The 71,744-nt window shown below is 50.1% G+C and overlaps 1 protein-coding gene across 3 annotated transcripts; it reads left to right on the top strand.

Moving 5' to 3' along the window:
- Positions 1–27,844: 27,844 nt before the first annotated feature.
- LOC127566645 (NACHT, LRR and PYD domains-containing protein 3-like) lies at positions 27,845–55,746 on the top strand. 3 transcript variants are annotated; one of them, XM_052009162.1, is made up of 16 exons: positions 27,845–27,937; positions 28,732–28,805; positions 32,309–32,401; positions 35,682–35,845; positions 36,295–36,466; positions 36,571–36,636; positions 37,923–39,660; positions 41,673–41,759; positions 42,548–42,718; positions 42,873–43,043; positions 45,297–45,467; positions 45,647–45,817; positions 45,958–46,128; positions 50,266–50,436; positions 53,668–53,835; positions 55,097–55,746. In XM_052009162.1, exons 3-16 carry the CDS (start codon positions 32,341–32,343, stop codon positions 55,200–55,202), a joined length of 3,588 nt encoding a protein of 1,195 aa, XP_051865122.1. In that variant the 5' UTR covers positions 27,845–27,937; positions 28,732–28,805; positions 32,309–32,340; the 3' UTR covers positions 55,203–55,746. The 3 variants fall into 3 exon arrangements, with proteins under 3 accessions (XP_051865122.1, XP_051865120.1, XP_051865121.1); XM_052009160.1 differs by having other exon boundaries at positions 28,732–28,860; XM_052009161.1 differs by lacking the exon at positions 28,732–28,805.
- Positions 55,747–71,744: the final 15,998 nt, after the last annotated feature.

Raw genomic sequence — 71,744 nt, 5'->3', positions numbered from 1 at the left:
CTGCCTACACATGGTCCATACCCCTCCACTCCCTGCACATCCATGTGCCTGTCCAAGAGCCTCTCAAACGCCTTTGTTGCATCTGCATCCACTCCCCACCCCTGGCAGCGCATTCCAGCGCATTCCAGGCAGACACCACTCTGTGTCAAAATACTTGCCCCACACATCTCCTTTCAACTGACCCCATCTCACCTTAATTTCCTGCCCTCTAATATTAGACATTTCGACCTTGGGAGAAAGATACGGGCTGTCTTCTCTATGTCTTTCATAATCTCGTTAGCTTCTATCACGTCTCCCCACAGCCTTGTCCGCTCCAGAGAAAACAACCCAGGTTTGTACAACCTCTCCTTATGGCACACACCCTCTAATCCAGGCAGCATCCTGGTAAATCTCTTCTGCACCCTCTCTATAACCTCCTCAGCTTCCTTCCTTTAATGGGGCAACCACGATTAAATGTAGTACTCCAGGTGGGGCTTGTCGAGAGTTTTATAAAGCTGCAACATCACTCCCTGACTCTTGAACTCGACTCATGAAGGAACGTATGCCATAGGCATTCTTACCACCACGTGCACAGGAAGAAAGCTGAGGAGGTTATTGGCAGCTTGCAGAAGAGATTTAACAGGATGCTGCCTGGATTAGAGAACATGTGCTGTAGGGAGAGGTTGGACAAAATGCTCCTTCAGGGAGCGATTTATTTGGGCCCCAACATTCCTTTCCGCACCAGAACTCTTCGGGATCCTGCCATTCACTGTGCCCAGTCCCTTTGCATTTGATCTCTCAACGTGCAACACCACACACTTGCCCGTTCAGCCCGTCCTCTCTGCCCCTTGGCAGACTTCCCATGATCGTTCTGTTGGAGATGAGCCAGATTCTCTGTGGGACGATTTGTACCGAGGGAGCAGAATATCTGTAGAGCCTGGTATCTAATGTTCCCCTGCTCCATGTTTCGAGTGGGACACCTTATGTCATGGTTCCGAGTGCTGGCTCTCGATTTGGCTCCATTGATGGCGCCTTGTTGTGCAGCACATGGATTCCATGCACCACTAATCGCATAACGACACACACCTGCGCCCCATCAGGAGACTAGCCTAAGAACCTTGGTTTCACTAGCACTAGTTGCCAGAGTATTGGTCAATCTTTGGGTATACTTCTTCTCCCAGGTGCTTAAAGTTGTCCACTCTAGAGCAGTCCCGGTTTCGCTGTTTCGCCTAGGATATCCTGTTTCCGTGTCGGGACTCTGCCTCAGAACCCGCAGGCAAGATTCCTCCTGGTCGCCGCCTGTGTTCGGTTCCGAGGAAGCATCCCGACTCCAGTCGAGTACCAGTGTTCTGCATTTGGGTTCTCCGCGATCTCGCTCTTTGTTCGACCCTGTGACACCTTGTGTGTAAAGGGAATCCGCTGCGGGAACATTATGACCAGGGCACCCACCGCCCGGGCCCCAGGTTAAACCCTTATTCTGAGGGTACTCCAGGTAAATTAGAATTTGGTGATGTATAATTCTGGCACTTGATTTGCTGAGTAGCAGACCTCAGTCGGTTAGAAGTGGTCAGAACGTTTCACCAACCCCGACCCTCAACACCAGTGCTCCCCAGGGCAGTGTGCTCAGTCCCCTGTTCTACTCCCTGTGCTCCCACTACTGTGTGCAGCCAGGCACAGCGCCAACTCTTGTCTCCCAGTTCGCCGATGGCGCTGCTGTCATCGGAGGGACCAACAAAAGCAATGGGCCGGAGTAAAGGAAGGAGATCGCGTACGTTCTGTCACAGAGCAATAACCCGTCGGTTGGCGTCGGCAAGAGGAAAGAGTTCTGTTGTTGATCTCAGGAAGCGGGGGTGAGTGTGGGGAGTAAACGTACAGACCTCAGAGCAGCTTCAACCCCACTGCCCTCAGACTCCTGGACCAATCACCTCTTCGCATCCCGTTCATGTTGGTCCTGCTTCATTCCCAGACTCTTTACCTCTCTTGGTTGTTCTGTGACTGTCACGTCGGTACCTTCTTGCACTATTTCAGCTCGCACTGAAATACCTGCACTATTCTGCTGTTCGCTCTGTGAGCTACCTGCCTATACATGGAAATAAATTGATCTAATCTGGTGTTTCGAGTCTGCTCCGGCATGTAATAAAATCATGACTGACCCGGCAAGCAATCGCATTTCCATATTACTAACCCAGCTCTGGTTTCTTCTCAAACCTGCCTATAACCATTACAAAGACTCAGCTCCCGCCAACCTTGGCTTCTTCACGGTCCTCACTCGAGAGGAAGAAAAAGATCAGTTATGATAAAGGTCAGCAATGCGTTAGCCTCCCAGTTCTACAGTCAGAGAGTCACGGAGCCTTACATCACGGAAACAGGCCATTTGGTGCAACTATTCCTTGCCGACCAAGATGTCCATTCAAACAAGTCCCATGTGACGGCCTTCCCATCCCATCAATTTCTCGTTGCTTGTTTCATATACTCACCACCCTCTGGGTGAAAAAGTTACCCTTCATGTTCCTACTAAATCTCTCCCTTCTCACCTTAATCCTATGCCCTCGAGTTCTTTATTTCCCAACCATGCACTCTTTCTAGCGTAATGACGTCTTCCCTGCAACAGGGCGCCCAAAACTGAACACAACACTGGAAGTGCGGCCGCACCAACACCTTGTACAATTGCAACACAACCTCCCAGTTTCCGTACTCAATGCCCTGACTGATGAAGGCCGGCGTGCCAAACGCTCTCTTCACCACCCTGTCTGTCTGCGACCCCATTTACAGGACTTATTCAGTTTTAGTTCGGCACAACATGATGGGCCGAAGGGCCTGACCCTGTGCTGTACTGTTTTATATTCTGTGTTCTCCGTTCCATGTTCTGTGTTCTGTGACTCGTCCCCAACACTGTCCTTTCCGGTTTGATTTGTCCGTTCATGATTAAGAAATCTTCAATGATAATTAAGTTTCCTTTCTTAAAACGCCCGACGTTACTTCAGTTACCCTCTGGCCTGCAGTGCAACTAAGTTTCGAGGGCCTGAATCAGGGAATTCGTCACCTTGCCGTTTCATGCGCCCACCAACATCTGACGGTGATTTGAAACTACTCACCACTTACCTTTCAGTTTATCGGCAACGCTGGACAAACCTGGCTTGACTTTTATGTAGTCATACGGAACGAAACCTGTTCAGGTTAATTACAATGAATAAAATCAAAACTGTGTCAAGTTTTGGTGGGGGAGAAACAGATTTGAATTTGATTTCATCTTACCGTCCTCCTGGATTTCTTTCAGTATTTTGTCCAACTTCGGGACCGCATTCCTCATTTTCACAAATGTCTCCCACATCACCCTCCGGGCAGGGGACCCTTTCTCCGTCACCAGACTGAGGAGGAGTTTGGAACTGTCAGCCAGCTCTCCCTTATCGGCGAGCCCGGTGATATTCTGTGAGGGAGATGGAGCAGCGGACTGAGTGTCAGGCAGAGAAGGAGGAGATGACCTGCTCTGTGATGAGAGACACCCGCGGTCTGGTCCCGGATACGATGAACAGTCGCACTGATCCTGTCTGAACGTGGGCCATGCATTCTGTGAGCGGAGCACCGGGAGGGACATTCACCCGCCAGCCCGACCGGCCAGTCAATGAGATCCAGGCTGACCGGTGACCACAATCCAATCCCCCAACACTGCTCCAAAAACAACAGCATAGAAACAGGACCTTCGGCCCACCATATCGGTGCAGATCCTTCATGACCAATCTACACCAACCTCTTCATTCTGCAGCTTTCTCTGTCTTGGAGATTCAGCTGCTGGTTTGAATAATGCCGAGCTGGTCTGAGAGCTCCCGCTCCCAACATTCACCCGGCCGGAGTGTCCCATATCCAAAACACCTATGGGTGGGGCAAAATCTCCCAGGAGAGCGAGTCATCGACGAGGAGCTGCAGAAGGTGGGAGGGAGAGTGGGAGGTGTAGAAGGTGGCGCAGGGGGTGGGAGAGGAGGTGGGAGAGGTGGGAGGGGAGGTGGGAGGGGAGTTGGGAGGGGAGGTGGGTGGCGAGGTGGGAGAGAAGGTGGGAGGATAGGTGGGAGGGTAGGTGGGAGTTGAGGTTGAGGGAGGTGGGAGGGTAGGTGGGAGGAGAGGTGGCGGTGGTGGCAGGGGAGGTGGGTCGGGAGGTGGGAAACGAAGTGGGAGGGGAGGTGGGGGAGGTGGGGAGGAGATAGAAGGAGTTTGGAGGGTAAGTGGGAGGGGAGGTGGGAGAGAATGTGTGAGGGGAGGAGGGAGGGGAGGATGGAGGGGAGGAGGGAAGGGAACTGTGAGAGGAGGTGGGAGACGAGGTGGGAGCGGAGGAGGGAGGGGAGAAGAGAGGGGAGGTGGGGAGGAGGTAGGGAGGAGGTGGGGAGGAGTTGGACAGAAGGTGGGCGGAGGTGGGTGGTGAGTTTGGTGGGGAGGTTGGAGTGTAGGTGTGTGGGTAGGTGGGAGTGGAGGTGGGGGAATGTGGGAGGTGAGGTGGGATAGGAGGTGGGATGGGAGGAGGGAGGGGAGGAGGGAGGGGACGAGGGAGGGAAGGTGGGAGGGGAGATGGGAGAGGTGGTGGGCGGGGAGGTGGGAGAGGTGGTGGGAGGGGAGGAGGGAAGGGAGTGGAGTGGGGAGGTGGGATGGTAGGTGGGAGGGGAGGTGGGAGAGGAGAGGAGGTGGGGAGTTTGGAGGGGAGGTGGGAGGGGATGTGGGTGGGGAGGTGGGTGGAGAGGTTGGAGGGGAGGAGGCAGGGGAGGTCGGGAGGAGGTAGGGAGAAGGAGGTGGGCTTTGGGAGGGGAGGCCTGTGGGGTGGTGGGAGGGGAGGTGGGAGAGGAGTTGGGAGGGGAGGAGGCAGGGGAGGTCGGGAGGAGGTAGGGAGAAGGAGGTGGGCTTTGGGAGGGGAGGCCTGTGGGGTGGTGGGAGGGGAGGTGGGAAAGGAGTTGGGAGGGGAGGTGGGAAGGGAGGAGGGAGTGGAGGTTGGGGGGAGGTGGGTGGGGAGGTGGGAGAGGAGTTGGGAGGGGAGGTTTGAGGATAGGTGGGAGGGGATGTGGGTGTGTAGGTGGGTGGGGTTGTGAAAGGGGAGGTGGGAGGTGAGGTTGGAGGGTAGGTGGGAGCGGAGGTGGGAGATGAGGTGAGAGGGTAGGTGGGAGTGGAGTTTGGAGGGGAAGTGGAAGGTGGGAGGGGACGTGGGTGGGCAGTTGTGTGGGGAGGTGGGAGGGGAGGAGGGTGGGGTGGTGCTTGGGGAGGTGGAGAAAAGGTGTCAGAAGAGGTGAGTGGAGCTGGTGAAGGGGGCGGGAGAAGGTGGTGTGTATGTAGAACGAGCTGCCAGAAGAAGTGATCGAGAAGGGAACACCAGTCATACATAATATATTTGGCAGGTCCACCAACAGGATAGAGGGATATGTTCAAGCGCAGGCAAATGGAACTGGCTCAGGTGAGTACCATGGTCAGTACGGACGAGTTGAGCCGAAGGGCCACTTCCCGTCCTGTTGTACTCTGAGAACATTGATGTGATTGGTCGCTTCTGTGCATTGGTGTCCAATGTGACGGCGGGTGATGGGAAGCACTGGCTCCCCGTCTGACTCACTGGGCGACCTCACCCGAAGAACTGCCGCCTCGGATCCCACTCCCACTCAGAAACCTCGGTTCTGATTTCACCCTGATGTTTCATGCAGCGCACCTCACCCCGGATGTATGACCGACACCCCCGGGCCGATGTATTTACCCCCTTTGATCACCTATTATTTGCTTCTAACTCATAAAGTCATATCGCAATAGAGCATGGATACAGGCCTTTCGGCCCAACCAATCCATGCCGACAACCTTGCCCACGCGGGTAGTCCCAATCTCCTGCGTTCGACCCATATCCCTCGAGGCATCCCTACCCTCCATGTACCTGCCCAAGTGCTTCTTTAATGATACGATTGTACCTGCCTCAACTACTTCCTCTGGTAGCTCGTTCAATGAAGTCACCACTCTCTGCGTGAAAAGTTACCCCACTGGGTCTCTTTTAAATCTTCCCCCCTCACCCTCAATCTCTGCCCCCTAGTTTTGGACTCCCTGACTCTGGGGAGTAGACTGTTAGCATCCACAGAATCTATTCCTTTTCATAATTTTAAATGCTTCTATAAGGTCGCCCTTTATTCATCCACGCTCCAAGGAATAAAGACCTAGCCTGGCCAACGTCTGCCGATAACTCAGGCCCTCCAGTCCTGGGAACATCCTCGTAAACTATTGGTGTGCCTCAGTGATCTGTTCTGGGGCCATTGTTGTTTGTTGTCTATATCAATGATCTAGATGATAATGTGGTAAATTGGTTCAGCAAGTTTGCTGATGACACTAAGATTGGAGGCGTAGTGGGCAGCGAGGAAGGCTTTCAAAGCTTGCAGAGGGATCTGAACCAACTAGAAAAGTGGGCCAGGAAATGGCAGATGGAATTTAATGCAGACAAGTGTGAGGTGTTGCATTTTGGAAGGACAAATCAAGGTAGGACATACACAGTAAATGGTCGGGCACTGAGGAGTGCGGAGGAACAAAGTGATCTGGGAGTTCAGATACATAATTCCCTGAAAGTAGAGTCACAGGTAGACAGGGTTGTAAAAAAGGCTTTTGGCATCCTGGCATTCATAAATCAAAGTATTGAGTATAGGAGTTGGGATGTTATGGTGAGGTTGTATAAGACATTGGTGAGGCCAAATCTGGAGTATTGTGTGCAGTTCTGATCACCTAACTATAGGAAGGATATCAGTAAGATTGAAAGAGTGCAGAGGAGATTTACTAGAATGTTTCCGGGTCTCCAGGAGTTGAGTTACAGGTAAAGATTGAACAGGTTAGGACTTTATTCCTTGGAGCGCAGAAGAATGAGGGAAGATTTGGTAGAGGTTTAGAAAATTATGAGGGATACAGACAGAGTAAGTGCGAGTAGGCTCTTTCCATCTAGATTAGGAGCGATACGTACGAGAGGACATGGCTTCAGGGTGAAAGGGGAAAGGTTTAGGGGGAACATTAGGGGGGACTTCTTCACTCAAAGAGTGGTGGGAGTGTGGATCGAGCTGCCATCTGATGTAGTATGGGCGGGCTCACTCTTAGGTTTTAAGAATAAATTGGATAGATACATGGACGGGAGGGGTCTGGAGGGTTATGGACTGGGTGCAGGTAAATGGGAATAGAGAAATAAAGTTTCGGCACAGCCTAGAGGACCGAATGGCCTGTTTTCTGTGCTGCAGTGTTCTATGGTTCTAAACTTTCTCTGCGCTCAGTGTAACCACGTCTTTTCTATAACATGTTGACCAATCTGTGCGCAGTACTCCAAGTGCGGCCTCACCAACGAAGTGTGCACTGCAACAAAATGTCCCAACTCCAATAGGTTGGAGATCCGTGTTTTTTTTTGTTTAACGTCGGGTGATGCTCAGCTCCAACGTCCCCCGACGTCAACGTGAGATGTGAGTCACCTGTATTCGGTCGGCCCAAATCCTCCCGCCCCCACCCCACCAACTCACTCCGTGCTCCTGTCCACTGAACAACCCATGGCAAGTTAACGCCGAGCTAACTCCGTGCACCCCTCCTTCCACCGCCTGCTCCAGTCGGTCCCGGTAGACTTTCGTCAGCTGGAACAGCTTGAAGTCCTCCCAACTCGCCAGGAGCTGGGTGATTGCAGCGCTCGGACCTGTGAGGGGAAACGGAACAAGGTAAAGGCAGTTCTGACATGCCAGCTCACGGTACCGAGCGACACAGCCCGTTGTTGGGCAGATCACCGCACGCAGAACAAGATCCCACAAAGTCCGCCTGTGTCATATTCCACTGATAGATACCACGGGACGCCACCTGTGCCCTCTGCAGTAAACCCATCCCAGCCTCTCCTTCCCTCGTGTCCCTCAGCACTCACTAATTCCTCCCTGGAATTAACCAACTCAGCACTGTGTCTTTGAGCAGCAAGACACTGTTGGATTAGGTGCCGGCCGATCCCACTAATGCCGTGTGAAATATTTTCCGGACATGAAACAAATTGAGAAATGACCTACGGCACCACTAACAGGTCGCTGTCCAGATGAGACGGCATCAGTAAATGTTGGGCAGACTTGGATTGTTTTCTCTGGAGCGGTGGAGGCTGAGCGGAGACCTGATGGAGGGTTATCACATTATGAGAGGAAGATATACAGTGGAGAGTCCACTGGATGGAAGAGCAGCTGGCAGAGGAGGTGGTAGGGGAGTTGGGGAGGAGGTGGGTTAGGACATGGGAGAGGAGGTGGGAGAGGAGGTGGGGAGGTAGTGGGGAGGAGGGAGGGGAGGGGGAGGTGGATGGGAGAGGTAGTAGGGAGGTGGGTTAGGAGGTGGGAGAGGAGGTGGGAGGGGAGGTAGGAGGGGAGGTGGGACAGAAGGTGGGAGGGGAGGTAGGAGAGGAGGGGGAGAGGAGATGACGAGGAGGTGGGGAAGGGGAGAGGAGGTGGGAGGGGAGATGGGTGGGGAGGTGGTGAGGAGGAAGGAGGGGAGGGGGAGGTGAGAGGAGGTGGATGGTAGTAGGGAGGAGCTGGGTTAGGAGGTGGGAGAGGAGGTGGGAGGGGAGGTAGGAGAGGAGGTGGGGAAGATGGGAGAGGAGGGGGAGAGGAGTTGGGGGAAGGTGGGGAAGGATCACTTCTCGACCACGACCACTTCTTCCTACAGCTGGTTCAACATCCACACCACCTTCTCCCGCTCTCTCCACCGGGTAGAAATATCAAGTACTAGAGCTCACAGCTTCAAAGTGAGGGGTTGTGGGGTGGGGTGTACAGGAGATTAACGAGGCGAGTTCTTCTTTCGCAGACTGGTGGGTGCGTGGAAGGGCATGTTCCCGTTCTGTACTGTCCTTTGTACTATTGGGTCTCCGAAACTTTGCGTCATCTCCCCTCTCAGCACAGATGGCGGTTTGCAAGTGCCGGCACGACTTTGCTCTCTCCCCTCCCCCGTTTATGTCTGAAGGACATTAACTGCCCGCCCTCTCTCGGTGGGCTCGGAACCTGCTGTCTGGCGAAGAAGCGGCTGGCTCCCGTGCTCACGGAGACCCATCTTATCACTCTCTCGTTGCTGTGGATGACTTCCCCAGGAAGCCACTCCTCCCCCCACCCCACCACACACCTCAACCCCCCCCCAACGCAGCGTGGTCTCTTCCCTGTCAGGGGCAGTGTCACTCACAGGAAGCGTCCATTCTCACCCACTGTCCTCATACACACCAGAAACAATCAGGTAGGTCCCGCTCCTCAGCTCACCCCCACCCACCCCGCGCACGTTACCCCATCCCATCGCTCCTTTCACCAACCCCCTTCCCTGGTTCATATCCAGATTATTAACTGCAGGCTCTTGCACCAGATCATCACCCGTCGCGGGGATATTTATATGCTTAAAGGTTTCTACAACACACCCGCGTCTTCCGGTGCGCTCGCATTTGTTAGGTCTCCTCCATTATTTCCACCGTCGGTCATGGTGCTGACAGTTTTCTGTAAATCCTGGAGCTCTGCAACAAAGGAATTGTCACAAATAAAGATAAGAGGCATAGATTGAGTGGACAGTCAGAGACTTTTTCCCAGGACGACAATGGCTAACACGAAGGGGCATAATTTTAAGGTGATTGGAGGAAGGTACAAGGGGGATGTCAGGGGTAAGTTTTTTTACACAGAGACTAGTGGGTGCGTGGAACGCACTGCCGGCAGAGGTGGTGGGGGCAGATACATTGGGGGCATTTAAGAGACTTTTAGACACATGAATGACAGAGAAATGGGGAGCTATGTGGGAGGGAAGGGGTAGATAGATCATAGAGCAGGGTAAAACGTCGGCACAACATTGTGGGCCGGATGGCTTGTACTGTGCTGTAGTGTTCTATGTTCTACGTTTAACATGACGATGCGACCATAGGTTTAGATCAATTTATTTTCAAATACACAAGGGGGCAGTAAAATGCCTTGTTCGTGCGAAGCTCACGGAGGAAGCAGTGTGGATGATCATGATAAATACAGCGATGGGCAGAGTGTCACAAGATTTGCAGTGCAATCTGAACGAGTGAAAAATATTAAGGCTAAAATGACAGCAACGGAAAACCGAGAGAGGGAGAGTTGAGAGACAGAGAACATGGTGGCACCAGCGGGAAAGAGATGATTGGACTGCAGTGGGGAAGCTGTTATCCTGTCTGGACGTTCCGGGCTTTCGGGCTCCCGCGTCTTCTCCCAGAAGGTAGAAGAGAGGAAGGCGAATGGCCAGGGTGCCAGCTATCCTTGGCAATGCTGTTCGCCTTCCCGTAGCAAACCACTGTAAAGATGGAATTGATCGAGGGAAGTGACGAACCTGTAACGGACTGGCAAGTGTTTACCACTCTCTGTTGGTACCCTCCTTCCAGAACGGAGCAGTTGCCATACCAGGCTGAGATGCAACCCCTCAGCGATCTGCAGAAGTCCGGGAGAATCCTTCTGGACAAGCCAAATCCTCACGGACACCGACAAAAGTCCACTCACCGATTCTCTTACTTGATCATCGCATCGGTGTGGAGGGACCAGGGGCGCTTGTTGGTGATATGGAAGCTCAGGAACCTGGGGCTGTGGACCATATCTGCATCGGCTCGGTTGTTGAGGACAGGGTTGTGTTCACCACCACAGCTTGCTGAGGTCAGCAACCAACTCGCGCGACTCTGAGGGCGCGCACGCAGGAGATTGGGATCTAGAAAGGGCGGATGTAACGGAGAAATGACTCAACGAACGGATGGAGACGCATAATTTTCCAGGCTGTTGTGCATGCAGACAGGAAGGGTCGTGAAATATACCATATTCTGGCTGCTTACCTTGTGCCAAGGCTCCCTTTGTTGGTTCCAGACAGCAAGTAACTCAGTGTTCTGGATCCTCACAACCAGTCCACACCCCGGGTAAAGGGCGATTCGATATCGCGTTAGAAACCAAGAGTCCAACCTCGGCAGCACAAACTCAGCACAATCGCGGCACACCTTGTTCTCCAATGTAATTTCTTTCTTCCCGAATGATGCTTATCTCCTTCACAACAACTTGTTCCCAGCAGTTCGGTGCACTCTGTGCGTGGCGGCAGCGGCTCTGTTACTTTCACCTCGTCCAAATTCACCTCAGCAAACCTCGACTGGGGCTGCAACCCGCAACCGGGCTGTTTCCTATCCTCAGTCTGATGTGATTGTTCAGTGAGTGGCCCTATTCTTATCAGACTACAACCCAGCGATAGAGAGGACAAAGGTCTCCGGAAGTTTATTGAGTTCGTACCTGGAGGACCGTGTGTAGTTATGCAGTAACAGAGTCAAACAGCACGGAAACAGGCACTTCGCCCAACTCCGCCATGCCGACCAAGATTCCCATTTAAGTTAGTCCCATTTGCCCACGTTTGGCACGTATCTACCTAAACCTTTCCTAGCCATGTGCCAATCCAAGTAACTTATAACGTTGTCGATGTACCTTCTTCAAACACCCTCCCTGGCAGTTCGTTCTATGTACTGACTCCCTTCTGCGTGAAGAAGTTACCCCTCAGATCCCTATTAAATCTCTCCCCTCTCACCTAAAACCTGTGCCTTCTAGTTCCTGATCCGCCAACCCTGAGAAAAATACTTACACATTCACCCTATCTATGGCCCTCGTAATTTTATACAGCTCTATAATATCGCCCCTCAATCTTTTATGTTCCAAGGAACAAAGTCCTAGCCTGCCCAAACGCTCCCTGTCCCTCGAGTCCTGGCAAAATCCTCATAAATCTATTCTGCACTCTTTCCATTTTAAAGATCTCTTTCCAATAACAGCGTGACCAGAAACTGTACACAATTCTTTCCAATAACAGCGCGCCGAAACTGTGGACAATTCTTTCCAGCAACAGAGTGAACAAAACTGTACACGATTCTTTCTGCCAGCAGAGTGACATGATGACCTAGTTGACAGGTTGATTGTTCAGGTTTTATTTATTTTACCAGAATTTCACCTTTCACTGGTGAGAGAGCTTGAGGAACTCCAAGACTCAAATTCACAGGGTCTGCTGCTTCTCAGACCCAAGCTGTTGTAGGCCCATTTCATCACCTTCCTCGTATTCTGTGCCGTTGTCATTGTGACTTCTGAATTGTCAGAGATTATCCAGATAAAACTGTCCCAATTCAATTGCTTTCGAACAGAATCTGGTGCTGTACAAGGTTTACAAATTCAAATCTTATTCAAGTTGAATTCTGTTGGACTTTTATTTTGCAGTTCCATCATTCTATAACTTCTGCCAGTAATCCCACCCTTTTCATATCCTGCAGCTCTTTGAAACTCATGAGGCATATTATGGTCTTTCAAACCCCACAGATCAGCCCATACGCCCCGGTCTCTCCTGATCTTAAACCACTTCATTCCAAAACTACAGAGACTGCGGTCAACTTTTTTTTCTCCATCTGGCTCATCTAGAACAACATAATGAAGGCAGGAGTTGGGTGACCTTCTTCAAGAAAGACAAAGCATGAGGCACCCTCCAGTACTCTGGCACTTCACCTGCAGCTAACGATGACGCAAAGATCTCAGTCGGGCTTCTGCAATGTCTTTTCCAGCTTCCACCAGGGAACTTGGATATACCTGCTCAGTCTCCAGAGATTTGTCTACCTTAATGTGTTTTCAGACGTCCAGCAACTCCCCTGATGTAATGCAGACTGTCCCCAAGGCATCCTCGGTAACTAACCCAAGCACTGAAGTCTTCATGTCTTTCCCCAACAGAGGAGAATCGGGCACCCACCACACTCTCTGTAAAACAAAAGGCCCCGGCACAACTGCTTTAAATTTTCCCACACTCACCTTGAAAGCATGCCCTTCGGTATTGGACATTTCGACCATGGGAACGAGATACCGACTATCCACTGCATCTACATAGAACATCGAATATTACAGCACAGCATAGGTTCTTCTGCCCACAATGTTGTGCCGACATTTTATCCTGCTCTAACATCTATCTGACCCTCCCCTCCCACAAAGTCCTCCATGTCTCCATCATTCATGTGTCCATCCAAGAGTCTCTAAACGTCCCTAATATGTCTGCCCCACAACCTCTGCCGGCAGTGCGTTCCACGCACCCACCACTCTCAGTGCAAAAAAACCCCTGACATCCCCATTATACCTTCCTCCAATCACCTTAAAATTATGTCCCCTCGTGTTAGCCATTGTCGCCCTGGGAAAATGTCTCTGACTGTCCAATCCATCTGTGCCTCTTACCATCTTGTACACCTCTATCAAGTCAGTTCTCATCCTCCTTCTCTCCAAAGAGAAAATACCCAGCTCACAACCTATCCCTCTTCCCCTATGCACGCCTCTCATAATCTTAGGAACCTCCCTCAGGTCTCCGCTCAGCCTCTACTGCTGAGCAACCACTCGAAAGAAACCCGAGTTTGGACCTGCCCTCTAATCCAGGAAGAATCCTGGGGAACCTCCACTGCGCCCTCTCCAATGCCTCCGCATGCTTCCTATAATGAGGTGACGAGAATGGAAAGCAATACTGCAGGTCGTCCGAACCAGAGTTTTATAAACCTGCATCATAAAGAGGACGTTCGGCCCACCATCCCAATGCCAACCATATTGTTAGTCCCACCTCTCAGCCATTAGATTCTTTTTCAGGAAACACTGGACACAGTGAGCGCTGACATACCTCGAGATTACACCCGCGTTGTAAACCAGAAATCAGCCACATTTTTACTGTAGAACCCCAAAAGTTGGATTTTGCCCTTTAACAACACATAACATAGAACAGCACAGGAACAGACCCTTCACCCCACGATATCCGCGCCAAACACGATGCCGAATTAAACTGAATCTCTTTTGCCTGTACATACCCCTTATCCTTCCATTCTCTGCATTTTCAAGCGTCTGTATAACAGTCCCTTGAACGCCTCCATCGTATCTATTTCCAGCACCATTCCGGCAGCGCAGTCCAGGCACCCACCGCACTCTTTCTGCAGGAAAACCTTGCCCCACTCACCTCTTTTAAACTTTCCATCCTCTCACCTTAAAGGCATGTCCTCGAGCACTTGACATTACCGACCCGGGGAAAAGGCTCTGACTGTCTGTCCTGCCGATGCCTCTCATAATCTTATATACTTCCATCAGGTCTGACCTGAGTCTCTGCCGCTCCAGAGAAAACAACCCTCTTTTGCCCAACCAATCCTGATGGGTCATCCTCTCTACTCCAGGCAGCATCCCAGCAAACCTCTTCTGCACCCTTTCCAAAGCCTGGAAATCCTTCCTATAATGGGGCGACCAGAACTGTACACCGTGCTCCGAATGTAGCCTGACCAAAGTTTTATACAGCTACAATATGACTTACTGATACTCAATTTTATTTTAAATAAGTGCGGAAAATAAGAAGATTTTCCAAAACTAATTTGTTAAACGTGGCGAATCAGAGGAATAATCAGCAGCAGGATTATTATAACTGACATCTACCGTGCAATTTTTTTTATTCGCGGTAGTAGTAAAAAGCAAGACATAAAATTATCATTAGTTACAATAAAAAAAAAACTCATAAGAGGAGTAGCAGGGTATCGCCCATGGTCAAAGTGGTGTACAGAGCACATGCAGAATCTTGTTAAACCTGTTCTGAACCCTCTCCAAAGCCTCTACATCCTTGCTGCAACGGGGCGACCAGAAGTGCACACAATACTTTCTTTCTTTTTCAATCTTTTTATTAGTTTTGAAATTAATACAGATTAATATATCGATCTTTGTACATGTAATACAAAGAGATCAGGAGAAAGATCATGACATGGATAATCATAAAGAAGAATAGAATATAAAAAAACCCACGATTTCTTAGTAAATGAATATAATATAAAGAAAGGAAAGGAAAAAAATGTATTATATATATAAAAGAAAGAAAAAATCCCCAAATCAATAAGAAAAATTATAAATAATATACCAAACTAAACTAAACAAAAGTTTCAAAAAAAAAAGCGAGAAAAAAAAGACTGGACCGAAAATTCTCAGTAGAAGCAGAGCAATATTATGTCATCAACTCCATTCCTCTAAGTTGGAAAGTTATTGAAAGGGGATCGATGTCATATGAAAGTATTGAATAAATGGACTCCAAATGTCTTCAAATTTAAGTGAAGGATCAACAGTGCCACTCCTAATTTTTTCCAAGTTTAAGCATGATATAGTTTGAGAGAACCATTGAAAAGTAGTCGGGGGTATTGGATCCTTCCATTTAAACAAAATGGATCGTTTGGTCATTAATGTAACAAAGGCAATCATACGGTTAGCGGATGGCCTGACTCTATCCTTGGTAATCCAAAAATTGCAGTGATAGAGTGAGGTTGTAAATCAATATTCAATACAGTTGAAATAATGTTAAAAATATCTTTCCAATATTTTTCCAAAAGAGGACAGGACCAAAACATATGTGTCAAAGAAACCACGTTTGATTTTCATCTGTCACATATAGGATTTATATGTTGATAAAAACAAGCTAGCTTATCTTTTGACATGTGGGTCCTGTGAACTATCTTAAACTGTATCAAAGAATGTCTAGCACACATTGAAGATGCATTAACTAAATGAAGAATTTTCTTCCATGTCTCTGTAGTTATAGATGTCTGGAGTTCACTTCCCCATTCATTTTTAATTTTGTCCAGTGATTCTGGACGTACTTTCGTAATTAAATCATAGATTATTGCTATCAAGCCCTTCTGATAAGGATTAAGACCTAAAATCTTTCCGTAATTTCAGTTTTGTAAGGTGTCGGAAATGAGGGTATAGTAGCTTTTAAAAAAATCTGATCTGCAAATATCGAAAAAGTGTGATCTAGACAAATTGTATTTATTAGACAGTTGTTCAAAAGATGGAAACAGTTATACATGAATAAATAAGAAACATACTTTTCCCTTTCTTTTCCATATAGAAAAAAACTTAGTCAACTCTGGCTGGATGAAAGAAAAAAAATAGATTGAATGGGACTTGACAAGTTAAATCTATTCAATCCAAAAAAATTATGAAATTGAAACCATATTCGTATTGTATGTTGAACAATTGGGTCAAGCATATGTTTAGTTAATTTGCTAAGTGCTAAAGGGAGTGAAGCTCCTAAAATAGAAACTAATGAAAATCCAAGTACTGATTGGTGCTCAAAGTGTACCCATTTGGGACATTGAAGTACGTCTGAATCTTGTATCCAAAAAATTAAGTATCTGATATTAATTGCCCAATAATATAACATAATATGATTAGGCAGGGCCGTACCACCACACAATACTCCAAGTGCGGCCTGACCATAGTTTTATAAAAATAAAGTAAGATAAGACAAGACAAGATAATAAATGTGGGAGGAAACCGGGACTTCCGGAGGAAACCCACACAGACATGGGGAGAACGTACAAACTCCTTGCAGACAGTGGCCGGAATTGAACCCGGGTTGCTGGCGCTGTAAAGCGTTACGCTAACCGCTACACTACCGTGTCATGACTTCTTGACTCTTATACTCACTTTAAAAAAAAGGTGCCGAAAATAATGAAGATCTTCCAAAACTAAGTGGTTACCAATTTGTTTACTGTGTGGTGTCGAAGAACTGCAAGGCTGTAGAGAAAGCAGGTGAGCCGGCGAGGACGCAGTGGTCTGAACAATCTCATCCGGTGCTCTATGATGCCATGGAAATCCCGTCTGCCTCCTTAACCATCTTGTCCGCATGTCCAGCTGCAGAAGATGCTCCTTAGAAATACCCTCGACAATTCCATTTCTCCTCCATAAACTCTCAACACCCATCATTGATCATTTCGTCCCTTCGCCAGTTCATTAGCTCAAACTGAGCTCCATTCTGGACATTACTGAGCTACACAGAGATACCGCAGACGGTTTTGATATTTAAAGTCCATAACATGTTCCAGTATGTTCTAGATCTGCACATAGTGCTGAGGCCTCACGTCCTGCTTCTGCAGAGAACGAGTACCTACCCTCGCGTTGAGTTTCAAGTTTCAAGCATTGGTATCATAATCTCACAGACACAGGGCATAAACGCCCAGAAATTAGCTTTCTGCAACAGCAGCACAGTACTTTACAAACATGATAAATCATAGAATCATAGAAAGTACAGCACAATACAGGTCCTTCGGCCCACAAGGTTGTGCCTACCTTTAAACCTCACCTAAAAACTATCTAACCCCTCCCCCCACATATCCCTCTATTTTAAATTCCTCCATATGCTTATCTAGCAATCTCTTGAATTTGACCAATGTAACTGCCTCCACCACCGTCCCAGGCAGTGCATTCTCTGGAAACCACTCTCTGGGTAAAAAAACCTTCCTCTGATATCTCCCTTGAACTTCCCACCCATGACTTTAAAGCCATGCCCTCGTGTATTGAGCATTGGTGCCCTGGAAAAGAGGCGCTGGCTGTCTACTCTATCTATTCCTCTTAATATTTTGTACACCTCTATCAAGTCTCCTCTCATCCTCCTTCTCTGATAAGAGTAAAGCCCCAAATCCCTTCGTCTCTCCTCACAATGCATACTCTTTAAACCAGGCAGCATCCTGGCAAATCTCCTCTGCACCCTTTCCAACGCTTCCACATCCTTCCTATAATGAGACGACCAGAACTGGACACAGCACTCTAAGTGTGGTCCAACCAGGGTTTTGCAGAGCTGCATAATTACCTCGCGGTTCTTAAACTCGATCCCACGACTTATGAAAGCTAATATCCCATAAGCTTTCTTAACTACCTTATCCACCTGTGAGGGATCTGTGGATATGAACCCCCAGATACCTCTGCTCCTCCATACTACCTAGACCTCTGCCATTAACTTTGTACCCCACCTTGGAGTTTGTCCTTCCGAAGGGTACCACCTCACACTTCTCTGGATTGAACACCCATCTGCCATTTCTCAGCCAAGCTCTGCATCCTATCAATGTCCCTCTGCAATCTTCGAAAGCCTTCCACACTCTCCACAACACCACCAACCAACCTTTGTGTCATCTACAAGCTTGCCAATCCACCCTTCTACCCCCTCATCCGTCAGTAATAAAAATCACGAAAGTTTTATCAAAACATTTTATTGACATAAATTACAAATAACTTACACATGCCCAAATAAAATCAACAAAATTAACATAAAGAACTTGATGGAAATTCAGAGAGAGAAAAAAAGATGTGGCTGAGGTACTGTTGGTGTTTTTATGGTCGGTTCATCAACCTGATGGCAGTGGGGAAGAAGGTGTTATTGACTCTTGAGTTGTGGGTCTTCAGTCTCCTGTACCTGACGGTGATGGGAAAGAAGGTGCTGTTGACCCCTGAGGTGTGGGTCTTCAGGCTCCTGCATCTGACGGCGATGGGGAAGCTGTTGTTGAACCTTGAGGTGTGGGCCTTCAGGCTCATATACCTGATGGCGGTGGATAAGAAGGTGTTTTTGCACTAAAGGTGTGAATATTTAGGGCTGCTCTACCTGATTGGCGGTGGGGAAGAAGGTACTGTTGACCGTTGAGGTGTGGGTCTTTTTGATCCTGTACATGATGTCAGTGGGGAATAGGGTGTTGTTGAACCTTGAGGTGTGGGTGTTCAGGCTCCTGTACCTGATGATAAAAGGGCAAGTGTTGTTGAACTTTCATTGTCTTAGGCTCCTGTACCTCCTGACCCCGATGGCAGTATCGAATGAGGTCATGGCCCCGATGATGGGGGTCCCTGAGGATGGAGATCACGTTTGTGAGATATTGCTTGTGGATGGAGATGCAATGCTGGGAGTCTGAAGCAACACACCAAGACGTTGGAGGAACTCAGGATGTCAGGCAGTATCTGTGGAGGAAAACAGACAGTTGATATTTCGGTCGAGGCTCTTCATCTGAATTTATGGATGTCCTCGATGGTGGGGAGAGGCGTAATCATGAAGGAACTGAGTCTTCCACTGTCTGAAGCCTCTTGCGTCCCTGTGCATTGGAGTTTCTAGACCAAGCCTTGATGGAACCAGTCAGAATGCTTTTCACTGCAGAAGTATGAACACAGCCTGGGTAACAACCAGTTCATATCACAAGTGATAAAACCAGAGTATAATCTGGTTGGCATATTCCCACCACCCCGTGCTGCATGCTTCAGGATTTGTGGTGAATCACTCCCAGTCTCAGAGAGATCAGCAGCGTGTTCAGTAGGGTTCCCTGGTCAGAACCCACTTGGAGTACTGTGCTCAGTTCTGGTCGCCTCACTACAGAAAAGATGTGGAAGCCATAGAGAGGGTGCAGAGGAGATTTACAAGGATGCTGCCTGGGATGCGGAACATCCCTTATGAAAGCAGGTTGAGGGACCTCGTCCGTTTCTCCTTGGAGATACGGAGGATGAAGGGGGACCTGATAGAGGTGTATAAGATGATGAGAGGTATTGATAGGGTTGATAGTCAGAGGCTTTTCTCAAGGGCTGAATTGGTGGCCACAAGAGGACATAGGTTTAAGGTGCTGGGGAGTAGGTACAGAGGAGATGTCAGGGGTAAGTTTTTTACTCATAGAGTGGTGAGTGTGTGGAATGGGCTGCCGGAAACGGTGGTGGAGGCGGATAAGATAGGGCCTTTCAAGAGACTGTTAGATGGGTACATGGAGCCGAGTAAAATAGAGGGTTATGGGTAAGCCTAGTAATTTCTCCGGTAGGGACAGGTTCGGCACAGCTTTGTGGGCCGAAAGGCCTGAATTGTGCTGTAATTGTCCTATGTTCTAAAAGTATTCATTCTGCGTCTGGTGAGAATGACCACATTTTCTTCAATTCCTTCACTTGTGTTGCAGAGGACGCTAAGGAGAAGCCACGACCTTCATAACGGAGGTTCAGTTTGGTGAGCTCAGTTTGATTTTATTGCCTACCATGCATCATTTTATTATCAGACAATAAAACCAGAATCAACAGAGATCAAAGATTCTGTGTTTATTGGGTTGAAACACAGAAGGACGTGAACAATGACCTCTCTGAGCAGCAAGTTCGGCATATTTTTGAACACTGGAATTTCCTTTCTGCACATTCTCAGCCAGCGCCCTGTTCACCAGTCAGGACAACAGGCTCTTTGTTAAACAAACATCACACCGTCTTTCGCAAACCCTTCGATATTGTTCCACTCTGGGAGGTTGGAACGCAGCGAGAGCTAGTCACTCGGATAATACAGAATTCGATTGGCGATAGGAAGCAGTGGTTGGATGGTGGGAGTTTGTTTCACAGACTGGACGCCCGTGACAAGTAGTGTGCCTCAGGGGTCGGTACTGGGCCATTGATATTTGTCATTGGGTATCACCGAATTGCATGAGAATTTGCAAGGCATGGTTAGTAAGTTTGCAAATTAGACTGAAATCGGTGGTATTTCAGAAGTGAAGATGGCTATCATCTTAATCAGTTGGGGACGTGGGCCGAGGACGCGCAAATGGAGATTGGTTCGGATAAGTGCTAGGTGTTGCAATTTGGGAAGTCAACCCAGGGTAGAGCCTTAGTGAGTATTGTAGAAGAGGGTACGAGGAGTACAAGCACATCGGTCCCTGAAAATGGCGTCACGGGTAGATAGGGTGATGAATAAGGCGGTTGGCACACTGGCCTTCATCAGTCAAGGCACTGAGAAGAGCAGTTGGGACATGATTTTGCAGTGTGGAACAAGACGTCGGTGAGGCTGCAGTTGGAGAATTGTATTGAGCTTTGGTCACGCTGCTGTAGGAAAGACGCCATTAAGCTGGAAAGAGTGCAGAGGATATTTCCGAGGATAGTACCGGGACTCGAAGGATTGGGTTATTGGGAGAGTTTGGGCAAGTCGGAACTTTATTCTTTGAAGCCTAGGAGACTGAGGGGTGATCTAATAGATGTGTATAAAATCATAGACAGTCTTTTCTCCCAGGGCTGTGGAATCAAGAACCAAAGGGCATAGGGTAACGATGAAAGCCGAAAGGTTAAATAGAAATTTGAGAGGCAACTTTTTACACAGAGGGTTGTCCACACATGAACTGAGCTGGCAGATAAGGTGATAGAGACGGATATGACAACAACATATAACAGGCACTTGGATAGGTACATGAAATGGAAAGGTTTAGAGGCACAAGGGCAAAGCGTGGGAAAATGGGACGAGGTCAGCTGGGAATCTTGGTCGGTATGGACTAGATGAACGAAGGGCCGTTTTCCCTGCTGCATTACTCTGTGACTCCCACACACTGTGAGCAATTCTTCGAATTTCGATGCTTTCTGTTCAACGGTTGTGGACTTGGAACAAGTAAGCAAGATCCCAAATATTCCGGTTTTCTTCCCACTCTTGCCAGTTTAAAGCAGCGGTGTGCGTTGTTGGTGAGGCTGAGACCGTTCGCCCCCAGGTTGTAAAGTATAACCGACCCTACAGCGAGGGAGTGTGGGCACACATTCTCCACAAACACTGACGGATCAGAGGAGTGTTTCCAGCATTTTCCACTGTCTGAGAGTCGGTGCATCTGCTGTGCTTTGATTTTCAAGATACACATTGGGACCGTCTTTCTCCAATGACAAAACTTTGCCTTCCAGGCAGGGTGTCAGTTGTGAGCATCATGACTTGCGCACGGCCTCTATGAACTGACGGAAGTCTCGAGTAGATGTTAAAGCCATTTGGATAAATGAATGGACTGGAAAGTTTCAGAGGGGTGGGGGCCAAACGTGGGCAGAGGGGTGGGTGACAGAAGCTCCGGTGGGTGCCAGTGTCCGCATGAACCGGTTGGCTTGAAGGACCTGCTTCCGTGCTGTATTGCTGTATGAATAGAAATGTATAAATGTTACTGTTTGTTAACGACTCCGTTGTATTACAGAAGGAGGCTTCAAACTTCTCGCACTCAATTGGTGATAGTGTGATTTAACCCTCACTGGCCCCCGTCCTCCGATGGATTGCCATAATCTACCCTGTCGATCCACTCTTGCATCTGGAGCAATAATAGTGAGGATTCTGGAAGACACAACTAATGGGGTTTATACCGAGCGCACGTTGCCTCAGTGGGAAAGGTTAACACTGGATTAAGAACATGGAACATCGAAAATAGAACATAGAAGTACAGCACAAGACCAGGCCCTTCGGCCCACGATCTACTAGCATTTGGGCAGATAGAGTTTGTGGAGGTCTTAGCAAAGCTTTGTGCATGGAAAGTCACGTTGGCCGAATCTGTTGGAGATGTTGAAGAGGTAACCTGAAGGGTAGATGCGAGTAGGGCAGTTGATGTTGTCTACTGGGATATCACTAAAGCCTTAGACAAGAGCCCGCATGGTAGGCTGATCTAGAAGGTCAGGTTCCACGGAATCCACAGAGACTTAGATGGTTCGAACATTGGGTCGGAGGCAGGAACAGAGGGTGATGGTTGAAGGTTGTGACCCGGAATGGAGTCCAGTGAGTAGCGGTGTGCCGCTCGGTGTTTAGACCCATGTCATTCGTTATTCATGGAAAAGATTTGAATACGAATGCACAAGACTTGATCAACAAATTTGCAGATGACAGGAAATGAGGTGTTGTTGACAGTGAAGAAGGCTAACGTAGAATACGGGGGATTCTGGACCGGTCAGGGAAGTGGGTCGAGGAGAGGCAATTCAGATTAGTGTGAGGTGATGTAGTTTGGAAAGTCAGACCAGCGTTGGGCTTCTACTGTGAATGGTAGGGCACCAGAGAGTGTAATTGAACAGATGGACCCAGGAGTACAAGTGTATAGTTCTTTGCAAGCGGCGTCACAGGTAGAAAGGGTGGCGAAAAGGCCGTTCAGCATGCTGGCCCTCATCAGTCAGAGCACTGAGTGTTGCAGTTTGGATATTATGTTGCAGTTCTATAAGCAGTTAGCGAGGCCACACCTGGAGTACTATGTACAGTTTGGATCACCCTGTTAAGATAAGATAAGATATTTTTATTAGTCATATGTATATCGAAACACACAGTGAAATACATCTTTTGAGTTGTGTTTTGGGGGCAACCCGCAAGTGTCGCCACGCTTCCAGCGCCAACATAGCATGCCCACAACTTCCTAACCCGTACGTCTTTGGAATGTGGGAGGGAACAGGAGCACCCGGAGGAAACCCACGCAGACACGGGGAGAATGTAGCAACTGCATACAGACAGTGTCCGGAATTGAACCCGGGTCGCTGGCACTGTAATGGAGTTATGCGAAAGCTGCACTACCGTGCCTGAAAGAGGTGATGTGATTGAACTGGACAGAGTGCAGAAACGACTGACAAGAATATTCCCAGGACTAGAAGGCCTGAGTTATAGGGAGAGGTTGGCCAGGATCGGTCTTTATCCCTTGGATCGGAAGAAACGAGGGACGACCTTGCAGATGTGTTTGAATCTATGAGCTTCATAGGTGGGTGGCAGCAGTACTTTCCCCAGAGTAGTGGAGTCCAAAACCAGGGGGGGCGTAGATTGCGGGTGAGAGTGGAAAGACTTAAAAGGGACCCGAGGGGGCAACTTTAGTGACGTAGAGGGTGGTGAGTCTATGGAACGGACTGCCAGAAGTAGTGCTGGAGGCAGGTCCAGTAGCATCATTTGAGAAGCATTTGGATAGGTACAAGAAGGGGAGGGGCTTGGGCCGCACGCAGGAAATTGGGACTAGCTGGATAGTCAACGTGGTCGGCATGGTCTCGTTGGGTCGAAGGGCTTGTGTCCGTGCTGTATTGCTCTGTGACTCAAGTTTGTGCATAACTAATTAAACTAATGACACCTTAGTATCATTAAAGGCACGAGAGTGCAGCGGTGATCCTAACGCTTTACAGCGCCCTCCTCGTCACCAGGAAAAAATTTCCCCTCTCCCACCCACTCCATTAATCCATTACCCACCCACTCCTCCCGCTGGGTCCGCTCCAGACACTGTTTCCATCAGCTATCCCCACCTCGATCACTTGGTTCAAAGCTCCACCTGTCCCTCCGGACACTGTGCGCTGTGAACATCGGCCGAGTCCGTCAGTGCCAGTCTACGCAGGTGCAATGTGGACCCAGAGTTCTCCCCCACTCCCCTCCCCTTACCCCTCTCCACTCCCCCTCTCCCCTACCCCTCTCCCCTACCCCTCTCCCCTCCCCTTACCCCTCTCCCCTCCCCCTCTCCCCTTACCCCTCTCCACTCCCCCTCTCCCCTACCCCTCTCCCCTACCCCTCTCCCCTCTTCACTCCCCCTCTCCCCTCCCCCTCTCCCCTACCCCTCTCCCCTCCCCTTACCCCTCTCCCCTCCCCCTCTTCCATTACCCCTCTCCCCTCTCCACTCCCCTTCTCCACTCCCCCTCTCTCCTCAACCCGCTCCCCTCCCCTTACCACTCTCCCCTCCCCCTCTCCACTTACCCCTCTCCACTGCCCCTCTCCCCTCCCATATCCCCTTACCTCTCTCCCCTCCCCTTACCCCTCTCCCCTCGCCCTCTCCAATTACCCCTCTCCCCTGGCTATTTCACCTCTCCCCTCTTCCCTCCCCCTCTCCCCTCGCCCTCCAATTACCCCTCTCCCCTGGCTATTTCACCTCTCCCCTCTTCCCTCCCCCTCTCCCCCGACCCCTCTCCCCTCCCCTTACCCTCCCCTCTTCCCTCCCCCTCTCCCCTCCCCTTTCCCCTCTCCCCTGACCCCTCTCCCCTCTCCTTACCCTCCCCTCTTCCCTCCCTCTCTCCCCTACCCTCACCACTCCCCCTTTCCAATTACCCCTCTCCTCTTTTCCCTCCACTCTCCCTTTATCCTCCCCCTCCCAGACCCCTCTCCCCTCCCCACCCTACCCTTCCCTCCCCCTTACCCCTCACTCCTCCCCTCCCCTTCACTCTTTTCCCCTCTTCCCTCTCCCCTTACCCCTCTCCCCTCCCCTTACTTCTCTCCCCTTACCTCCCTTCTCCAATTACCCCTCTACCCGGCCCTTCACCTCCCCTCGCTCTTCTTCACGCCCCTCTCCCCTCCCCCTTACCACTCTCCCCTTCCCTAACTCTTCTCCCATCCCCCTCTCCCCTCGTCCTACCCCCTCCCCTCGCCCTTCTTCCCACGTACCCCTCTCCCCTCGTCCTTCCCCCAACCTTACCGCACTCCCCTCGCTCTATTACCTCTCCCCTCGCTCTCTTCACGCTCCTCTCCCCTGCCCCTCCTCCCTCACCCGTCCCTTGCCCCTGTCGAGGTGATCTCTGAAGGGTCGGCATTTCGCCGGTCATTTTTTCAGCTGTTGCGGAGGGGCCAGTCGGTAGACGGGTATCAGCTGTAAGTTAATCATTACCCAGAATGTTAACTACGGCAGCAAACTCTGCCCTCTTCAACTTTGATGTGGAAAGAGACAAAGCCGTGGTTTGCGGACAAGGATCTGTTATCGGGACTGCACCCTGCCGAATTGTTCACATTTCTTCTGAAGACCAGGCATTTAATGGGGAGGAGCGGCTTCTACCGGTGGTTTGCAGGACGTGGCTGATGTGGGGTCCTGAAGTGGGACCGTCCCCTTCTGCCGATCTGAGCGTGGAGCACCTTCCAGACTGTCCACCTGAAGAACACAACGGCGCCATCGGCCCTCGCTGCGGGTTGTTGAGATCCACCCATCTCCCCGCCGCCGCCCCCGTCCTTGTAGACCCCTCCCGCTGGAGCTCGGGGTATGCTCTCTCTCGGTTCCTTGGAGACGGGTCACGGGGCTCCTGACAACGAGGCACAATGAGGGTTTGGCGCAGACGCGATGAAGTGAAGTTCGAGGGCAGGGGGCTGTAGATGGAGGGGACGGGGGATGCTTCACATGGTTGAAGGGCCGGCACGACCGGGGTGCGGACGACCTGCGCTTCCGTGGGGAGTCCCACAGCCCAGAACTGTGCGAAAAGATTGCGACGGCAGAGGTAGGGAGAGCTCTGAGTGCGGCCCAGCGAAGTGGGAGAAGTTGTGTTACAGAGCTATACAGTGCCGACCAATGTGTCCACCTGAGCAAGTCCCGTTTGCCCGCATTAGCCAATATCTCTCTGAAACTTTCCCACCCATAACCCTGTCCAAGTGTCTTTCAAACGTTGCCTCGCACTTTCTCTGGCAACTCGCTCAACTTACCCACCGACCTCTGGGTGAAAATCCTTCTCTTCTGCCCTCCAGATTTTGGTTCCTTTTCCCTTGAAAAGGACTGAGTGCATTCACCCGACATCCCCACCGCTATTCAACCTCAATCCCCACCCCAATAACCCTACGCCTCCAACCCCCCAACAACCTCACTCCCACATAACCTCAACTCCCATCGCAACAGCTCGACTTCCCACCACCCTCTATTCCTGGGAGTCCCCGCACCCAACCGGGTAGCACCGCCAACCTCACCCCCCACCACCCACACTCCACCCACAATCATCCACCATCCCCACCACCCAACAACCCCACACCGACCACCGACAACCCCATTCATCCCCAACCCAAAACTCCCCACTCCCTGATATCCTACCGCCGCCAGCCTAGCCACCCCCCCAACCACTCGACTCCCTAACCCCACCTGCCTCAACCCCTACCGGCATAAAACACTCACCCACCCACCTCCGAACACCCCTAGCACACCCACCCACCCACACAACCCCCCACACAAGGCACCACCACCCGGTCACCCAATCCGCCACACCCCCAACCCACCTACACCCCAACTACCTCACCCTGCAAACCCACCCACCCCCACTCCCCACCAGCCACCGCCAAACCCCCACCCACCCAACAACAACCCCACGACCACTCACTCACTTACCCACCATACCCCACATTATAACTCCTCCCACACCCCACAACACAGCCATCCCCCGTCCCACTCTCACGTCCCGCGCTGCCGAACTCGCCCCTCCAATCCCCCAATCCCCACCCACACCACTCCCACCCAATCGCTCCTCCAATCCTCCCACATCCCTCCCCAATCTCCACACACCCCTCCCCAATACCCCCACACTCCTCCCCCACAATCACCCCGCACACCTCCCCACAGTCCCCTCCACACCCCTTCCCCACAATCCCCCCACTGCCCTCCCCAATCCACACCGACCCGTACCGCCAAATCCTCTATAACCTTCCCTCCCAAACCATTCTCCTCAACCCACTTTCACACCCCTCTCCCCAAACCACCCCACACCCCTCCCCCAAATCCCCATACCCTTCCCCCCACACCCCTCCCCCAATCCCCCCACATCCCTCTCCCCAATCCCCCACACCCCTATCCCCAATCCCCCACACCCCTATCCCCAATCCCCCCACACCCCTATCCCAAATCCACCCCCACACCCCTCCCCAAATCCCGATACCCTTACCCCACACTCCTCTCATCAATCCCCCACTCACCTCCCCAATACACCCCACACCACTCCCCCCAAATCCCCCACACCCTTCCCCAACACCCCTCTCCCCAATCCACCCCCACACCCCTCTCCGAATCCAGCCCCACACCCCTCCCACAAATCCCCATCCCTTTCCCTTACACCCCTCCCCAATCCCCACACTCCTCTCCCCGATCCACCCCAGCCCCTCCACCCACACACCCCTCCCCCCAAATCCCCCACAGCCTTCCCCAACACCCTTCTCCCCAATCCACCCCCACACTCCTCCACCCAAATCCGCATACACTTCCCCGCCACACCCCTCTCCCCAATCCACCCCCACACCCCTCCCCCCAAATCCGCATACACTTCCCCCACAACCCTCTTCCCAATCCCCCACACCTCCCCAAATACACCCCACACTCCTCCCCAAATCCTTATACCCATACCCCCACACCCCTCCCCAATCTACCCCATCCCTCCCCAATCCCCCCACCACTCACCCCCCAATCCCCCCACACTGCTCCCCCCAATAATATCACTCCCCCCCCAACTGGTAACCGTCACACGGCCCGGCTTCTCGGCAGTCAGCTCACCAGCCAGCCATCAACAGAGGTACACGAGCTCCTATTGGTGCGTGTAGATGCCAATCCACAATCTGAACCAATAGTGTGCGAGGACTCGCCGAAACCCTCCTTCCGCCGGAACGTCCGGTGAAATGTCCGGGCGAGTTTATTCCCGATTCCCCTCAGCAAAGGTCAGCGCCGTTGATGGGGGGAGCAGCGGCTGAGTGTGGCAGGACTGAGGTGAGGAGCGATGCCTCTCTCCGGGGAGTGTGGGGTCGCTTCCACAGAGCAGGCTGGATGATCCGGCGCTGGGTGGGAGGGTGGCAGGGATCCCGGAAGTGGGGCGATGTTGATGCAGGGGAGGTTGTTGGGGGATGTGTGACGGGCTTGTGGGGGGAGTGGTGTGTGGGGGTAGTGGGATGGTGGGGGAGTTGTGTGTGGGGGGAGTGGGGGGAGTTGTGTGTGGGGGTAGTGGTGTGGTGGGGGAGTTATGTGTGGGGGGAGTGGGGTAGTGGGGGGTGTTGTGTGTTGGGGGAGTTGTGTGGAAGATGGGGATGAGCCAGGTCAGTCCGAGGTCCGGAGGGAGGTGGTCAGCACAAACCGATCCTAGTGCACCAGGTCAGTCCGGGCTCTGGGCTGGTGCTCTGCACAGACTGATCCCACTGAGCCAGGTCAGTCCGGGCTCCGAGGGAAGGTGTTCTGCACAGTCTGATCCCAGTTACCCATGTCAATCCGTGCTCCGAGTGTAGCTGGTCTGCACAGACCGATCCCACTGAACCAAGTCAGTCCGAACTCATGGGGGAGGTGTCCCGCACAGACTGATCCAAGAGATCCAGTTCAGTCCGGGCTGCAGGGGCGGAGATGGTCATCAGAGTCCGGTCCCACTGAACCAGGTCATTCCGGGCTCCGAGGGGAGGTCTTCTGAACAGTACGATCCCAGTGACCCATGTCAGTCCATGCTCCAGGTGTAGGTGGACTGCACAGACTGATCCCACTGAATCAGTCCGAAATCATGGGGGATGTTTTATGCACAGGCTGAACTCTTTGAACCAGGTCAGTCCGGGATCCGGAAGGAGGTGATCTGCACGGACCATTCCCACTGAACCAGGTCAGTCCGGGCTCCGGAAGGATGTGTTCTGCACAGACCATTCCCACTGAACCAGGTCAGTCCCGGATCTTGGGGCAGGTGATCTGCACATGCCGATCCCACTCAACCAGGCCGGTCTGAGCTCATGGGGAGGTGGACTGCACAGACAGATTCCACTGAGCCAGGTCAGACCGGGCTCCGAGGAGAGGTTTTCTGCACAGTCCGATCCCACTGAACCAGTTCAGTCTGCGCTGCGAGAAGAAGTGGTCTGTACAGACTGCACAGACTGATCCCACTAAACCAGGCCAGTCCGAGCTCATGAGGGACGTGGTCTGCACAGACGGATCCCACTGAACCAGGGCAGTACGGGCTCTGGGCTGGTGATCTGCACTGACCTATCCCACAGACATGTTTCAGTGGGATCTTTCTGTGCAGCCCACATCCCCATGAGCTTGAACAGGCCGGGGGACGTGGTGTCCACAGACCGATCCCAGTGAACCAGATCAGACCGGGCTCCAGGGGCAGATGGTCTGCATGGACCGATCCCAGTGACTCATGTCCGTCCGGGCTCCAGCCTGAGTGGTTTGGACAGACCGATCCCACTGAACCTGGTCAATCCGGGCTCCTGGGTTGTTGGACAGCACAGACAGATCCAACTGAACCAGGTCAGTCCGGGCTCTGGGACAGATGGCCTGCACCGATGGATTCTTCTGAAGCAGGTCGATCTGGGTTCCAGTGGGTGTTGGGCTGCACAGGCCAATCCCATCGAACCAGGTCAGTCCGGGTTCCCAAGGGAGGTGGTCTGCATGGACGGATCCCACTGAACCAGGTCAGTCCGGGCTCCAGGGGAAAGTGGTCTGCACAGACCAATCCCACTGAACCAGGCCAGCCCGGGCTCATTGGGGAGGTGGCCTTCACAGACTGATCCCAGTGAACCAGGTCAGTCCGGGCTCCGGGGGGGAGTGGTGTGCACAGACCGATCTCACTGAACCAGACCAGTCCGGTCTCATGGGGCAGGTGGTCTGCACGGACCGATCCCACTGAACTAGGTCAATCCGGGCTCTTGAGGCAGGTGGTCTGCAGTATCTCTGGGATACTGGGGTGGGGGTCCCGGGTACCTGACACGGTGCACAGCCAGTAGCGCGTGGGTTTGATACAGACGTGACAGGGTGAGGGTCTGGGGCAGGAGGCTGGGGATGGGTCGGTCGGGGGTGCGTGACAAGTTTGAGGGACCGGCGAGGAGCGCGCCCATGGAGAGTCCCACAGCCCAGTCGGGTGGAACTGTGCAAAAATATTGCGACGGTGCCGGTGGGGACAGTTCTGTCAGCGAACCAGGGAAGTGGGTCAATTGGAGTCATATAGTTATACAGGTAGGGAAAGGTCCATTCGGTCCAACCCGTCCGTGCCCACCAATGTGTCCAACTGAGCTAGTCCCGATTGCGCCCTTCAGCCAATATCCATCTGAACCTTTCCCACCCACGTCCCTGTCGAAATGTCTTTTAAATGTTGTCATTGTTCCCGCCTCCAGCACTTCCTCTGGCAGCTCGTTCAACTTACCCACAGCTCTCTGGATGAAAAACCTTCCCTTCAGGTTTCTTTTGAATATCTTCCTCGTGTCTTTGGTTCCTTTGAGAAAGACTTGAGTGCATTCACTTTATCTGTGGCCCTATGAGGTCACCCCTCAGCCTCCTGCTTTACAAGAAATAAAGACCAAGGCTGCCCAGCCTCTCCCGATAACTCAGTCCTCCGAGTCCTGGCAACATCCTGGTGAACCTTCTCTGCCCTCTTTCTAGCTTAGTGACGTCTTACCTGTCACAGGGTTGACCAAAAATGTCCACAGTACTCCAGGTGTGGCCTCGTCAACGATTTACAGGGGGACATCGTTCAGCTGGGCCGAGGAATGGCAACTGGCGTTAATTCAGATAAGTGCGAGGTGTTGCACTTGGGAAGAGACATTCTGGGTGGGATTTCCACAGTCAACGGCAGGGCCCTAAGGAGTTGTTGAATGAAGCGGCCTGGGAGCACCGGTACATGGTTGCCTGAAAGTGGAGTCACAGGGTGGTGAAGAAGGCATTTGGCACGCTGCCCTTCGTCAGTCAGGAGACTGAGTTTAGAAGTTGGGATGTTATGTTGCAGTTGGTCAAGACGTCGGTGAGGCTGCATTTGGAATACTGTGTTCAGTTTTGGTCACCCCACTGTAGGAAAGATGCCATTAAGCTGGGAAGGGTGCAGAGGAGATTTACAGGTATGATGCCAGAAACTCAAGGGACAATGTTATGGAGAGTGGTTGGGCAGGTTGGGTCTGTTTTTATAGCAGCATAGGAGAATCAGAGGTGATTTCATGGAGGTTTACAAAATCATGAGGAGCATATATGGGGTAAAGCGCAGTCTTTTCTTTTCCTCAGGACTGGGGAATCAAGAATAGGAGGACATTGGTTTAAGGTGAGTAGGGGGGAGATTTAATGGGGACCCGAGGGTCAACATTTTCACCCAGGGTGTTGTCAGCACGTGGAAGGAGCTGCCGGAAAAAGTGGTTGAGGCAGGTACGTTAAATACAATTAAAGTTAACTGGACAGGTACGTGGATAGGAAAGGTTTGGACGGATATTGGATGGATAGTCTGGGTAGTGTGGAGGAGCAGTGGGATCTGGGGGTTGATATCCACAGATTTCTGAAAGTTGCCTCACCGGTGGATAGGGTAGTTAAGAAAGCTTAAGGGATGTGAGTTTCATAAGTCGTGGGATCGAGTTTAAGAGCCGCGAGGTAATCATGCAGCTCTTCAAAACTCTAGTTAGATCACACTGTGTCCAGTTCTGGTTGCCTCATTATAGTAAGGACGTGGAAGCGTGGAGATTTACCAGGATGCTTCCTGGTTTAGAGAGGATGCATTATGAGGAGAGACTAAGGGAGCTGGGGCTTTACTCTTTCGAGAGAAGGATGGTGAGAGGAGACATGATAGAGGTGTACAAAATATTAAGAGGAATAGATAGAGTAGACAGCCATAACCTCTTTCCCAGGGCACCAATGTCCAATACAAGAGGGCATGGCTTTAAAGTAATGGGTGGGAAGTTAAAGAGAGATATCAGAGGAGGGTTTATATTGCACCCAGCGAGTGGTTAAGGCATGGAATGTACTGCCCGGGGTGGTGGTGGTGGAGACAGGTACATTGGTCAAATTCAAGAGATTGCTAGATAAACATATGGAGGAATTTAAAATAGAGGGATATGTGGGAGGAAGGAGTTAGATAGTCTTAGGCGAGGTTTAAAGTTTGGCACAACAATGTGGGCCGGAGGTCCTGTTAGTGCTGTACTGTTCTATGTTCTAAACACGGATAAATGGGACTGACTCAAATGGGCACCTTGGCCGGAATGGACCAGTTGGGCCGAAGGGCCTGTTTCCAAGCTGTCTGACTCTATGATCTGCCGATGGGGGAGGAGGTGGAGGAGAGATTCGGTTTCACGGTAACACGCTCAAGTTTCCCATCTCGTCTTCATGATCGCCAAATCTGTTGCATGTATGTTACAGAGGACCGGACTTTGAGGTCGTCCGTCGGCACCATGGCAATGAATTCAAACTGGAGGGTGGACGCAGCGACGTCAACATCCGGCGAGGACACAGGTGTGTGACAGAGTTCTTCACAAGGGAGGAGGCCGAGGAGTGAGCACACGGAAGTGGGAGAGGTCAGGAGGGGGGCAGATGAGGGGATAGAACCATAGAACAATACAGCACAATACAGGTCCTTCGGCCAACAATGTTGTGCCGACCTTTAAACCACACCTAAGACTATCTAACCCCTTCCTTCCACATATACCTGTATTTGAAATTCCTCCATATGCTTATCTAACAATCTCTTGAACTTGACCAACGTATCAGCCTCTACCACCACCCCAGGCGGCGCACCATGCCCCAACCACTCTCTGGGTGAAAAACCTCACTCTGATATCTCCTTTGAACTTCCCACCCATTAACTGAAAGCCATGCCCTCTTGTATTGAGCATTGGCGCCCTGGAAAAGAGGAGCTGGCTGTCCACTCTATCTATTCCTCTTAATATTTTGTACACCTCTATCATGTCTCCCCTCATCCTCCTTCTCTCCAATGAGTAAAGCCCTAACTCCCTTTGTCTCTGCTCATAATTCATACTCCCTAAACCAGGGAGCATCCTGGTAAATCTCCTCTGCACCCTTTCCAACGCTTCCACATCCTTCCTATATTGAGGCGTCCAGAACTGGACACAGTACTCCAAGTGTGGTCTAACCAGAGTTTTATAGAGCTGTATCATTACCTCGCGACTCTTAAACGCGATCCCACGACCTATGAATGCTAACATCCCATAAGCTTTCTTAACTACCCTATCCACCTGCGAGGCAACTTCCAGTGATCTGGGATTGGTCAGCTTTATCCCAGCATTGTGGAGTCCGAGAAGAGAGGGCACAGGTTTAAGGTGAGAGGGGAAAGCTTTAACGGGGACCTGAGGGGCAGGTTTTCTTCCACTCAAGAGGGTGGTGGGAATGTGGAACGAGATGCAGAGGAGGTGGGTACAATTAGAACGTTCAAAAGACATTTATACAGGTATATGGATAGAGTTGCAGAGCAATACAGCACGCATCCAGTCCCTTTGGCCCAACCAGCGCATGCCGACCACGGTGTCCGCCCAACCAACAGCAAAATACCTGAATTCGACACTAATCCTTCTGAGCCCCACCCCTCCATGGACCTACCGAAGTGCTGTTTAAATAAATCTGTTGGACCTGCCTCAACCACTTTCTCTGGCGGCTCTTTCCATATACTCACCACCCTCTTCGTGAAAAAGTTCCCCCCTCCGGTCCCCTTTAAATCCTTACCCACGTACTTCAAACCTATGCCAGCCTAGTTTTAGACTCCCCTGCCCTGGGGAAAAACACTGTCACCATCCACTCCATCACCTTAACCACGAGTGTAAGGTGGCCCCTCGTTCCCCTACCGAGCGGACAGGTACACAAACAGGTTTCGAGGGATATGGGTATTGGTTTATTATTGTCACTTGCAGTGAAAAACTTGTCTTACAAGCCGATCGTACAGGTCAATTTATTACACAGTACAGTTACATTGAGTCAGTACAGAGTGCATTGATGTAGTACAGGTAAAAACATTAACAGTACAGAGTAAAGTGTCACAGCTACAGAAAAAGTGCAGTGCAATAAGGTGCAAGGTCGCAACAAGGCAGATCGTGAGGTCAGAGTCCATCTCACTATATAAGGGAACCGTACAATGGTCTTATCAGTGGGGTAGAAGCTGGGGTTTAACCTAGTCAAATAAGACTAGCTTAGATAGGCACCTTGGTCAGCATGGACGAGCTGGGCCGAACGGCCTGTCTCCGTGCTGTAACTCAATCGCTGTAAATACACTCCTGACAACGCAGTGGATCAGAGGCACGGAGCCGCAGTTCACAAAGGAGGAGGGAAGGGGATGAGCAGGGAGAGGGGGTGTGAGTTATAGGAGGGATGTAGTCACGTGTAGCGGAGTGGCAGGAACTGTCCGATAGGTGGACCTTCCTGGTGGTTCCAGCGTCCATGGGACTGCTGGGAGGGGCGACCTGAGGGACAAAGTAACCTGGTTGGTAGGAGTACTCCCAGAGGGAAGCAGTGTGGATAGGTGGGTGGGACACAGTGAGAGGTGAGCGGAAGTTATGGGGAAAAACCGAGTCTTCTCCAGGGCTGGTTCTGGAGGCGGAGTCCACCTCCGGGGAGAAGATCAAAGGTCAGACCGACTCCTTTTCATCATATCACAGCGTCCTAGAGACGTACATCACGGAAAAGAGTCCTTCGGCCCAACTTGTCCATGCCGGCCAAGATGCCCATCTGAGCCAGTCCCCTTTGACCCGTGTTCCTCCAAACCTTTCGATGTCCCTCTCCAGGTGTCTTTTAAACTGTTATGTACCAGCAACAATAGAGACACAAAGAGCCATGTATAAGCGTTGGAATCTATTGATCAATAACTACTTGTAATAATAAGAGAAATAAGAACATCGGCTTTTAAATATTGACCCCAAGAATAAACCCGAAGTGTGTGTGTGGTAAATTCCCAAATCTCAAGTCTAGGAATAGTTCTCAAATTTCAGTTCAGCAAGTCATAAGGTAGAACATTGAGCAAAAGCTTCTGAAAACCACATTGTAGAGAGATGGTAGAGAGATTGTAGAGAGAAAATTTACGAAATCCACAATTTCCACGATGGAACCCATATGACACCTCAATCACGATGGTCTCCATTGCTTTGTTCCGAAATATCTGCCACACCGAGAGCACTCGATTCGTGGCCGCCCACAGATACACCTGCTTTCCAGTACAGGTTAACGACAAAGTGGACTCCACAGATCGCTCCAAAAATCCATACATGGATTGTGTAGTGACAGTCACAGCTCTGTTCTTCATCCATAGATACAGAGACTGGCAGTCAGTCTCTTTCTCTCTGTCTGTCTCTCTCTCTGTCTGTCTCTCTGTCTCTCTCTCTAACAGCCAGTACGCTCCAGCTATAGTCTTTTTTCTCACTTGCAGCAGTCAGATAACACCACACACAGCCACACACACACTTCTACACTACTGCCCAGGTGCCTTGACGAAGGGACACTGACCAAGTAGCAACCTGGCTCGTAACAAAACATTGTGATTGGACCTGTCTCATTCGTTCCACATATCCACCACCATCTGTGTGAAGACGTTACCCTTCAGGTCTCTTCTAAATCTTTCCCCTCTCACCTTTAATCTGTACCCCTTCGTTTAGCCCCCTTACCCTGTTATCTTATCTATGTTCCTGCTGATTTTATACTCCAGTAAGGTCAAATGTATTCGATGACTGGGCTCCCCATAGTGAGTTCCAATGATGCACAGTGGAGTATTTAATGTCTCCGTTTGTGTCCACAGGTCTAACGTCTACACTTTCTGAACTGACACAGTGGGATGAGTATCAACTGTTCCAGCTGGGAATATTCTACCGGGAGAGACTGACAGAGGCGATTGAAGGAGGGGTTGGACAACTCAGTCTAATGTTGAGAGAGAAGGGACATTTCAGTGGAGAAGAACACGAGGTATGATTCCCCAAGTTGAAATTTTCCGTACTTTGGTTTTTCAGCTGATAGTGATGGAACACAGAGACTTAGAGAAACGACAAAGCCTCTCCCGGAACCATCTGCTCTATTCAAAACAGCCTCTGGCACTTTCCTCGCAGTATTTATAGTTTGCCAACTCACTCCTCAACATACGCACGGTCGCGTAGCGGTTAGCGCAACGCTATTACAGCGCCAGCAATCGGGTTCGTTTCTCGTCGCTGTCTGTAAGGAGTTTGTGCGTTTTCCCGTGTCTGCGTGGGTTTCCTCCGGGTGCTCCGGTTTCCTCACACATTCTAAAGAAGTACGGGTAGGTTAATTTTGGTTTAAAATGGGTCGCGCGGACTCGTTGGGCCGGAAGGGCCTGTTACCACTCTGTAAATAAAATTTAAAATAATATTTTAAAAAATATTCTCTGTTGTCCTTTACAGATAATCCACGAGCTCGAGGAGAAGGGAAACCGGAAAGACAGTTCCACGCTCTTCCTCAGTCTGGTGACGGGGAAAGGCTCCGGGACCCGGAGGGCGATGTGGGAATCCTTTATGAAAACGAGGAAGGAGTTACCAAAACTGGACAAAATACTCGAAGAAATCCAAGAGTTCGGTACGGTTAAAAAAAAGCACACGCAACTCAAATTCATCTTGAAATACTCTGACATAACAACATTCGTTAGTTATCATTTCAAGAAACCTTGTTAATTTAAACAGGTCCTGACCCACATGAACATATGAACATCGCCCGAAGTTTCTCTGACTTACCCACTGAACCGAAAGGTAAGACATGGAATACAATGTTAAAACCACTTTGTTTTCAGAATCGATGTTTGACAGAAGCCATTTATTCAGAAGTTGGTAAAATCTAGGATTGAGAAGGTCCATTTTGGAATTACCAGCTGATCTGTGGGATTAACTTGCAATTCGCACGTTTTTGACAAACCATGAAATCATGCAGAGCAATATGTCAACGGCTGAACTTAGGCCTTCAAAACTGACAGTGACCTGGTGCACTGTGAAACTCACTTATGTCTGGGACAGGGTCCAGACGCACTGTGAAACCCCGCAGCATACTCCTGGGAGGGTGCTGAAACACTGTGAGGCCCCGCACACTCCTGGAAGGGTTCTGTAACACTGTGAAACCCCACTTACATTTGGGGCAGGGTCCTGACACCCTGAGACTCCGCATACTCCTGGGAGGGTTCTGATACTCTGTGAGACCCCGCACACGCATAACAGAGTTCTGTAGCACCGTGACACCTCATTTACATTCAGGGTAGTGTCCTGACACTCCAAAACTCTGCACATTCTTGGCAGCGTCCTGACACACTGCGAAACCAACTCCTGTGAGATTCCTGATAAATAGAAATTTGTCCCACAGTCTGGTGATGTTCTGGAAGTAATAAAGTAGAATGCGAGGAGAAATAGACAAGTCAGTGTCATGTATTTCGAGGTTAAAGTCCTCAGAGTCCACAAGAAGGCTAGCAATGGTGGAAGAGGGGATTTGGGTGGAGCAGAGTCATTTCCGCGATTGAATCAGCAGAACAAGGGGAGGGTTGGTGAACGCTGCTCTGACGTCAGCGGTTGGGTTATGGGCCGTGTATCAAGGAAAAGGTGTTCACCTTCAAGGGTCAGTCATAAGGCAGACGTTGAACGTCATTGTAATGAGGGGAGGCTGGAGTAGGGGTTGGAGGAAGAGGTCCACAACAGGCAAGCAGGACAGCAGAATGAATCAGAGAAACTTATTCACCTGCACAGTTTCGTCGGTACTCCAAATCGAATGGAGTTGAACTGGAAAGGGACCATCGCTGGCCACACAGTATAGTGAAATACCTAGGGAACATGTTCACATTTAGATATCAGCTACTTCCAGTCCAACATACTTACTTAGGAACTCTCCTGGCGTTTTGTCAATGTCCAGTAGTGTTTGTATCAACCGAGTCGCAGTGGATTCACTGGGTTGATTGTGCCGTCAGAATCACTGAGCAGACAACTGCCATTCTCAAGTGTTTATTTGTTTTCAGTTGAGCCGTCTAACTCTGCTACTCACTCTATTCCCATGGAAGATGTTCTACAGAAACACAAGGAGACACTGCGGGCACAAACGGAAACACTGAGAGTCAAGACGATCCTGATGAGGGAGAAGGTGAAGGTTTTCCAGCTGGTTGATCGATACGCTGAGCTCACGGTCATTTCTACTGTTCAAGCTTGGAGACTCGTGGAACATGAGCTGTTGGCAAGAGGCCGGGACCATGAGGAGTGGAGAGAGAAACATCTGCCGGAAGGGTGGGAAAAAATCAAGACTGATCAGTTCTTCCAGAGCAGGTTTTCCCGGCGTAAGTCCAAATCTGGGAGTTCGGCAGCAGTGGCCGGAGCCCCGGGGATCGGGAAAACAACCATGGTGCAAAGGATTGTTTACGACTGGGCCACGGGGAAGATATACCAACATTTCCAGTTTGTCTTCAGTTTCAAGTTCCGGGACTTAAACTTCATTAACTGCAGAATAAACCTAAGTGAACTGATTCTGGATCAGTATCCTTACTTGTGGAATGTTCTGGAAAAGCTTTGGAAAAACCCAGAGGAGTTGCTCTTTATATTCGATGGTTTAGATGAATTCAAAGACAGATTCGATTTTTCTGACAGTCGGAGAGACATAGAACCTCAGCATATGTGCACAGACCCTGAATTCCGGTGTAAGGTGTCTGAACTTGTGTACAGTTTAATCCAGCACAAGCTGCTCCCAGGGTGTTCTGTGCTGTTGACCACCCGCCCCACTGCATTGCATTTATTAGAAAAAGCGGAGATCAGTGTCTGCGCTGAAATCCTGGGATTTGTCGGTGAGCAACGGAAGGAGTATTTCAGCAGGTATTTTGAAGATCAGACGGTGGCAGCAGCTGTTTTCAAACACGTGGAGGAGAACGATATCCTGTACACCATGAGCTACAACCCCTCCTACTGCTGGATCCTCGGTCTGTCACTGGGCCCCTTCTTCACACAAAGAGACAGGGACCCGCATAGAGTTCCCAGGACCATCACCCAACTATATTCCTGCTATATTTACAACATCCTGAAAAGCCACAGCCGTGAGATTGAAAGCCCCCGTGATGTGTTACTGAGGGTTGGTCAGATGGCCTTCACGGGAGTGTCCGAGAAGAAGATTGTGTTTACAGATGGAGATTTGATCAAGTACAATCTGCAGCCTTCCCAGTTCCTGTCCGGGTTCCTGATGGAACTTTTGGAGAGAGAGGATTGTGCCCGGAGCGTGGTGTACACATTCCCACACCTCACCATCCAAGAGTTTGCAGCCGCTCTCGCACAATTCCTGACTCCGGATCCCGTAGATATCATGAAATTCCTCTCTGAAGTCCACAGCGAAGAAGATGGGCGGTTTGAGATATTTCTCCGCTTCCTTGCTGGTCTCTCCTCTCCAGGGTCAGCTCGCGGTCTGGAGGAGGTTCTGGGTCCGTTTAATCATCAAACAACCTGTCGGGTGATTGACTGGGTGAAGGAGGAGGTGAAACGCCATATTGGAAACACATGGAGCGAAGCTGGTAAAAGGGGCCTCCTGAACACACTGCACTACATGTTTGAGGCTCAGAACTGTGGGCTGGCTCAGGCCGCACTGGGAGTTGTGGAAACACTTTCATTTCGTGGATTTCGACTGACCCCGGTTGACTGTGCTGTGCTGTCTCATGTCCTTGGGCTCTGCGATACAATTAAACACCTCGATCTGTGGAACTGCCACATTGGGAGTGAAGGGCTCCAGCGGCTGGGTCCCGGGCTGCACAAGTGCCAGGAGCTGAGGTAACTGTTAATTTATCTCTGGCTCTGAACTGTAAAAGCTTTCCATTTTGTTGTTTCAATGTGAAGGAAAAGGAAGAGTTTGGATCAAACTGCAGAAAATAAGAGTGTGAAGAATTGTGTTAAGTAATCAGTAGTTCCCCAGGGACAGAATGGTTCAGTGGTTCCTTGTGAATTGATGTTGGAGACTTCATCAGAGCAGTAAATAGTCGCTATTGGTTTCATTGTAATAAATGACATGAATGGCTGTGTTTCTCACTGCCGGTGACACGTCCATTGGCCATTTTCCTTCTCACCGTTAGAGAACCCCAGACCGTCACGGACTGCAGCAGCCGGTGTGTCAGAACATCCCACCCTCTCCCCAGGAGAGGGTCACCGGAACGTCATTGTGAGAGGGAGCAGTAACTCCAGACCTTGGGTGATAGAGCAGAGCAGGGCCCTGGGCAGTCAGCTGTCAGTGGGTGCGCTGACCTTACCCACAGGGGACGCATGTTATCTGAACGAGGCAGCTTCGCAGCCTCATCACACTCTCACCCACCCACCCAGCCCCACGCTGCCGAAAGTGAGACGGATGTCCCCAATCGTTCAGTTTCGTGGGGGGAATGAGGGACTGGAGGGAACTCATACCAGCAAAACACTGTTCCATAAATCATAGCCATTCCATCAACAAACGAGAGCTGGAGAGCGTCAGTTCTCGCCACTGGAAGGAAAATCTGGTTTTTGCAGAGAACACTAAAATTGGTGGTACCTTGTACAATGAAGAAAGTACAACAGGATCTTGATTAACTGAGCCAGTGGGCCATGGATTGGCAGATGGCGTTTAATTTGGATCAATGCGAGGTGTGGCACGTTGGGAATACAAACCATAGTAGGGCTTACACAGTAAATGGTAGGGCCCTGGAGATTGCTGTGGAACAGAGAGACCTGGGGTACAGGTGGTGAAAAAGGGGATTGGCACTTCTGCCTTCATCGGCCAGGATATTGAGTACAGGAGTTCAGACGTCATGTTACTTCTGTACAAAACGTTTGTAAGGCCACATTCGGAGCACTGCGTGCAGTTATGGCCACCCAGCTAGAGGAACGATGTCATTGAACTGGACAAAGTGCAGAACAGATTTACAAGCATGTTACAGGGACTGCAGGGTTTGGGCTATAAGGAGATGCTGGACAGGTTGGGACTTGTTTTCCCTGGAGTGAAAGAACCTTGTAGTGTTTTATCTAATCATGAGGGGCGTCGATCAGGTGAATACCCAGGGTCGTATCCCCAGAGGGCACGAGTCCAATACCAGAGGGCACAGGTTGAAGGTGAGAGGTGAAAAGATCGAAAGGGACTTAAGGGGCAAGTTTTCTTCACACAGAGTGGTGAGTATATGGAACGAGCTGCCACAGGATGTGGTAGATGTGGGTACAGTTACAACATTTAGAAGACATTCGGACAGGTACATGGGTGGGAAAGGTTCAGAGGGATATAGCCCAAACGTGGGCAAATGGGACTAGCTCAGCTGGGCCAAAGGGTTGGTTCCCATGCTCCCTATGACCCTATTTGTGTCTTGGATTATCTGCTGAATTTCCCAAAATATCCGAGTGAGAGAAATTGTACAGCCGGCTCAGTAGCAGATCCAGTGGAGACAAACTCGCACCACACCACAGATCCAGTCCAGACCTCGGCTGCTGTCTGTGAGTGGAGCTTGCACCTTCTCCCCGTGACCGCGTGGGTTTTCCCCCGGGTGAACCGCTTCCCTCCCGCACCCCAATGGTGTGTGTGTTGATGGATTAACCGACCCCCTAGTGCTGGAGAATTGGGGATGGGATGGAGCTGATGGGGTAGTGGGCCAAATAGGTAACGGAAAGCTACAAAGAATGTTTCACTGCCTTGTCAGCTGGCGCAATGGCTCGATTGGTGCCCTCTGTGGTAAGGAAACATGGGGAAAGTCTGCTATGTAAGCAATTTTTCAGTCAGAAGAGACAGACCATTGAAGAGAATTGTTTCTGAGTCATTTCCTTCATCTGTTTAGACTGGGGAGCAACAACCTGGGTGATTCAAGAGTGAAACTAGTGTCTGCGGCTCTGAGTGACCCCGAGTGTAAAATACAGAGACTGTGGTGAGTACCAGGCTGGGTGACTGTGCGTTGTTTCCACAAAGCCTTTGATGCCAAGCATTGATGTTAAGTGTAAATCTTAGCACCAGCATTTTCTTAGTGCCTTTAAGTGATTTAGAAACATAGAAACGTAGAAACCCAACAGCACAATTCAGGCCCTTCGGCCCACAAAGCTGTGCCGAACATGTCCCTACCTTAGAAATTCCTAGGCTTACCCATAGCTCTCTATTTTTCTCGGTTCCATGTACCTATCTAACAGTCTCTTGAAAGACCCGATCGTATCCGCCTCCTCCACCGTTGCCGACAGCCCATTCCACGCACCCACTACTCTCTGAGTAAAAAACTTACCTCTGACATCTCCTCTATATCTTCTCCACAGCACCTTAAACCTATGTCGTCTTGTGGCCACCATTTCAGCCCTGAAGAAAAGCCTCTGACTATCTACTCGTTCAATGCCTCTCATCATCTTATACACCTCTATCAGGTCCCCCCTCATCCTCCGTCGCTCCAAGGAGAAAAGGCTGAGTTCCCTCAACCTGCTTTCATAAGGCATGCTCCGCATTCCAGGCAGCATCCTTGTAAATCTCCTCTGCACCCTCTCTATGGCTTCCACATTCTTCCTGTAACTGAGCACAGTACTCCAAGTGGGGTCTGACCAGAGTCCTATATAGCTGCAACAATACCTCACGGCTCCTAAATTCAATTCCTAAATTTAAACACAAGGACTTGACAGTGAAATTTCTTATTTGTGTCTTGCGCTGCTCTCGGTTTCATCTTTCGCTCATCCGCAGGCTGAATCACAGCGACCTTAATGGCCCCGAGGCTGAGAATCTCGCCTACGCTCTAACTGCAAACCGCTCGCTGACAGAGCTGGACCTGGGGGGAAATACACTGGGAGATTCAGGAGTGAAACTGCTGTCTGCGGCTCTGAGGAACCCAGAGTGTAAAATACAGAGACTGTGGTAAGTCCCAGACTGTGAGAGATTGTGCTTAAGTCACTGGGTGTCTGACACTGAACATTAATGTGGTCAGTAATTCCGTCACTGATAAACCCTGGGGATTTGCACCATCTCCTGTCTCTCTGTGTCCCTCACCCTCACTCTCTCTCATCTCCAGGCTGTGGCGCGTCGATCTCACAGATTCTGGTGCCGAGGATCTTGCCTCCGCTCTCAGCACAAACCGCTCACTGACGGAGCTAGACCTGGGATATAATGATCTGGGAGATTCTGGGGTGAAGCTGATGTGTGCGTCTCTGAGGGACCCGGAGTGTAAAATACAGAAACTGGAGTAAGTTTCAAACTGTGCGAGGTTGTGTGTACAGTCACTTGGTGCTCAATGCATCGCAGACACGTACCTCCTCGCCATTCCTAACATTCACACGAGGCACTGCCTCAAGAAGGCAACATCGATCATCAACAATCCCCACCATCCGGGCCATGCCATCTTCTCACAGCTACCATCGGGCAGGAGGTACAGAAACCTCAAGTCCTACACCATCAGGTTCAGCAGCAGCTACGTCCCTTCAACCATTTGGTTCTTGAACCAACTGGAACAACCCTTATGGAGTTCAATCCAGAGAAGTGTGAGGTGGTACACTTTGGAAGGACAAACTCCAGGGCAGAATACAGGGTAAATGGCAAGTTACTTGGCAGTGTAGTGGATCAGAGCGATCTGGGGGTTCACATTCACAGTTCACTGAAAGTTGCCTCACAGGTGGATAGAGCAGTTAAGAAGACCTATGGGATGTTAGCTTTCATAAGTCGTGGGATTCAGTTCAAGAGCCGCGAAGTGATGATGCAGCTTTAAAAAACTCTAGTTAGACCACACTTAGAGTACTGTGTTCAGATATGGTCGCCTCATTATAGGAAAGATGTGGAGGCGTTGGTGCAGAGGAGATTTACCAGGATCCTTCATGGATTAGAGCGTATGGAATATGAGGAGAGGCTTAAGGTGCTAGGGATTTATTCACTGGAAAGGAGGAGAGTGAGAGGAGACGTGATAAAGGTATACAAAATATTGAGAGGAATATATAGAGTAGACAGTCAGCGCCTTCCCAGGGCTGTCTACTCTGCTCAAGACGAGAGGGCATGGCTTTAAGTTTGTTGGTGGGAGGTTCAGGGGAGATGTCAGGGGGGATGTTTTTCACCCAGAAAGTGGTTGTTGTATGGAATGCACTGCCTGGGGTGGTGGTGGAGGCAGATACATTGGACAGGTTCAAGAGTCTGTTGGATAGGCACATGGAGGGATGTGAGATAGAGGGACATGCGGGAGGAAAGTAACAGTGTGAGGGTGGTTTGATGGACGGCACAACATGGTGGGCCGAAGGGCCTGTTATGTTCTGTATGGTTCTACTGTTCTATGGTTCAACCCGAACCACTGCCTGAGTACAGCAACATTGTGACCATTTTGATCACTTTGCATTGAAATTGACTTTTTTTGTTCTAATGTTCTGATTCCTTTGAAAATGTGCATAATTTATGTTTAATTTCTTTCTTTTTCGATCTGTTTTAATAATTTTCAAATTAATACAGATAAATACATACAACATCGGTGATTATACACGTAATAAAAACAGATCGGGAGGACAATCATGACCTATATAGTCATAAAGAATAAAAAATATATTCTAGGCCCCACAGTTTCTTAGTAAACGAATATATCACAAAAAAAAATCAAAAAGATGAAGAAAAAGATTTATTATATAAAAAACCCAAATCGAAAAAAAATTAAAAGTAATAAAACGAAACAAACTTAAAAAAAATCAGAAGAAAAAAACACTGGACTGAGAGTTCTCGATGAACAAAGAGAATTATTCCGTCGTCAACTCCGCTCCTCTGCGTTCAAAGATTATTGAAAAGGGATCGATATCATATGAACATATTGACTGAATGGACTCCAAACTTCCTCAAATTTAAGAGAAGAATCAACAGTGCCACTCCCAATTTTTTCTACGTTTAAACATGAAAAAAGCCATTGAAAAGTGTTGGGAAGTATTGGATCCTTCCTATTTAAATAAAATGGATCGCTTGGCCACTAATGTGACAAAAGCAAACATACGGCAAGCAGAAGCAGATAAGTGGCCAGAACCCATCCTTGGTAGCCCAAAAAAGGTTGTAAATCAATATTCAATACAGTTGAAATAATGTTAAAAATGTCTTTCCAATATTTGTCCAACAGAGGGCAGGATCAAAGCACCTCAGGGAAACCACCTCCGAATTACACCTGTCACATATAAGATTTATATGGTGATAAAAAAAGTTTAATTGATGTTTTGTTCCTTTGAACGTTGCTTCTCCGATGTGTGCCTGTGATGCTGCTGCAAGGAAGGTTTTCATTTCAGTTGTGCACACATGTACTTGTGCAGATGACAAAGAAACTCAGCGTTGACACTGAAATCTAACATGGTCAATAATCAGTGTGTCAGTGATAAACACTGGGGATTGGCACCGTCTCCTGTTTCTCTGCCTGTACTTCACCCTCTCTCTCTCTCTCTCTCTCTCTCTCTCTCTCTCTCTCTCTCTCTCTCTCTCATATTTCCAGTTTGAGTCGCGTGGGTCTCACAGATTCTGGTGCCGTGGATCTAGTCTCTGCTCTTGGTACAAACCGATCACTGACGGAGCTCGACCTGGGATACAATGAACTGGGAGACTCGGGAGTGAAACATCTATCTGTGGCTCTGAGGGACGCCGAGTGTAAAATACAGAGACTGGGGTAAGTACCAGACTGTGAGAGATTGTGTTAACAATCACAGTGTGAATACGTTAGTGTAAATACTAGTATGTTCCTGGTTGAATCTGCATCACTGGAGTCATGCGTAGAAGTGCTTCTGAGCTCTGGAGGTCTCTTCTGATTTTATTTTTCTATTCTCCTCTTGGTCACTGATTGCCTAGGCTCACCTGTAACGATCTCACTGCTTCCTGTGCTGAGGATCTCGCCTCCGCTCTCAGCGCAAACCCCTGGCTGATGGAATTGAAGCTGGGCATCAATGAACTGGGAGATTTGGGCGTGAAACTCCTGTCTGTGGAACTGAGCAACCCGGGATGTAAAATACAGAGACTGCGGTGAGTACTGGACTGTGTCAGATCGTGCTTGCTGTCACCGTGTTCCTGTCACCATATGCCTGACATTAAACATGATGACCATCAGTAATGAAGCCCGCATTGTGTCAGTCACGATTTTCATCTGTATCTCTGATCTCCAGACTGGATGAAAACGGTCTCACAGCCTCTTGTGTCGAGGATCTCGCCTCAGCTCTCAGTACAAACTCATCTATGACAGGGTTGGACTTGAGTTACAATGAACTGGGAGATTCGGGGGTGAAGCAATTGTCCGCAGCTCTCAAGAAACCCACCTGCAAACTGGAGACACTGCGGTAAGTAGCAGACCGTGAACCCGGACCCCGCCTAGCTCGGTCGCCTCCCCCGTCCGAGATAAGGCAAGGGTGCTTTCACCGCGGTGTGCGCGATGGAGTCCACGGGCTTCAGACAGGAAGCGGGGAAAATCCCACCTTCCCACACGGGGAAACGAAGCATGTGCGAAAGGAGGTGAGAGCTTTCATAATCAGTTTCCCTGTTGGTGGATGACCGCAGTGGGGAACATACTGAATCCCTGGGTTGGGGAATGCAGGTACAACTGTCTCCACTGTTCAAAAGGCAGCAGGTACAAGTTCAACATTTAAATCGGGGAAGGTGCAAATGCTGAACACCAGCTGGCTGGGATCAATGTAAGTCTGCATCACGGTAGCCACAGACCAGGTGTACCAAGGGGCCAGTTCTTGTGCTGCACCCTTCGATTGTTCAATTATTCCATGAGAGAATTCAAGACGGACTTGGACCAAAGTTTGTTCAGTTCGTTTCTGCTTTGAATTTTCCTTCATGATGACCTGAACCATTCGCTTTTGTTTTTGGTACCTTGAACTCGGTGACCCTTGGTTTAGCTGTGTCACTCAGCTCCAAAATGTTGAAATACCTCAGTGGAAAGTGGAGATGGTGCGAAGGTGGGGGACCCTGAGGGAAAAGTACAGAAAATGGAGTGAGCACCATACTGTGAGAGATTGTGTTAACTGTCACTGGCAGCCCAGTACATCACAAGCCCATCCCTCCTCACCCTCTGTAGTACCTACAGGAGGCACTGTCTCAAGAAGGCAACATGCATCATCAAAGATCCCCACCACCTGGGCTATGCCACCTTCTCACAGCCGCCATTGAGCAGGAAGTACAGACGCCTGATGTCCTGTAGCACCAGGTTTAGGAACAGCTACTTCCCTTCAACCATTCGGTTCTTGAACCAACCTGCACTACCGTAATAATGACCTCAGTACAGCAACACTGCGAACAGTTTGCACGACAACAGACTTTTAAAGTTCCCATTGATGTGTTTTTTCTTGTATGATGTTTGTGTAATTCACGCATCATTTATGTTTTTTTTAGAAGAAAATAGAACATAGAAAACCCACAGCACAATTCAGGTCCTTCGGCCCACAAAGCTGTGCCGAACATGTCCCCATCTTAAAAATTACTGGGCTTACCCATAGACCTCTATTTTTCTAAGCTCCATGTACCTATCCATCAGTCTCTGGAAAGACCCTATTGTATCCGCCTCCACCACTGTTCCCGGCAGCCCATTCCATGTACTCACCACTCTCTGAGAAAAAAACTTACCACTGACATCTCCTCTATACCTGCTCCCCAGCACCTTAAACCTATGTCCTCTTGTGGCCACCATTTCATCCCTGGGGAAAAACCTCTGACTATCCACCCGATCAATGCCTCTCATCATGTTATACACCTCTATCAGGTCCCCCCTCATCCGCCGTCTCTCCAAGGAGAAAAGGCTGAGTTCCCTCAACCTGTTTTCATAAGGCATGCTCCTTATTCGAGGCAGCATCCTTGTACATCTTCTCTGCACCTGCTCTATGGCTTCCACATCTTTGCTGTAGTGAGGCGACCAGAACTGAGCACGGTACTCCGTGGAGTCTGACCAGGGCCCCATATAGATACAACAATACCTCCCAGCTCCTAAATTGAATTCCACGATTGATGAAGGGCAATACACCATATGCCTTGTTAACCACAGAGTCAACCTGCGCAGCGGCTTTGAGCGTCGTATGGACTCGGACCCCAAGGTCCCTCTGATCCTCCACACTGCCAGGTGTCCTACCATTAAGACTATATTCTGCCATCATATTTGACCTCCCAAAATGAACCACTTCAAACTTATCTGGGTTGAACTCCATCTGCCACCTCTCAGCCCAAGTCTGCATCCTATCTATGTCCCCCTGTATCCTCTTACAGCCCTTTAAACTGTCCACAACACATACAACCTTTGTGTCATCCATAAACTTACTAACCCACCCCTCCACTTCCTCATCCAGGTCGTTTATAAAAATCACAAATAGTAAGGGTCCCAGAACAGATCCCTGAGGTACACCACAGGACCTCCATGCAGAATACGACCCACTCTTTGCCTGCTGTGGGCCAGCCAGTTCTGGATCCACACGGCAATGTCCCCTTGGATACCATGTCTCCTTACTTTCTCTAGCAGCCTTGCATGGACTACCTTATCTTGTGAATGTTGTCTCTCATGCTGTGTTCCTGTAATGCTGCTGCAAGTAAGATTTTCATTGCACCTGTGCCCTTGTGCAGATGACAATAAACTGGACTTGTAGAGGCATAGAGCAATACAACAGAGAACAATACTGTCACAATCATCCAACCGGGGATTAGTCATAGAGTCATAGAGCAATACAGCACGATACAGACCCTTTGCCCCATCCAGTCCATGCGGGACATGTTGCCCACCAGTCGGTCCCAATTTTCGTGCCTTCGACCCTAATCACTCCAGGCTCCTCCCCTCTATGTACCTCCCCAACTGCATCTTAAATGATACTATTGTATTTGCCTCAACTTGACTTGATGTGGAGATTATTTCTGGAGGATTAAACGTAGTGGTCGTCTTGGCGAGAATACATGATATCAGGGTGGTGGATGCATTCGGAAGATGCTCTAACCCCGCCGATGAATTGAATCCCCTTCCACGTTGCTTCCTCCAGCAGGGCGTGTCTGGGTGGAGAGAGGGGAGGGGCGGTGGGGCTGCGGCTGTTGCAGGGTTACGGACCGTCCACAGGATGAAAGCTGAGGGTTGCGGAAGCTTTGTTGTGGGAGGGTGGTTGTTGCGTGATGGCACAGGGGGAGACAAGGGTTTAAGTTTGGGCCTCCCAGCTGCACTTCAACGCAGGGGAACCAGGCCGGGTGGTGGTGTCCCGGGGCGATGGGAACTGCTGTCAGTAACGTGGACGTAAATGCCCAACGTCCCCCCGTGTTACGCCTGTGACTCCGTGGAGATCCCAGTATTTTTGGAGCAAATGTTTCAATGGTGATGGGGAATCCCTCGCTGAGCATTTGTGTTGGAACACGAAGCAGGAAAGGAACAGGCCCTGGGGGCCGCCGTGTCTGTACCGACCACGATGCTGTAACTGCCCCATCTGCCTGCAGGTGATCCATATCCCTCCATTCCCTGCCTGTTCATGTGTCTATCTGAATTCCTCTTGAACGTTGTTGTCTTATCTCCCTCTACCAACACCTTCGGCAGCACGTTCGAGACCCCCACCACTCGGCACCCCTTTGACACGCTCCAACTTTTATCGATGCACCATAGAAAGCATCCTATCGGGTTACATCCCGGCTCGGTAAGGCAACTGCTCTGCTAGGTACCGCAAGAAACCGAAGGCAGTAGTGTACACAGCTCAGCACATCATGGAAACCAGCCTCCCTTCCGTGGACCTTGAATACACTTCCCGCTGCCTCGGTGAAGGAGCCAACGTAATCAAAGTCGCTAGCCCCACCCCTCGGACTCTCTTCTCTCCCCTCGCATCGGGCAGAAGAGACAAAAGAACACACGTACCGCCAGGCTCAAGGACAGCTTCTGTCCTGCTGTTATAAGACGAATGAACAGTTCCCTGAGTCTTAACCTCAATCTACCTCGTTATGTCCTTCAGCCTTGTTGTACACCTTTACCTTTTGTCTACCTGCTCTGAAATTTCTCTGTAGCTGTGACACTTCACTCTGCAATCCGTCTTGTTTTACCCTGTACTACCTCAATCCACAATGAATTGATCTGTATGAACGGTATGCAAGACAGATTTTTTTCACTGTTCCCGGTGCAAGCCACATTAAGAAACCAATTCCAATTCTGTGGAAAAAATAACTTGCCCGTACTTTAAATTTCCTTTAATCTCAAACATTTAAACTTTACACCCCCACCTAAAAGCTGTGTCCTTTAGTATTAGATATTTCCAGCCTGTGTGTGTGTGTGTGTGTGTGTGTGTGTGTGTGTGTGTGTGTGTGTGTGTGTGTGTGTGTGTGTGTGTGTGTGTGTGTGTGTGGCGGAGGGGGGTGGGCGGGGGAGGTGCGGTGGGGACTGTCCATCTAAAAACATTGTGTTATTGGGAATTCTTTGGCTGTGGGTGTCATTGTTATTAATAACCCCCCCCTCCCTCTTCCCCCCTCAGTCTCCGGGCTGTCGGTATCACGGCTCCATACGTCAGGTACCTTGTGTCCGCCGTTAAGGGAAACCGCTCACTGGCAGAGTTGGACCTGGGGCACAACCAACTGGGAGACTCGGGAGTGAAAGTGCTGTCTGCAGCTCTGAGGAAAGCAGACTGCAACGTACAGAAACTGGGGTAAGTCGGCAGATTCTGAGAGATCTCGTTGACAGAGCCGGCGGTCTGACGCACAACACTGGTGGCAGACGCTCTCTCTCTCTCTCTCTCTCTCTCTCTCTCTCTCTCTCTCTCTCTCTCTCTTTCTCGCTCTCTTTCTCACTCTCTCACTCTCTGTCTCCCTTTCTGTCTCTCCCTGTCCCACCCTCTCTCTCTCTGTCTGTGTCTGTCTCTCCCACCCACTTTCTCTGTCTGTCTCTGTCGGTCTCTCTCCAACACTCTGTCTCTGTGTGTATCTCTCTGTCTGTATCTGTCTCCCACCCTCTCTCTCTGTCTCTCTGTGTCTCTCTGTCTCTCTCCACTCTCTCTCTGTCTCTCTGTGTGTCTCTCTCTCTGTCTCTCTCCACCCTCTCTGTCTGTCTCTCTGTGTGTGTCTCTCTCTTTTCCACCCTCTCTCTCTCTGTCTGTCCTTGTGTGTGTGTCTCTCTCTCTGTTGCTGTCTGTCTCTCTCCTACCCTCTCTCTCTCTGTCTCTGTCTCTTTGTGTCTCTCTCTCACCCGCTCCCTCTCTGTCTCTTTGTGTCTCCCCCTCTCTGTTTCTGTCTCTTCTCTCTCTCTCTCTCTCTCTCTCTCTCTCTCTCTCTCTCTCTCTCTCTCTCTCTCTCTCTCTCTCTCTCTCGACTGTCCTTCTGTGCCACTGCCTGGTGTCTCCTCGTCACTGCAGCCCGGCACTGGTGGCTGCCTTACCCCAGAAGCTCCATCCTCTGTGTTGCCACTGTGCAGCGTCCGTGGGCAGCGCGGACTTCCGCCATCCCCCGTCTCACAGGCCGTACAAGTGGCCACAGAACGTCCAGCAGGCGAACCACGGCACGGTTCAGACCGACTCAGTGAGATGAATGGGCAGCAGCAGCTGCCGGGAGAACTAGGTCTATTGTTCCCCAGGGTTTGTCCAACTCAACGTGTGTTCAATCTTACTTCAGTGTGTGGGCGCTTCATTTCCTCTCAAATTGACAATTTCAGTGCTTCCATCGCGATAATGGGAAAGGTTCCCAAGTTACGCGATGAGGGGAGGGCCGTGAATGTGGTCAACCTGGACTTCAGCAAAGTGTTTAACAAGGTCTCTCAAGGTGAGTTGATCAGGAAGGTGAAGATGTGTGGCATCCATGGTGACTTGGTAATGCTTCATTATTGTCACGTACCGAGGTACAGTGAAAAAGTTGTCTTGCATACCGATCGTACAGGTCAATTCATTACACAGTACAGTTATATTGAATTAGTACAAGGTGCATTGAGGTAGTACAGGTAAAAACAATAATAGTACAGAGTAAAGTGTCACAGCTATAGAGAAAATGCAGTGAAGGTAGACAATAAGGTGCAAGGTCACAACAAGTTAGATTGTGAGGTCAGAGTCCATCCCATTGTATAAGCGAACCGTTCAATAGTCTTATCACAGTGGGATAGAAGCTGTCCTTGAGCCTGGTGGTACGTGCCCTCAGGCTCCTATATATTCTACCTGATGGGAAAGGAGAGAAGAGAGAATGTCCCGGGTGGGTGGGGTCTTTGATTATGCCGGCTGCTTCGCCAATGCAGCAAGAGGTAAAGAGAGAGTCCAAGGAGGGGAGGTTAGTTTCTGTGACACGCTGGGCTGTGTCCACAGCTCTCTGCAGTTTCTTGCGGTCCTTGGCAGAGCAGTTGCCGTACCAAGCCGTGATCTTGATTCATGGCATAGAATTTAGGAGCAGGGAGGTATTGTTGCAGCTATATAGGACCCTGGTCAGACCGCACGTGGAGTACTGTGCTTAGTTCTGGTCGTCTCACTACAGAAAGGATGTGGAAGCCATAGAAAGGGTGCAGAGGAGATTTACAAGGATGCTGCCTGGAATGCGGAGCATGCCTTATGAAAGCAGGTTGAGGGAACTCCGCCTTTTCTCCTTGGAGCGAAGGAGGAAGAGAGGTATATTAGATGATTAGATCAGAAGGATAATGTCGTCCAAGTCCATAGCTACCTGAAAGTGACCACACCAGTAGATTGGGTGGTAATGAAGACAAACGGAATGCTGGCCTTCATTGGTCAGAGCACTGAGCATAAGAGTCAGGTCGTCATGTCGCAGCTGTGTAAAAATTTGGTTAGGCCGCACTTGGTGTATAGTGTGAAATTTTGGTCGCTCCATTACAGGAAGGTTGTGGAAGCTTTGGAAGCTGAACAGGTTCACCGGAATGCTGCCTGGACGAGAGGGCATGAGCTGTAAGGAAATGTTGGACAAACCCGGGTTGTATGTTCTGGAGCAGCGGAGGCTGAGGGAAGTCCTGAAAGAAGTTTATGATATTATGAGTGGCAGAGATAGAGTTGAGTCAGAATCATTTTCCCAGGGTAAGAAATGCCACATGATGATATCTTCATTAGTCACATGTACATCGACACACACAGTGAAATACATCTTCTGCGTAGAGTGTTCTGGAGGCTGCCGCATGTGTCGCCACGCTTCCGGCGCCAACATAGCATTCCTAATTCGTCCGTCTTTGGGATGTGGGACGAATCAGAAGCACCCGGAGGAAACCCACATTGACACGGGAAGAACATACAACCTCCTTAAGCACCGTGGCGGGAATTGAACACGGGTCGCTGGCGCTGTAATAACGTTAACGCTAAACGCTACACGACCGTTCCTGCCTACTGGAGGTCATTCAATTGGGGTGGAAGGCGAAACGTTTGAAGATATGCGGGGAAAGAGTTTTGACACACAGAGTGATGGGTGCCTGGAGCAGGCTGCCAGGGATGGAGGCAAATGCGGAAGTGGCACTTCCGAGGCTGTTAGGCACATGAATACGCAGGGAACGGAACGATGTGTATCATGTGCAGACAGAAGAAAATTAGGTTAATTTCAGCATTGTGTTCAGTGTAGATATTGAGGGCCGAAGGGCCCGTACCTTTGCTGTTTCACGTTCCGTCCTTTGGAGAGTTGCATGTGGCAGACTCACAACCAGTGAATTTCGGTGACACACTTAGAGGGGTGAGAACGGGGCGTGGTCTCACCGGCTGCCCTGACCCTCCTATCACTGAAGGCACTGCCACCACAGATCAGGGAGAGCCGCGTTTGGGGGGCGGGTCAGACTGCTTCCCCCAGACTGCTGAGATGCAAGGCAGAGGGAGATCCCACGGCCGCCGAGCTCTTGTCACGGTCATCCAGGTTCACCTGCTCCGAAGATTTCCTGACTCGCGTTCCTGCTCTCTCCCTCTCTCTCTGATCCACAGCCTGTACGGGACCGGCCTCACCGATTCCTGCATCGAAGATCTGGCTGCCGCCCTCGGCGTCAACCGCTCAGTGACGCAGCTGAACCTGGGATCGAACTCGTTCACGGACCATTCGGTGCCCACTCTCTGCCTCCTCATTCAGACCCGCGGAAATCTGCAGCGGATCAAGTGAGTGTCCACGTTAATGCTCAGTCTGACTCACGGGGTCACGGAAAACGGAACCGGGCCCTTCGGCCCAACTCATCCGTGCTGACCTGAGACAGGCCCACTTCCCTGCGTTTGACCTCTGCACAACTCTCTGAACCTTTCCCATTCATTTAGCTGTCCAAATGTCTCTTGAACGCTGTAATTTTACCCACCTTGATCACTTCCCCTGACAGCTCGTTCAACGTACTCACCGCGTGGAGAACCTGCTCCTCAGATCCTCTTTAAATCTTTCCCCGCTCATTTTAAACCTTCCAGCTGTAGACTCCCCGACTCTCAGAGATAGACTGTTCACCTTATGTACACACATCACGATTGTTTAAACCTCTATGTTCACCCCTCAGCCTCCTTGGCTCCAGGGTAACAGGCCCAGTCTGTTCTGTCCCCCCTTATAGTATTGGTATTGGTTTATTATTGTCACTTGTACTGAGGTACAATGAAAAGCATGTCTTACAAACCGATCGTACAGGTCAGTTCATTACACAGTGCAGTTACATTGAGCTAGTGGAGAGTGCATTGATGTAGTACAGGTAAAAGCAATAACAGTGCAGAGTAAAGTGTCACAATTACAGAGAATGTGCAGTGCAATAAGGTGCAGGGTCACAACAAGGTAGATCCTGAGATCATAGTCCATCTCATTGTCGAAGGGAACCGTTCAATTGTCTTATCACAGTGGGGTAGAAGCTGTCCTTAAGCCCGGTACTACGTGCCCTCAGGCACCTGTATCTTCTACTCGATGGAAGAGAAGAGAAGAGAGTATTACCCGGATAGGTGGGGTCTTTGATTTTGCTGGCTGCTTCACCAAGACAACAAGAGGTAAAGACAGAGTCCAAGGAGGGGAGGTTGGTGCTCGTGACGCGCTGGGCTGTGTCCACAACTCTCTGCAGTTTCTTGCGGTCCTGGGTAGAGCAGTCGACGTACCAAGCCGTGATACATCCAGACAGGGTGCTTTCTATGGAGCGTCGGTAAAAGTTGGTGAGAGTCAAAGGGGACAAACCAAATTTCTTTAGCCTCCTGAGGAAGTAGAGGCACTGGTGAGCTTTCTTGGCCGTTGCATCTACGTGATTTGACCAGGATATAACTCAACGTGGTGATGCGTCAATGGGTTCCATCGCTGCTCTGCTGATGTTGTGTCTCCACTGTTGAAATATTAACCCCAGCCTCACTCTCATTGACCTTGTCGTGAATCCTGATTCTTTCCTGACCATTCTCTGATCTGTTTCAGGCTCTGGGAGAACCAGTTCAGCACAGAAGGGGAGAATCAGCTGAGGTCACTGCAGGGAACCAGACTCGGACTGAGTGTGGAGCTCCACAGAAGTTTTAGCAAGTAAACATCAGCGCCCTCTGGCTGTGGCTGGTCCCGTTGCCCCACTCCCCCCACCAAGTGGGAGCCCTTCACATTTGAAGGTGCCACATTGCACAGAGTGCACAGAACGACGTGGAGCAAGAGAAGGGCACGGACCCGAGAACGGGATAGCACAGGTACAGGCCATTCGTCCCACTGCGTCGGTGCCTAGCGTGCTGCTGAATTAAACTCAATCTCTTCTGCCTGCCGATGGTCCATATGCTTACTTCTCCCGGATATTCATGTGTCTGTAGAAATGCCTCTGAAACATTGCTGTCGTGTCTGCTTCCAGCATTCCTCCTGGCGGCGTGTTTCAGTCACCCACCACTCTCTGTGAAAATAACATTGCCTCCTATATCGCTTTTTAAACTTCTCTCCTATCACCTGAAACCTCTCATGATTTTATGCACAGTAATAAACATCTGTCCCTCACAACTTGTACTCCCATCTCCAAAAGATGAGTTTAAGATGTTGTAGTCACATGTACATCGAAACACACAGTGAAATAGGTCTTTGTGCGTTACTAAGAACGTGCTGGGGCGCAGCCCTCATGTGTCGGCACGCTTCTGGCTCTAACCTAGCAGGCCCACAACTCCTAACCTGTCGGCCTTTGGAATTTGGGAGGAAACCGGGGTAAACCCACGCAGACTTACGGGGAGATTATACACACTCGTTAGAGGCAGTGGCCGGGAATTGAACCCGGGTCGCTGGCGTTGTGATAGCGTTACGCTAACCCGCTAAACTACAGCTGCAACCACCGAGCTGTGGCCATCGTAGGATGACTCTCAGTCCCACAAACTGAACGGAGCTCCTCACTGAGGCGGGGACGAGGGCTTGTGTTGGCCCGCGGTGACATATGGATGAATGAACCATAGAACCATACAGCACAAAACAGGCCCTTCGGCCCACCATGTTGTGCCGTCCATCAAACCACCCTCACACTACCTAACCCCTTCCTCCCGCATATCCCCATCCCACATTCCTCCATATGCCTATCTAACAAGCTCTTGAACCTGTTCAATGTATCTGCCTCCACCACCATCCAGGCAGTGCATTCCATGCACCAACCACTCTCTGAGTGAAAATCCTCCCCTTGACATCTCCCCTGAACCTCACACCCATAACCTTAAAACCATGCCCTCTCGTCTTGAGCATTGGTGCCCTGGGAAGGAGGTGCTGACTGTCTACTCTATCTATTCCTCTATTTTGATACCCCTATCATGTCTCCTCTCATCCTCCTCCTTTCCAGTGAATAAAGCCCTAGCACCTTAAGCCTCTACTCATATTCAATACTCTCTAATCCATGCAGCATCCTGGTAAATCTCCTCTGCACCCTCTCCAACGCCTCCACGTCCTTCCTGTAATGAGGCGACCGGAACGGAACAGTACTCTAAGTGTGGCCTAACTAGAGTTTTGTCAAGCTGCATCATCACCTCGCAGCTCTTAAACTCAATCCCGCGACTTATGAAAGCCAACATCCCATTGGCCTTCTTAACTGCTCCTTCCACCTGTGAGGCAACTTTCAATGAACTGTGAATATGAACCCCCAGATCCCTCTGTTCCTCCACACTGCCAAGTACCTTGCCATTCACCCAGTACTCTGCCCTGGAGTTTGTCCTTCCAAAGTGTACCACCTCACACTTCTCCGGATTGAACTCCATCTGCCACTTGTCAGCCCAGCTCTGTATCCTATCAATATCCCTCTGTAAGCTCCGAGAGATAGCTTCAATCCGGAGAAGTGTGAGGTGGTACACTTTGGAAGGACAAACTCCAGGACAGAGTACTGGGTGAATGGCAAGGTACTTGGCAGTGTGGAGGAACAGAGGGATCTGGGGGTTCATATTCACAGTTCAGTGAAAGTTGCCTCACAGGTGGAAGGAGCAGTTAAGAAGGCCAATGGGATGTTGGCTTTCACACTATCCACAACACCGCCGATCTTAGTGTAGTCCGCAAATTTACTAACCCAGCCCTCCACCCCCTCATCTAAGTCATCTATAAATATCACAAAAAGTAGAGGTCCCAGAACCGATCCCTGCGGGACACCACTAGTCACTGCCCTCCAATCCGAGGGCACTCCTTCCACCACAACCCTCTGCTTTCTACATGCAAGCTAATTCCTAATCCACACAGCCAAGCTTCCTTGGATCCCTTGGCCTCTGACCTTCTGAAGAAATCCACTGCAGTCCCCCACCTGCAGCATTCGCGGATCGCGCCGTTCCCCAAACCGACACTGACACCCGAGAAAAAGCAGCCTGTTATCTACCAGTTACCGGGTGCGTGCCCGGACTGTGAGCAGAGGCTTCCCGTACAGGCTGCCCCCGCTCACACACCACAATTTTGCCACCCTCGCCGTCCGATCAAGCCCTGTCGGTCTCTCTGTCGCCGGAAGAATAGGTAGGGGGTGATCAGGATGCAGCATTCCTCCCCCTTTTACACCAGAGACCAGCAATGGAAAGTAATGCACAGAGCGATGCCACGAAAATGGCCATTGAGCCCTCTCCTGTCCCGAAAGTGAGTTGACCTTTTGTGTGGCTGGATACAACGGTCGGTTTCGGAATTGGAATTGGTTTATTACTGTCACTTATACCCAGGGACAAGAAAAAAATTGACTTGCATACGGTCCTTACGGATCAATTCATTACGCATTGCACTGAGGTGTCACAATGTTGAGCGAAGTGTAAGCTCGCAGAGAACCCAAATGCGGCACACCGGTACGAGACTGGAGTCAGGATGCATTTTCAGGACGAAACACTGGCAGCAACTGGAAGGAGTGCTGCCTCGGGGATCCCGAAATGAAAACTGGATATCCTAAGAGGAACTGTGAAACCGGGACTGCTCTTGAGTTGACAACTCTGAGCGGCCAGGAGACAAAGTATACCCAAAGGTTGACCAATACTCTGGCAACTAGTGCAAGAGGAACCTGGGTACTTATGCTAGGCCCCTGATGGGGCTCAGGTGTGTGTCGTTATGCAATTAGTGGTGTAGGGAGTCCATGCGCTGCCCAAGACATCATCAATGGAGCCGAATCGCGGACAGGACTCGGAACCATGACATGAGGTAGTAAAACAACAACAGTGAAGAGCAAAGTTTCACCTCTTGTTATTGGTATTGGCTTATTATTGTCATTAGTTCCGAAGTACAGTAAAAAACTTGTCTTACAGACCGATCGTACAGGTCAATTCATCACACACTGCAGTTACATTGAGTTAGTACAGAGTGCACTGAGGTTGTACTGGTAAAAGCAATAACGGTATAGCGTGAAGTGTCACAGCTACAGAAACAAGGTGCAAGGTCACAACAAGTTAGATTGTGAGGTGAAGAGTCCATCTTAGGGAACCGATCAATAGTCTTATGACTGCGGTATCGAAGCTGTCCTTGAGCCTGTTGGGACGTGCTTTCATGTTTTTAAATCTTCTGCCCGAGGGGGGGGGTGAGGAAAGATAATGTCCCGGGTGTGTACGGTCGGTGAATATGCCGGCTGCCCCGATTTGCCGCCCGGAAGATAAAGGAGCAGAATCAGGCCATTCAGCCCATCAGGTTTGTTCCGGCATTCCAACAGGTCTGACTGGGAGCCCCACCTTGCGTGTCCCAGGGGGCTGTAGCTGGCTTTTACATCAGTCACACGGTCCGGCTGGTCCGGCCGCCGGTACGAGAGGAGTTGGTGGTGATGTGGGTGGGCGGGGTGGGGAAGTCGCTGGGATACCTCCTCAATCGGAGGACTCCTGTGCCTGAACCGTGTCGACGTCCGTCCTACCACCCCGGTCACCCGTACAAGGTGAGGTCCCCCTGGGATCTGGCTTCACTGCTGTGGCCGTCGGTAGGCCTGGGGACCACGGAGAAGATGAGAGCGGCAGATGTATCCCGGCCGGGCCTGGAACAGCTTCATTGAAGGCACCAAGTGCCGGAGATCTTCAGCGGGTAGGGAAGCGCTTGTGGGAGGCGGGGGGGGGGGCTCCCTGCACCCGCCATGGTGCAGGGCACCATCTGGTCCATCGGCCGCTGAGAAGCCCTGATCATTGGACAATAACCCCATCGTTCTCGCCAACCAAAGCACAGCCCCTCTTATCCCGCACGGGCATTCTCCCATATTGGTGCGCGCAGATGCCAATCCACAATCTGAACCAATGGTGTGCGAGGACAGGCCGAGCCCCGCCTCCTGGCCGAACTTCAGGTTAAATGTCAGTGTGTGTCTGCTCCCATTTCCCCTGAAGAAATGCCGGCGCCATCGGTGGGGGGGGGGGGGAGCGGCTTAGTGCGGTCGGACTGAAGTGAAGAGAGATGTCTTTCCTCGGGGAGCGTGGAGTTTCCTCACAGAGCGGGGTGGTGGTCCCGGGAATGGGGTGGTGTTGATGGGGGTATGTTGATGGTGTGCGGGGTAGTGGTGTTTGATGGTATTGGTATTGGTTTATTATTGTCACGTACCGAGGTGCAGTGAAAATCTCGTCTAACAAACCTATCGTACAGGTCAATTCATTACATAGTGCAGTTACATTGAGTTAGTACAGAGTGCATTGAGGTAGTACAGGTAAAAACAATAAAAGTACAGTGTCACAGCTGCAGAGAATGTGTAGTGTAATAAGGTGCAAGGTCGCAACAAGGTAGATCGTGAGGTCACGGTTCATCTCATTGTATAAGGGAACTGTTCAATAGTCTTTTCACAGTGGGGTAGAAGCTGTCCTTCAGTCTGGTGGTACGTGCCCTCAGGCTGCTGTATATTCCACCCGATTTAAGAGGAAAGAAGAGAGGATATATATACCGGGTGGGTGGGGTCTTTGATTATGCCGGCTGCTTCAGCAAGACAACGACAGGTAAAGACCAAGGAGGGGAGGCTGGTGTCCGTGATGCGCTGGGCTGTGTCCACAACTCTCTGCAGCTTCTTGCGGTCCTGGGCAGACCAGTTGCCATACCAAGCCGTGACACATTCAGATAGGATGCCTTCTAAGGTGCATCTTTAAAAGTTGGTGAGAGTCAAAGGGGACAAACCAAATTTCTTTAGCCTCCTGAAGAAGTAAAGGCGCTGGTGAGCTTTCTTGGCCGTGGCTTCTACGTGATTTCACCAGGACAGGCTGTTGGTGATGTTCACTCTCAGTAATATGAAGCTCTCACCCTACCGACCTCAGCACCATTGATGTAGACCGCTGATTGTGTATTGTAGACCACTGATAATTGATGGTGCATGTACACCACCCCCTTTCCTGAAGTCAATGGCCAGCTCTTTTGTTTTGTTGACATTGAGGGAAAGGTAAGTGAGGGTGCGGGTGGGGTTTGTGGGAGGGTGGGGTCGTGGATGTTGGGGTTTGTGAGGGCGTGGTGTTTGTGAGGGTGTGGGGTTTGTGGGATTTGCGGTTTGTGGGGTTGGGTTTGTGGAGGATCGGGGTTTTGTGGGGGGTGGTGTTGTGGGTGTGGCGTATATGAAGTTATGTGAGGGGTCGGTGTGTGGGTGCTGTGGGAGGAATGTGTGGGTTTGTGGGGTGGGGGAGATGACAGAGTTCCGTGGGACTGGTCCTTGAAGGCCACCTGTCCCCGGTGCCCTGACTGATCTGGTTCACTTGGATCAGTCTGTGCAGAGCACTTCCACCCTCGGCCGGAATTACATGGGTCACCTGGATTAGACCCCAGGGGAGCAAAGAATGACGTGGTTCAGTGGGATCAGTCTGTGGAGAACAGCTCTGCCCATGAGCCTGGACAGACGTGGTTCAGGGTTTTGAAGACCAGCAGAAGATTCAGGACCGGTTTGTTCCAGTGAGAGAGAAGTCCAGGAATAGTTCTCAAAGTTCAGTTCAGCAAGTCATAAGGCAGAACGGTGATCAAAGGCTTCTGAAAACCATAGTAGATTGTATAGAGAATGTAGAGAGAAAATTTATGAAATCCACAAGTTCCCCGATGAAGCCCATAGGACACCTCAATCACCGATGAACTCCATTGATTTGTTCCGAGCAACTGCCACACCGAGGGCACTCGATTCGTGGCCGCCCACGATATCCATGCTTTCCAGTACAGGTTAACGACAAAGTGGACTCCACATTTGCTCCAAAAATCCATACATGGATTGAAGAGTGACAGACACAGCTATTGTTCTTCATCCATAGATACAGAGACCTGCAGTCAGTCAGTCAGTCTCTCTCTCTCTCTCTCTCTCTCTCTCTCTCTCTCTCTCTCTCTCTCTCTCTCTCTCTCTCTCTCTCTCTCTCTCTCTCTCTCTCTCTGTCTCTCTCTCTCTCTCTCTCTCTCTGTGCAGCAGCTAGTACGCTCTGGATATAGTCTTGCAGTCGTCAGATAACACCAAACACACACACACAAGTACACTACTGACCAGGTACCTTAAAGGGACATTCACCAAGTAGCAACCTGGCTCGGAACACGGCACATACATTAAGAGGAAGAGGAAAATTCTGGAGAGGATCAGACCCCTCAAGGATAAAGGAGGGAACGAGCTGAGAGGCGGAGGGTGTGGGCCAGATCGTAAATGAATACTTCGTCTCGGTATTTACCAGGGAGAAGGATGAGGAGGATGGTGAGATCAGATTGGAACATTCCAACATGCATTTCGAGCTTTGGAAAGCGATAGAGTTGGGTCACGATAATTCCCCATGGCCTTATGGGATACAGCCAATGTTATTGACCTACCCGGAGGCCGGACGCTCGGAGGCCGAGTCCCGAGGCCCGACCCAGCGTGGGGCCCAAACCATGGAAGCAGCAATGGCCGGAGGCCGAGGCCCGATTCGACGCTAGGCCCGACGCCAGAACGCATCTGGTTCAGAAACCCGAACCTCCGGAGACCCCGGGGCCAAGTCATGACTCCGATGCTGCCCGAGAAGCCCCCTCATACTTGCTGAGAAAGCTCGCTCCTTTTCAGGACCTTCACACCCGCATGGGAAAAACAACTTACCTCACAGGCCAGCTGAACCCTTTCCAGGTCTTCCAGGTTTGTCCTTCAGCAGTCACTTACCTACCAGTCCAGGTGGCTCCACTCCAGGGCTTGCAGGACCACCCAGACGCAGCCACTTACCACGGAAGCTTGGGGAATGGTATTGGATGCTTGTGAGACTTAAAGCGCCTTGGTTCAATGCCCATACAACTAACTGGCATGCAGGCCATTGAGAAGAACGTTGATGAGCCATGGGCAAGACTGTCGTACCAAAGAGAACTGAGGGATTGTTGTGTGCTATATCTCCATTAACTTACACCTGCTTCATCTGACTGTGCAATACAATCTGAAGGCTTCCCAATTCAGCGAATGGACCGTCCAGCGTCCTCAGACAAATTTAGAGTTTGAGGGGTCTGCTTCTTTGTCAATAACTCATGGTGCTTGGACGTGTCGGTCCTGGCAAGTTCCTGCTCACTCAGCTTGGAATATCGAACGGTGTCACCAAATACTACCTGGTGCGTGTTCACTTCAGCTATCCTGATGGCAGTGTACATCCCATCGCAGACGCACATGAATCCTGCACTCAATGAACTATATTACGTGGTCTACAGCCTTGAGGTAGGATACCACGAGGTCCTATTCATCATTGCAGATGACTTCAATCAGGTCAACTCAAAGAGTGTGTTACTAATATACCACCAACACGTGTCCCGTCCCATAAGAGGACCAAACAGAACATAGAAAAATAGAACACAGAACAGCACAGTACAGGCCCTTCAGCCCACAATGTTGTGTCGACATTTTATCCTGCTCCAAGATATATCTAACCCTTCCCTCCCACATAGCCCCCCATTTTCCTATCATTCATGTGTCTATCTAAGAGTCTCTTAACTGCCCCTAATGCATCTGCCACTACAACCTCTGTCGGCAGTGCGTTCCACGCACCAACCACCCTCTGCAGAAAGAAAAACAACACTGACATCCACCCTTATATTTTCCTCCAATCACCTTCAAAATATGTCCCCTCGTGTTAGCCATTGTCGCCCTGGGGAAAAGTCTCCGACTGTCCACACGATCTATTCCTCTTATCATCTTGCCCCCCTCGATCAAGTCAAGATTGGAAAGGTTTCGAAGGCTATGAGCCAAAAACTGGGAAATGGGAGTAGCTTGCTTGTGGCATATTGGTCGGCATGGCCCAGTTGGGCCGAAGGGACTGTCTCCGTGCTGTATGACTCTGTGACTCTTTGAAGTTGAAATCACAAGATAAATCAACAAAAGAACTTCATGGTCCCTCTGTGACAAGCTGACCTGTTTCCAGCAAGTGATCAACAAAATGACGGGAGGTACCATTCTTATCTTGCTAAACATGTTCACTAATTCTCAGGAGTTTGTTTCCAGGAAGTTACAGTCACGCCATAATTACAGTCCTTTTCCTGCTTTATTGAGGGTCCGATGCCCGGATCAGTCGAGCTTCCGGATGGAGGCGCAGAGACACAATCTGGAGAAAGGAACAGTGTATCTTTAAAAACAAAGATCCTTCCAAATAACTAACACTCCACTGTTTCACGCTGCCCTACCTTCTGCAGCCTCTGCTCAGAGAGCTCACAGCGACTTTTGTCCCTCTTTGTCACTGGGGCGTCAAGTCTGATAATAAATTGGCGACATGAACGTGAACAATGGAACAGCCGAGGACACGAAGCAGACAGCGAATCTCCCTGGGCTCATCCAGTGTGCAGATGGATGAACTGAGGGAAGTGTAACATTGATATTATGCGCAGAAATAGGGATTTTACATTGAAGTTTGTGTTAGAATTGGCTTTGAATGAAAGTGCGATTCAGTGATGGACTTGCGGCGGTGAACGACCTGTGGAGAGAACGAACTGACGAGGTTCAAGTCCTGTTTGTCGATGTGAGAAGGAAATGCTGTTTTTCCCAGGGAGTGTCCGCTTCCCGTGAAGGCGCGCACCCTCATTTACTCGGGCTCACTGGATCGAGAAGCCGGAGCTCAGCACAAGGTAAGGATACAGAATTTCCCGGCAACATCATGGTGATCTTCCAACCTAAACTGTCAACGCCGTACCCCTGTGGTGTCGTGGAGTGAGTTGATGAAATATGAAGTTGTGACAAAATAACTGAATATGTTAGAATTGTTCGACAGAGATAATCCGTCCATAATATCCTGGCGAGCAGGAGGCTGAGGGGTGATCTTCAGAAGTTTTTCTCTCATGAGGGGCTTCGAAATGTTGTATGTTCGCAATCCTTTTCCGAGGTTCGGAGTGTCTGAAATTAGAGGGCATAGATTTAAGTGAGGGGTTGATGTTTACAAAGGGACCCGAGAGGAACACAGGGGCTGCAACGAGCTGGCAGAGCTCGTGATTCAGGCGTGTATAAGTGCATTCAGGCACCTACGTTGATAAGGAAGTTTACAGGAATTGGAGCGAAATCCAGGCAAACACGACTGGGTCAGGAAAGCACCATTGTCGGCATGGACGTGTTGGCCCGAAGGGCCTGTGTCCGTGCTGTATAACACTGCACCTGTGGCTCTGGACGAGAAGTCAATAAGAATTACATTCGAACATCTCGCAGCATCAACTTCATGCTAAAAGGCAGGATATTGCAGCTGAAAAAGTGGACAGAAGTTTTATTACGATGCCCGTTCATATCGATAGGAAATAGAGCTAACCGCATCAGATGGCAATTTGAATCGTGCGAACGCGGGATATTGAGTGCTGTGCAGCTGAAAATTTTAAAATTCAAAATACACTGTTATTCCCCTCAGTTAACTTTTCACTCGGAGGGCACTGTGCCCTCCCTTCCGCATGTTCCTCCCAATACACTAACACCGAGCTTCTTCCCGGGCTGTCACCAGATTTATAGTCCGACCGTCAATTGGTTACATCGTGAGCCAAATATTCTACGGATGACACGAAACAAACCGAACCAGGTTGCAGCTCGTGACTTCTCTCCGGGTTTCTGTGTCGCGCAGGTCGAGAAACAAAGGTAATAGGGCTCCCATATTCAGATTTAGTGATGTTACATGAACTATGCGTTCGAACTATTTTATGTCAACCTGACTGTGCGGTTTACTGCAAAGCCTGTGGAGGGGAGCAGGGTGTGGAGGGAAGGTGGTGACGAGGTCAGTGTCCGGTTTGCCACCGTGATAGGGAACTGCTGTTTATCCAGCGTGTTTCCGCTCACCGTGAAGCCAACATTCCTCTGTCTTCCTAGGGTTGTGTGAAACCAGCCTCAGGAGCTCAGAACATGGAAAGGGCATTGAATATACTGGCTAACGTTGTCGTCTTTTGAGTCAGTTGTGTCATCAGCCCCCAGATGATTATGGGGTCAGTGGGGCTGGACCACCTCTGGCCAATGTTGTCCTTTATTGAAACCCGTTTGGATTAACACGTGTTGAGTGATTTAGCCGGGCAAAGAAGGAGACGTCGCTGGTTTCACCGCATAATTACTAACTCTGAGATTTGGACACCTCCTGTCCCTGCTTCCCTTGGCTTCTGGAGCAGAAAAGTTGCATTCCCACCATTGTGTTCAGATATTTGATTTGCTTCTGTGGAAGCGATGCCGTTCTGTAAATCTGGAACTGACGCTGGATTTAGTGAATGACTGAGGGGTGAGGGCTATGGGGAACTGACAGTGAAGAGAACATGATCCGAAAGTAGGTGAGACGATGATCATATGGTATTCTCTCCCCCAGAGAGCTGTGGAGGTGGATGCACTGAATATATACAAGGTTGATTGTCAGACAGTTCAACTATAAATGTGCCAAGCAGAGCGCGGGGAAGTGTGACGGCGGAGGCTGGCTTATAATGTGCCTGGAACGTGATGCCAGGGAAGCAGATAGGATAGTGGCGTTTAAGAGGCTCTTAAATAGACACACGAATATACAGGGAATGGAAGGATTAACTTAATTCGGCATAACATCATGTGCGGTAGGGCCTTTTTCTGTGATGTTTAATTTTCTCTGTCATATGGATCGTGTGCAAACAGAAGAGATTTAGTTTAGCACAGACATGGTGGGCCGAAGGGCCTACTCCTGAGCGGTGCAGTTCTATGTTCTGTGAATGGCTGAAGAAGTCTATACTCTTGGAGTTTGGAACAACGAGGAACAATGTTGAAAATCATCCCCAGGGAGCATGGGAGGGGAGATTTCGAGATGTTTCCACTGGTGGGAGAATCTATATTGAAAGGATACAGTGAGAAGAGCGAGCAGTCAGTTGAAACTGAGGTGCGGAGGAACTTCTTGCAGAGGGCGGTGAATCTCTGGAATTCTGTCTCCTCGAGTGGAGTGCAATCCGGACCATTGGGGGTATTTGATTGTTTTGGCAGTCCATGGATCTGAGAGCTTTGGGCAACTGAGCTAAGCTGAAGGCAGGTTAGGCCACGATCATATTGAACGGTGAGGTGGCCTTCAGGGACCGAGTGACAGACTCCTGCTCCAATGTTCCATGTTGTTATTTCAGGAAGATAATCTCTCCTTCAACCACCACTGAATATATCCCAACATTTTCAACCTCTTCATACGAGAACCCCTTCGTCCCAGGGTTCAACTCGTAAACCCCTGCACTGCCTCCAATGTGAAGATATGTTTCCTAAAATGTAGAGACCAAGGTGGTCCCCAGATGTCCAGGTGTTTTCTCAGAGCACCCGGTGAAGTGGCATTAAGAACTCCTCTTTCTTTCGTGCCCCGTATCCTTTGCAATAAAGGCCGACATGGCACCGGCCTTTCTTATCAACTGCGGTACGCTCGTCCAAACTATGTTTAAGACGCTGGAAACCCCAGATTCCTTGCGGTAGTTTCACTTCACTTCAACAATATCTTCACGTTTCTTCATTGATACATTGATAACCTCACCCTTTCCCTCATTATTCTGTACCTGTCAACTTCTTGCCCCTCCTCTACCCTTTATTTATGTGCTGCCTCTTTATGACCCACGAACAATAACCCTCCCCCCACCCCACGCCGCCAGTACCTCTGTGTCATCATTAAATCAGGTTGCATAACACTTGGCCCCTTCTCCCTGTTGGAGGACAAGACTTTGTGGTGTTTATTAACGTTGAGGGAGGAGCCTCCAGATGCCCGTGTGGAGGACCTTTCACGGTGATCTGGGCCGAGAGACGTTGGCCCATTCAGTGCAACATTAAAAAGAAATATATTTGGATGAAGACCTTTTTCCATGATTGAGCTGAAGAAATTAGACAAGAGGGTTTCTCCACAAAATTCAATAGTGGATGATTTAAATGGCCAAGGTGCACTTTTTGAGGAGGTATGTTTGCAGAAATGTGCGTGTTTTGCGGATCTGCTTCGGGAGCTGTGACACTGCGCAATATTGTGCAAGGCCCGAGCTGACGGTGGATTCACTGAATGACTGACAGGTCTGGTGGTGTAAATGTGAACATTGGAATTGCTGCTTCACATTTCGAAAATGTGGCTGAAGGTTCAATGATGACCTTTGTCACACTGAGTGTCGGGGACACGTGATATTGATTCTGTTATTTCCGTTTTCGGTTATTTTTGATGACTGACTTCCTCCATTGCCAGGGTAAAGCCTGCCTGAGATGCAAGGAAATGTTTCACCCTGTTACTGTTCTCTTGTTACTGCGCCTGAGCAGAGAGAGAGAGCAGACAAGAGAAAAGATGGAACACCGAATGCAGGGGGAAACGCTGCTTTGATAATTTGTTGAATTGAGTCACAATGCAATACAGCACGAGCACAGGCAATTCGGCCCAGCGAGTCCATGCCGACTCCGGTGCCCACCCAGCTAACCCCAATATCCTGCATTCTGCACATATCCTTCCAGGTTTCCCTCCATGTACCTATCCATGTGCCTTTTCAATGATCCCATTTCACACGCCTGAACCACTTCCTCTGGCAGCTCATTCCACATACTCACCAATACTTGCCTCTCAGGCTTTCAAATATTTCCTCTCTCACCCTAAATCTGTGGCCAACAGATTTGGACTCCCCTACCCTGCCGCAAGGACTGTGACCATCCACTTCATCTCTGCCTCTCATAATTTCAAACACTTCTTTGAGGTATCCTCCAATTCTACTACTTCCAGGGGAAAAAATGTCCTAAACTGGCCAACCTCTCCCTATAGGACATGCCCCCTCGTCCTGCCAACATCCTCGTAAATCTTTTCGGCATTCCTTCCAATAAAAACTTGGTCAAAATTGTTGAAGGTACACCAATCGCCGCCTCACCAACGACTTCTACAACTACAACATAATGTCTCACCTCACGCTTTAAGGATCCGTTGTATGACATGGGTCTTGCACCTGAATACAGAAGTGATGAACTAACAGGGCTTAGGGCGGAAGAGCAGCGTTTACCTGATTCATTTCTCATCTCGGGATATCCGAAATAATTCGCTTCAGGTTGATACATGAATTTCTCAACATCAAATTCCACCTCCAGCAATAAACACAGAAAATACTGTAAACCTTCAGCAAGTCAGGAGATGGTGCGTGACCCCATTGGTAAGACAATATTTATCCCAGCGTGTACATCATTGTCTGATTATCCTTTTGATATTCTGTTTACAGCATAGCAGCAGAATCCGTGAACACCATTCACCACCATGGCTGAAGGTGCAAACAGGGGAGGAGATCCAGTGACGACAACAAGGAGGAAGGACAAGGGTGGGTGAGAGATTTCTGTGAAATACAAACTTCCTAGCATTGGGTCAGGGTCAGGTTCCCGGATCTGCAGCTCACAAAGGAAGAGGGGATGGGCCGGGTGGTGGGGAGAGCACAGTTAGAAGGAGCTCTGAAACAGATCTCTGTCAGTGGGCATTTTCATGGGCGTAGAGGCGGTGATTGGAGAGCAGGCGGCCACTGGGAATGGAGCGGCGACAATGGGCCGGTCCGACACAGTCAATGGGAGCAGCTGCCAGAGGGAGAGAAACATGAGAGAAATGGGACGTGTTGAAAAGCGAGATTGTAAGAGTTCAGCGTCCGCCTGTTCCTGCAAGGAAATGAATCAAGGAATCTGGTTAACAACGGAGACTGAAGATTTGATGAGGAAAGAGGAACTGTATGTCACTGGAAAGAATTTGGTGTCGAGTAAGTCCTTTGGGGTTTATTGGGGATAAAGGAGAGAACAAAGAAATTATAACGGTGTAAGTGGCGATGAAACCCCCTGGGGAGCAGGTTTAAGGGAAATTGTAAAGTATATTGGAGCAGATGAAAGAGTCAGTCCTCTCAGCGACCAAAGTGACAAGAAATCTTTGACTACTTCCTTTGAGGTTCATTGGAGAAAACGGAGAGAACGAGGTAATTTGGAGGGTGGAAGAGGTCATTAATTGGACTTGGGAATCCGGATTAAAGAGAATCGTAAAACCTAAACCAAGTATATTGGAAGCAAGCATGTAGCCAAGAAAAGGGTAGGTCCCGTCAAGGACCAAAGGGGTAATCGATGCGTGGAGCCGGATAAATGGCCGAGGTCCTGAATGAATACTTATGATCGGTTTTCACCAAGGAGAAGGATGCGCAGGGTTAGGGGAGGGATGGGCGGAAATTCTGGACCATATCTGTATCAGGAGAGAGGAAGCGTAGGAAATACTGGAGCACATTCCGGTGGATAAATCTCCATGGCCTGATGAGATCAGTCCCAGGATGCTGAAGAAACAAGGGAGGATATTGCTGGGGCTCTGTGGGCATGTTTTCGTTTTCGTTAGCCACAGCTGAGGTGCTAGAAGACTGGAGGACACCCCATGTTGTCCATTTGCACAAACAAGGCAGCAGAATAAGCAATAGGTCGGTGTGACGTTGTTCTTGCTTGTGGGGTATAATCCCAGTCAGAGTTGCCTGAATCATCTGCAGCATTGCAAGAACGCCTCCCGTTCGTCAGTGCGTTCACCCACCATATAGGTTTAATCGGTAGAATGGTGTCTGGCCTGCTGTGTTCTCTGTGAGTGGGGGTGTCTGATCACCCGCTATCGATATGTTCACCCTGTAGGTGGCCCAGTTAATACTCACCAACGTTGTCCCCTCCAGAATTTGCTCATCCAGTGATAAGGCTCACGTCGCACTCACCCATTCTGCATCTGTGTCTTGTTCAGTTCTGAATTACTCTGCTGCAACCTGCAACTCCTGATTTTTCAGGCGGGAAGTTCATTCGGATGCAGAATTTTTTCAAGCGAATCTTACCAACCTACCCAAGGGAAGATGATGAGATTACAGGATTCACAAGCCGAAATCAAGATCGTATTGAGAGCAGTGGTCCTGTGTTGGGTGATCTGTCTGCAGGGAGAAGAGAAAAAATTCAAACTGGAGGGAGTGGAGAAAGGAACGGTGATCAGGTCGCTGGAACCTCGCCAACTGAGTAAGGTCATATTGAGAGCAGTGGCCCTGTGGAGGGTAATCTGTCTTCAGGGAGAAGCGAACAATGTCAGACCCGAGGGAGTGGAGAGAGGGACTGTGATCTGGTCCCTAGAAGATCACCAACAGAGGAAGGTCGTACTGAGAGCAGAGTCCCGATGGATTGTGGTCTGTCTTCAGGGAGAAGAGAACAAAGTCAGACCAGAGCGAGTGGAGAGAGAGACGGTTGTCAGGCCCCTCGCTCTGGCCCATGTGAAGAGACCCATTCCCTTGGAGGCTCAGTAAACAAGGAACTGACATGATTCGACCAGGTGACGGGTGAGTGAAATGAGAGGGGAGTGGGGCACAAGAATCTGGATTAACAGAGCTGGAGGTAATAAGGAGAGAAGTGGGGCAGATGGGAGCACTGTACCATAGTACCTGACCTGTGTAGGGGTGGGGGAGAGTGAAGTGGCTGTGGATGGGTGTGGGGAATGTGGTACTTGATCTGTATCGGGGTTGGGGAGAGTGAAGGGGCTGTGGGTAGGTGCGGTGAATGTAGTACCTGATCTATCCAGGGGTGGTGGAGACTGAACGAGACACTGCGTGGGTGTGGGGAATGTAGTGCCTGATCTGTGTAGTGGTGGAGGAGACTAAACTAGGCATTGTGTGTTTGTGGGCACTGTAATAATTGATCGGTGTAGGTGGTTGGAGAGAGTGATGGGGCAGTTGGTGGGTGTGGGGGATGTCGTACCTGATCTGTGTAGGGGTGGCGGAGAGTGAAGGGACAGTTGTAGGTCTGGGGAATGTATTACCTCGTCTGTGTAGGAGCTTTTAGGATGTGTTGAATACGTCGTTCAGAGTCATCTGGATGAGTGTATCACTGCTGAGGCCGGAATCCATGGCCCATACCGCACTGCCCTTGACGGGGTGCTGGTGAATGTGGACCTTTTGGTGAAGAAACTCCCACAGTGCTGTTGGGTGGGTCTGAAACCCAGTGATGAATAATGGCAATCTGTCCAACGTCGGGGTGTGACGTCAGGTAGTGGGATCTTACCATTCAAATATTACACATGTCCCTGATGGAGTGCTTAAGGGTTGGTTGGTGTTGTTTGAAGTGTCCAGATGGGCAACTGCGTTGCTTTCTGTAGATGTTAAATTGGATTGGAGGTTGAGTGACAAGGAAGGAGAGTCTGGATCGGTTGTGTCTGATTACTCTGGCGCAGAGGAGGTCTGGAGTCAGAGAAGTGCTCAACATGGCGAGGGCTGCAGATGATCGGTGTCCGTTTCCCATTGTGGTGTTTCCAAAAACAGATGAAATCGGTTTAAGGTGAGAGGGAGGTTG

Source organism: Pristis pectinata, chromosome 44 (assembly GCF_009764475.1).
Source record: "Pristis pectinata isolate sPriPec2 chromosome 44, sPriPec2.1.pri, whole genome shotgun sequence".
Lineage (NCBI taxonomy): Eukaryota > Metazoa > Chordata > Chondrichthyes > Rhinopristiformes > Pristidae > Pristis > Pristis pectinata.
This window is presented reverse-complemented; position numbering and strand designations above follow the sequence as displayed.

Bases quoted from the DNA above. Each gene is read 5' to 3' on its own strand.
- LOC127566645 (XM_052009160.1), top strand. From the start codon at position 28,827: ATGTGTTCTGCACAGACCATTCCCACTGAACCAG. The intron at 36,467-36,570 runs GTACGGTTAAAA...TAATTTAAACAG, and splicing joins CGAAGAAATCCAAGAGTTCG to GTCCTGACCCACATGAACAT. The intron at 46,129-50,265 runs GTAAGTAGCAGA...TTCCCCCCTCAG, and splicing joins TGCAAACTGGAGACACTGCG to TCTCCGGGCTGTCGGTATCA.